This window comes from Mytilus edulis, chromosome 7, assembly GCF_963676685.1.
Source record: "Mytilus edulis chromosome 7, xbMytEdul2.2, whole genome shotgun sequence".
NCBI classification, from domain to species: Eukaryota; Metazoa; Mollusca; class Bivalvia; order Mytilida; family Mytilidae; genus Mytilus; species Mytilus edulis.
In genome coordinates, this window is record NC_092350.1 from 48,283,438 (window position 1) to 48,355,526 (window position 72,089).

Below are 72,089 nucleotides of genomic sequence, written 5' to 3' on the forward strand. Positions count from 1 at the left end.
GTAAGGAGGTGTGCAGTTTCAAAAGAGAGACCGAAGATACCAAAGGAACAATCAAACTCAAAGGTCGAAAACAAACCGACACAGCCATATCCGACGAGAAGACAAACATAAGTCTACATAACACAACATAGACAACTAAATCTTAGCAACACGAAACCCAATAAAACCTGGGATTATCTCAGTGTTTCGTAAGGGAAGTACATGTAGATTCTGCATTTTTGTCCAAGGGCATTTTTCAAATATGAAAGTAATTGTGCATTTTAAAATGTATTATCAGACAGCTGATGACTAATTAAGCAATCAAAGATAGTTTTTAAGAACATCAATATTATATTTTACCTGTTTAATGGAATATTTGTGTTTGACTGTCCGTATTTTCCGTATGTCCAGAATTTTTTGTAGTATAAAAATAAGAAGATGTGGTATAATTGCCAATGAGACTTGTAACTCGACACAGGACACCAAATGACACAGATATTAACAACTATATATCACCGTACGATCGAATGTTAACAAACACTTTTTTTTCATACCCTTTTTGACACAATTTTATAAAAAAAATATAAAATGAGAAGAAAGACAATTAATTTTTATTTGAATTCGTGATAGATATATGTAAACAACTTCAGAAAAGGTATCCTCTAGGGATCGAAATTTTGTTTTGGCTAAATTTTGGGAAAATATGTGACATCTTTACCCCCTTTTGCAATTTTATTAGTAAAACAAGCAGGTTGTTGCCATCGATACACCAAAAAGAAATATCTTGAACCATTCAACAACTGGGTATCAGACCCATGGAAAATACTGATATCATACACATGTACATATATGACACAAACAGTACGCTTAATTTGTAAGAAAGCAAGGAAAAGGGTATGGTAAAATTAATGAATATTGCTATCTAACATCAGTACTTATCCAGTGACAAATCTCATTTTGAAGAAAAAAGCAGTAAAACTCCCATAACAATCAGCGTCCTACTCCACTTTCACGAAGTTTTTGTAACCATTGGGGTCCTCTTTGTTCAGCTCCTGTAAGTCTCTCATACTTTTGATTTTGCCATTTGATTAGGGACTTTCCCGTTTTGAATTTTCCTCGGAGTTTAGTAACAAAAAATATTACAATTACACAGTGGTCGCTGTGTCAGCCTTTGCTGTCTACCCCTTTTTGTTATTCTACGCTCTCTCCAAGCTCTGTCACAGTTTTCAACCTGTCTATTAGAGCTCTAACTACCTTGTCATACAATCCAAATGCTTTATTTCCATTAAGATATTTTAAATGTATAATTTTACTCAGACAATCCGAGAACTACTGAATTTAACCAAATAAATGGGGAATGTGTTCATTAGACACAGATAATGCCCCAGCTTGCATATAACGTTATAAAGAGTCAATAACGGTAAAAATGACACTACCCAAATTCGCACCTGATCTGTGTTTTATGGTATTTAAAATTTTGTTCAAAAATAAAATTAAAGAACGGAAAGTAATCGTTGGGACGTACATTGTACGTATATGTACTTGCGGACGGACAAGGGTAACACTTTTTAGCCTCCTCCGCTGCAGCGGGTGATATAAAAAGGAAGACGTTTTTATACTAAAGCTGTACATACATGTACCAATGCCCGGAGCCTTGGCTCACACCGAGCAGTAAGCTATAAAGGGCCCCAAAATTACTAGATAAGTGTAAAACCATTCAAACGGGAAAACCGACGGTCTTATCTATATAAAAAAACGAGAAACAAGAAACGCGTATAATTTTATGTTAGAAATCCCCTTTTGTAATTGGCTGCAACCCCCACTGAAATACATCTGCTACTCAACTTTTAATGATAATGTTTCCTTTTTTTGTATAGCACTGATGGTATCTGTAGCAGGTACGATAGTTGGTAATGATCCAATGTGGAAATCTGGCGAGATTGTGGATGCGAATAAATTTTGTCCATGGCACCCGAAATTTATTAACAAGGCAAATTACTGTCTTTACGTTATACCAGTCGAGTCATGGTGTGACCACCCTGTTAACAGACTTATCGATGGCCAATGCAGCCAGGGAGCGGTTCCGGGAATTTGTATTAAAATGTTATAGTGTGGTGCCAAAATATGTTAATATTTAGTTTTTATGTTTATAACAATAATTTTTTGGTGAGGATAAATGGGACATTTTTTCCCCCAAAATACATGTAGAAATTCTAAACAAAGTCACGTATCAAACTTATACTTAAAATGTATTACCAATGTTATAATAATTTAACTGATCGGCCGGAGCTTATGTTTTAATTTGCATAAGGACAGTCTTTTTCAAGATGTGTGTGATAAGGATGATTGCCGTTATAATTTATTTTGAATTCTAATCACCTATCAGTGTCACCAAACACATATACAAGAGAACTGAGTGTATGATATGGGACGAATAACTGGACACTTCATTGCATGATGAGTATATCCCAAAACTCCTGTCTATAGATGGACTGGTCTTAAATAAGCGATCTTATCAATACCCGCTCAGTCGAGTGAAATAATTCTAGTTATAGCTGATATTAAATGTAAATAGTTTTAATTTATTTTATTTCAATATATAGTACATGTTTACAATACAAAACAATTGCTAACCGTATGGCCCATCTAATATCCTAGGATATAACAGTTAAATTATTACTTTACTGTATAGTCGTCGTAGAAGCATAAGTTATATGCAAGTCATGTTTAATAAAGAGTAAGCATTGTACATACGACAACAATATTCCTAGTTTTGAAATGCAACTATAAGTTGTAAATAAATAATGGGTTCATGAGTGACATATAGATGATACAGAAAAATATATAATTATGCAATTCAAAGTTACACACGTAATAAAACTTTATAAATCAGTTGTGTCTAGAACGCTTTCTGTTTTACCATAAATAAGAAACCAAACAAACAAAAAATGAACCAGCCAGGGATATATAGTACATAAAAACACTAGGTGCAGTACGGAAAAAAAAAAATAATAACCTGAATTGCCTGGTATAGTTGGAACCATAATCTCTCATAATTTCTCAATCTTTAAGAAACGGTATGTTATAAACCTTGAAATACCAATTTCATTGCACATGCCCGGATGTCTGGATCATTTATATTTAATTGGGACCCTAGAAACCTATACCCTATATCAAGTAGGAACATTTATTTTAGTTCTCTGCAACTTAATATTGCATATTATATAACTGTTTTTAAATATTCATTCTCTAGAATACCTAGAATATATTAAAGATAACGCCTTTAAATTCATTTAAAAATGATGCAACAATTGTTATTGGTCTAATATCATTGACCCTTTTTCTGATTCCTTTATTAATCATTGGTAGAGTAAAAGTCCACAAATTTTATTTTGATAATGTGTTGTACCATGTTCTCAAGTAGATGTAAATAATACGTGTCACAGGAAAAACAATATGTCGATACGAATTATCACTGAACTAGTATACATATTCTTTAAGGGGCCAGCTGAAGGACGCCTTCCGGTGCGGGATTTTTCGCTACATTGAATCTCATTGGTGTCCTTGGAATGTTGTCTGCTCTATGGTCGAGTTGTTGTCGCTTTGACACATTCCCCATTTCCTTTCCCTATTTTAAATAGTACACATGTCACTGTGTATTTCGATAATTAATGTCACTTCAGTGATGTTCATGGGCAAAATGTTAGAAAAACCAGAACTAAATAGAAACGTTAATGAACTGATCAACCAAAAGAACCTAATAAAGGGACGGAAGATACCAAAGGAACAGTTAAACTCAGTGTTGTTCTAAAATAAACTGACAATGCCATAACTAAACTTTGAAAAGGCAAACAGACAAATAATAGTACACACGACACAACAAAGAAACTAAAGAATAAACAACACGAGAATCCCATCAAAAACTGGGGGTGATCTCAGGTGCTCCAGAAAGGTAAGCAAATCCTACTCCACATTTGGCACCCGTCGTGTTGCTCATGTAATTACAAACCAGGAAAATAGTATAATTCGGTAGGTCACATTCGTGGTGAAAAGGAAAGTGGATTGTAGTTTCCGCATAAGGAACATATCCGATATCATCTGTGAAACAGTTATTTCATAATGGTTAACTAAATTCGTGATGGCGTCCGTAAATTTACGAATGGATGATTTCAACTTCACCATTTGGAACTCTTGGTTTAATAGTTTCCTTGTTAGCAGTTACCCTTTATCAAAGAAATCATGATAGGAAATACAAGCTTGGGAATATCGTGTCAATTTGGAGATATAGTTTCCGTTTGCAGGCGCTACTAGAATGTTGCTACATAAAAATGGAAAGTTCACAATTAAGAAACTGAAATCATCTCTTTCGTCGTAAAGTTTTGTTTTCAACCAAATCTCATTGTCAATTTTTGGATGTAAGTCAAGATATGAGGCAGATATTGCCAAATGCATAATTTGAAATGATTTCCAAACTATCCTAACAGTAAATTCTGATCAAAACAATATCCGTGCCAGAATACCATAAGACAGTCATAATAAATTTGGGTAAACCTCAACACTACATACTGAAAAAATGACTGCAAAATGCATGAAGTGACAGAAAAGTGAAAACATGTGCTATATTTTATGTAGAGATAACCTACAATTAATACAATCATTAAATTCATGGTAAACCAATATGCAGTACATGAAAGTTCATTTTCCTTAGGGCTGTAATAACTTGTGCATATTGGCTCCTTGTAGACGTGATCAATCATTATCACTTTGTATATCATGTGTACTGTAAGGTTAAAACTTATAAGCCCAAATAAAAAACAACAACAGTTTAATCAAAAGTAAAAGAGTAGACAACATTAAAATAAAAGAGTAGACAACAATAAAATAAAAGAGTAGGCAACAATGAACTAAACAAGTGACATTTTCTCATTAAGCTTTGTATACCTATGGCATAATAACTTAAAAGGTCTGCATATGCTAAATGCAAAAATATTTATAAAGTTTCTTCTCTGATCACGAGTTGTAATTATTTATTAATAGAAAAACGCATAAAAGAAAATGAAAACCAAACGTACGACCAAACACTCTACTTGCATGTATGAATATAATAGCCTTATTATTGAATTACGTTTTGCATAACATTGTGTTACAGATGTATACATGTAACTCATGGCAAGTAAGGCTAACAATAACCTCTTTTAGTCTTTTTGAAAACATTTACTTTATTTGATATAGCATTGTTATTTGCTTAAAAGATCTCGAGGCACATGTTTACACATCGTTTCAAAACCTCCATCTTAAGAACTTTAGTAAATTAATTGTATTGATTGAACCCAGAAATGAAAACAAACGTCAAGCCATTGGACGATATTTCATTGTTTGGAACGTTGTTAAAAGGCCAGAACGTTTTGGTGTACTCTTTTAAAAATGTTTTCGAGATTGTATTTCATTCTTTAACGGTATATTAAAAAGATAAAACAAGAACTTACATATTATGGTTATGATGGAAAAAAACATAGTTGTAAAATTTATCTTAGAATGTCTCCTGTTTCACTTAAAATTATTGTCTGTCAAAATGTTCAAAATATACTCAAAATTACTGTTAAGGTAGATTGGATGTCTGGTTACCCTTTCAATAACCTTTTTTTAGTTTAAACATATTTTACCAAGTATCATACGTGTACAAGTGAGAGGTTTAGCTTGCTTTTAAAACAAGGCTTTATCCGCCATCTTCTACATAAGTAAAAATGCATGTACTAAGACAGGAATATGACAGTTGTTATCCATTCGTTTGATGTGTTTGAGCTTTTGATTTTGCCATTTGATTAGGGACTTTTCTTTTTTAATTTTCCAAGGTGTTAACTATTTTGGGGGATTTTAATTTTCAATATACAACAGGAACATCTAAAAACCCTTGAAATTCAAAGCTTAACTTTACAAAAAATCATTTTTTCTTAAGTGTATTTATATTTTTAGAAAAAATCCTAAAAAATCAAAGGCAGATTATTATACTAAATTTAACATGTTTGATAGTAAAATTGGTGTTTTTAATTGAATCTTAACCAATGCTACCATTTCAATGTATTTTAAAGATAGAAACGAGACATGTGACCAACAAATGTTATATTAAAATTAGAAAGAACATTGACCTATAGTTTTTTTGGAAGATTAAAATAAAATATGAAAAGTTTTGTCTCTCCAGACAAGGTACCTATATATTGTAATATATGATATGTTCATGTTTTTGTACTTGGAAAAGGTAGACATTTCATGCTATACGTAGATTAAGAAAAAGAAAATCAGTAAGGCAACATTGCCAAATACATGTATGTCCAATTATTGTTTGTGGGTTTAGATCTAAGTGCCGCTCCATGGTGTATATCCCATATTTTCATTTATCCATAATATAGGAAGAAGGGTTTATATATCAATGTCTCTTCCGTGGTGCTAGCGGTCTAAAAATTCAAAAGCTTAATAAAAGATAAAGCTATAATACATTATGTCTGATGAGTAACAGCATTATGTTTCATTATGAAATATTTTAAACAATTCGTGATCATTTGATATAAATATAAGACTTTAAAAAGTAGCCATATCGCTTATTTTAAATTGAATTTGTCTTTAGCGAATTGACCAGTGTTGTAAATGTAAAATCCATAGTTAACACAGCTTTAACGGTGTTTGAATTTAACGTGTGATAAAATTGTATTTTAAAGAAAAATTAACATATACAACTGCTGTTAACCAGTTGAGTACATTGGTATTGGAAATGTAAAGTGAAAATGTTTCAGTAGATGTATTTTGAAGCTATGAATACCTGCTGGATATACGCTGTTTTACTTTATGCATTGCATTATCTCGGTGAGTAAAACTTATACAAAAAAAACCAAAATAATAGATAAATTTAACAATCAAAACTTAATAAGCGCACAATTGTTAAAATAGATAATCAAAGAAAGTAAAGATAAATAAAATAATAAATATACACATAAATTCTGTAAAGCATGTGAGACAGTTTTTAATATTCTTAGAGTGATTATTGTATCTTAAACTTTTGGGAGGAGTTTTAGCTTTAATTTGAGCTTGTTTTTTAAATATTAGTTATTACGTGTTTGTTTAATATATCCTAGTGTATGGTAAATACTACTGAGAGAACGGTATTATCGGAAACCATAGACTGCGCTGCCAGGGTGGGAGTATATAAAAGAGTACTATGATAATATGAGACAAAGGTTTTTTGGTGTCATTTTTAAAAAGTTTCAAATAAATATAGTTGACAAGAAACGGGTTATTTGCTCGTTTATGATTTATCAAAGAATTTGAAATTTACACATAATTAACTTTCGAATTTATGGAAACGGTCAGTCATGCATAAGCATGGACAGAATCTTATGGCGACAGTTTGATAGTTTGTTTCTAGTATGAACAAGGTCATGAAAATATCAAATTAGGATCACGTGATATATGTGACCTTCAAAATTATACCTATAAGCAGGTTTATACTAAACATGAGCAAGACAACAGTTGCTACAAATAAAGCATGATTCACTAACGATTCTGGATCCCGAGCACCTGAGATTCATCCTGTGTTTTCATGGACTAAAATTGATTCCGGTTTAGTAGCAAATTGAAAGATGAGTTCCCTTGCTTGATTGAAATAATACGTGTACAGTTAGAATATATTGAAAAATAAAAGAAGTTTATTCAGTATTGAGTCAATAGTTCGAATGTCAATGACTACGCTACTAAAAAACAAATATTTATAAGATAGGTATCAAGGTGGTAATTCTAGATAGCTTTGCTTGATTGGAATAATTAATACTCAACGGAAACGTTTATGCGATTATAACATTAAAACAAATTGTTATTTGAATATCCGTAACCATAAACTACCAATGATATGCCCTCAATTCAAAATGAATCACAAAAGTATAAACAAAAGTGTATAATCATGATATGTAAGTCCGATTCCGAGAAACTTTTCTTCAAATCTATTGAGACTTTGTATTTTGGTAGGTAGTGTAGAATTTAATAATGCTTTTAAGCGATGTTCTTTTAATGTTTATCAGTACATTTTGTTCTGTTAGTCAATAATTTAACATGCCAAGCAATCCAAACATACATTAGGTACTTTAAACAAAAACGCCACGTTACCTGATTTAGAACAATAAATGATAGAAATACGAATAAAGTCAACATCGAATTTAGGTTATCATAAGTAGTTCACATTTCCTCCTGGGTGAAGTTTTGGAATTTGTGTCAAATGTTCGGACTCCTTGGTGTTTCTCCATACAATACAATGTAAAATATTTTGCCCCATAACACCCATTTATTTTTTCATATAAGACTTAATAGCTCATGAAAGGTCATTTACCAAAATTTTAGAAGATTCTTAATTTTCTTTCTTTTGTTTTGAGACCTAATAATGCCAATGCAAATATAAGGTAAAAATCCGAGTCAGCCTTTTTCCGCCATATTTTAAATCTCAAATATCTCGAAAAGAAAGTCCATTACCTATCAATATTTTTAGCTCATTTTTATCCTTAATTGATGCTCTACCAGCTTATAGTATCAATTTCAACTTCTTAATTCATTAATTTTCACCTAACCTCACCTAAGTACATTATTAATTCTTTTTTTTTATTTGACAAGCTTCTTCTCATTTCAATACATACTATTTATATTGGAAAATAGCTTACGTGGAAGAAAACAATTAGTACGACATATAATGAACATATTTTATGGTATTCTTAAAATATTAACATGTTAAAACCAATTTTAATGTACAAGATCTGCTTTCTAGAGAACATGATTTAAATTTACCCGATATACAAGCTACACACAAGTACAAAAGTAAAATGTTTGCCATTGAGCTTCTCAAATTGACATCATTCGCACACAGGTTCACACCACGGCCTGTAAATAATGGTTTCTATCCTATGTTGGACTATCTACCGGATTTGTTATAACATGAGCAACACGACGGGTGACACATGTGACGCAGGATCTGCTTACCCTTCAGGAGCACCTGAGATCACCTCGGTTCTTTAGTTTTCTATGTTGTGTAATGTGTACTATTGTTTTACTGTTTGTCTTTTTCATTTTAAGCCATGACGTTGTCAATTTATTTTCGATTTATGAGTTTGACTGTCCCTCTGGTATCTTGCGTCCCTTTTTTAGTATATATGTCTTGACAGAGGCATGACACGTGAATAATAATGAAGCAAGTGATTAAATATATATTTTCTGTACATAAACTTTCGTTTTAATGACATTACATAGAAACAGCCCTGATTTCCTACATTAGGTGCACGATTATGCTTAAAGTTTTTAAAGACTGGTAAAATTAAATAATATATCAATGACTATACACAGCAGCCTCATTTATTTCCCTTTCTGACGATTTTAACATCTGTTAAGTTTATCTAATTTAAAGTCTTTAAAATGAAGACACAAAATTTGTTCAACGAGCACGGAATATATTGACTATATATGTTGCACTTTGTAAAAACAGCTGTTTCAAAAACTACGCCCCTTGTGTGGTGAAATCAAACATTTTTTTTGTTTAACTTCTAATATGATCTCTATACTTCATCTGTAAGAAACACATATTTAAAATCCTACCAGTTTACATACACATGGATAGCGACCAAATTGGATTCTGAAGATGATTCAAAGTAATCAAGAGAGGTGGTTGAACAGAATTTAAAATCTTAGAAATTCACGTTATAATAACCTTGCAAATATGCCTCACAGCCCTATGTTTTAACAAAACCAAAATACTGGTGCATATAAACTTTACAGTTTAGTATATGATCATTATATATCTTTCACTCCCAGTTGTTAGTGGAGTTCGTGTTGTTTCTTATTTCTTATTTATAATTGTTGATGGAAATGTCCTGATGGATTTTTTTAGTCTTTGTTTGCTCCTTGGTTTTGCTTGTTTTTGTCTTTAACGACACGTTATAGTTTAAGCCGTGAAAAGAGTTCCTTGTAATATGCTTTGTCTATATTCACAAAAGGGCATGTTTCTTCAAATTCTCTTTCCATCGATCTCGACATTTTTGACTCTTTTGGCTCCTGTAGCTCTGTCTTTAGTTTATTTTTATACTGGTTTTTGTTTGTTATTTGTGTTATTGTCGTCTTTTCTTTATTGAAATTGCCCGGCGGTAGAGTCTTTTTGTGCTAGTGCGGCGTAAAGCAATCTCTAACCAACCAATCAATCTTTTTTGGCTTGTCTTTTTACTTCGCTTTGACGTGTGAGTTTACCCTTAGACATATTAATTCTTTCAGTTTTTTTTTTAAATTAACAAATACATTCTCATCCTTATTTCTGGCATAGTGATTTATCATTTTTGTTTTGAATTACACTTATTTATCTATCTAAAATACTCAAAAATATCTAGTTATGCATGAACTATCTTTTGGAATCATATGCATGTTTTGGAGTTTACTATTTATATTTTTTTTATTAGATTATTTGAATGAAGCATAGATGTTTCACATCTTTTTTTTGCACACAGTATATTTTAGGTTTAACCTGATCATAAAATATAGACTTCTTGCATTCATTTACATTTTCCAATGTGTTTGTTTGCGTGATGTTTAAAAGTTGTCGTATTAGGCAAGACAGTATTGACGATGGTCTGTATCAGTACCGATAAAAATATTATCTTTTTACAAATTATGAGTGCAGTCTCTGCTTTTCATGATCATACTTTTGTATCTGGAATTTACATACTATAAATAGTTAGTTTTAATAAATAACGATGGTCTGATTCATAATCGCCGATATTCACAGGCTATAATTGAACTTTCAGCTTTTACGTATGTTATGGTCGATGCCTCTGCTGGTGGACTATTAGTCCCCGAGGGTATCACCACCCCTGTAGCCAGTACTTCGGTACTGGCATGAAAATACGGATTTTTTGTGTTATTAAATTTTACTGTTACAAAATGATAGAAATTATTATAAATTAAGGAATGTATCTCCCTCATGCAAAGCTCTGATTCCTTTCATGGATTTGGCTATACTTTTTGGACCTTTTGGATTATAGCTCTTCATCTTTTATATAAGCTTTGGATTTCAAATATTTTGGCCACGAGCATCACTGAAGAGACATGTATTGTTGAAATGCGCGTCTGGTGCAAGAAAATTGGTACCGTTAATTTTATTACTACCACTGGGTCGATGCCTCTGCTGGTGGACTATTAGTCCCCGAGGGTATCACCACCCCAGTAGCCAGTACTTCGGTACTGGCATGAAAATACGGATTTTTTGTGTTATTAAATTTTACTGTTACAAAATGATAGAAATTATTATAAATTAAGGAATGTATCTCCCTCATGCAAAGCTCTGATTACTTTCATGGATTTGGCTATACTTTTTGGACCTTTTGGATTATAGCTCTTCATCTTTTATATAAGCTTTGGATTTCAAATATTTTGGCCACGAGCATCACTGAAGAGACATGTATTGTCGAAATGCGCATCTGGTGCAAGAAAATTGGTACCGTTAATTTTATTACTACCACTGGGTCGATGCCTCTGCTGGTGGACGATTAGTCCCCCAAGGGTATCACCACCCCAGTAGCCTGTACTTCGGTACTAGCATGAAAATACGGATTTTTTGTGTTATTAAATTTTACTGTTACAAAATGATAGAAATTATTATAAATTAAGGAATGTATCTCCCTCATGCAAAGCTCTGATTCCTTTCATGGATTTGGCTATACTTTTTGGACCTTTTGGATTATAGCTCTTCATCTTTTATATAAGCTTTGGATTTCAAATATTTTGGCTACGAGCATCACTGAAGAGACATGTATTGTCGAAATGCGCATCTGGTGCAAGAAAATTGGTACCGTTAATTTTATTATAAAGTTTTGTTTGGATATATTTCCTGATAATTTATTACATAGATTTTTTTGAAGTGTTCTAATAGATTTCGGATGAATTTGTTATAGATCGCCTGAATGTGCAGATTATAAAACAAAATATTGCATTTGAAAAGACAAATGAAATCACAACACGCACTTACAAATAAATCACATCAACAAAAAAAACCCTACCATAATGAATTGCATGTGAAGATCGTTATCCGTAAAAATGACGAAAGGACACGATATTATGCATATCATTCACCATTATATAGTTGAATATTAAGTGTTGCATTACTTTTTTTTTTATTTTAGAGGAGTACAGGAAGTTTGCAATATTAATTAATTAGGAAACTATCTGCTTAAAATCTAATTAACGACGATACCAAATTCAAAGAAAAATCCGAAACGGAAAGTCCTTTATGAAATGAAAAATCAAAAAAACAAACTAATGGACAATAACTGTCATATTATTGCCTGGGTACAACCATACAAGCATTTCCTTATGTATTTAAATGAAAATTCGTCACTGACAATCAAAGTACACTGTTTAATTACCGCAACTTGACTGTTCGTGTTGCTCTCCACCTATTGCAGTTTATTAAAAATTCTGACCAAATTGTGATCTGCTTTAATAAAAAATTGTTCAACTGGTCAGCAATTTGACCAAACTGCTGTAGAAAACAACAGCCAAGTCTTAAAAGTGCGGGGTGATATGATAATAACACATTCTTACAATCTTATAAGACTTTAACTCCACTTTAATGTTGCAGTGAAAACTAAATCTAACAGTTTGTATTTCGCACAACTTTTTGGAATTTTTGATACGCAATGCTCTTCAACTTTCTACTTGTTTGGCTTTATCACAATTTTGATCTGAGCGTCACTGATGAGTCTTATGTAGACGAAACGCGTGTCTGGCGTATTAAATTTAATCCTGGTACCTTTGATAACCAATTGTGTAGATATTTCATAGTCATTACCATGATAAAGGTGAACTGTTGTAATTTTGAATTGCTATGAAAATGTCATAACTAAGATACTAAGTATTGAAGATGGTCTGAATCAGTGTCATCGATATTAAAATATTATCCTTTAAAAAATTATCAGTGCAGTTTCTGCATTTGGTACTTTTGAATCTTGAATTTGCATAGTTTAAAGTTTGTTTTGATAGATAACGATGGTCGGATTTAGAGTCACCGATATAACTTGTAATGATCGCCGAGTTTGTTTTAACTTTGTTTGTTTATGTTTGTTTTCAAAGATTTCCTGGTATTTTTTTAATAGATTGCCTGGGAGTTTTTTAAAAGATTTCTTTAAAGTTTTGAAAAGATTATGCATGTGTAATTCTATAACACGATATTGCATTTTGTAATGACTAATTTAAATTGCGGGCTTTTAATTGATATGGAAAAGAATGAATATCGTGCTTCATTTAATCGCACAAATCACAACACGCAATTGCAAAAATAACCATTAGCAAATGATTTGTATATAATGTACATGTTATCCGTAAAAGAGATCGAGATCATGACATGCAGCAGCTATTAAGTAGGACATTTCTATTTTTATACTTTTTTGGAGTACGGAGAGTTCACAATGTTTATTAATTAACTTATTGCTAATCTATGTATACTCCTTTAAAATTATAAATTTACCGTGTAAATAATTCGCATTGAAATTCTAGCGTATTCATTTGCTATATACTTTCAAAACAATACTGCTGTTTTCTAAACAGTTTTCAACGGTATCTTAAATATGCAAACGATTTTAAACAAGATACCATAACCATGGGAACACTTAGACATTTCGACAATAATTTTTCTTGAAACATTTAAAAAACAAAAGACAAATGAATATTTTATCCAATGAAGTAACCGTATTGAAAAAAATACATCAGATTAAGATATACTTTTTATAGATATAGAAGTATGAGTGCCAATGCAACAACTCTTCATTCAAGTGACACTTCATAAAAGATAATTATTATAAGTAAAGGTACGGCCTTCAACATGGAGCTTTGACTCAAACCGAACAGCAAGCTATAAAGGCCCCCAAAAATTACTAGTGTAAAACCATTCAAACGTGAAAACCTACGGTATAATCTATATAAAAACGAAAAACAAAAACATTTATGAACCACATAAATGACGACAACCGCTGAACATCAGATTCCTGACTTAGAACAGGTGCATGCAATTGCAGCGGGAATAAACGTTTTAATGAAACCTTACCTTCTCCCTTTTCTGAAACAATATTATAACATCACAACATAGAAAGACACACTATTAAAAATCATTTGGAATGACTTAGTGTTATCAAAACACGTAGTAACGCAAATTTACACACAATGGTGAACAATTTGATCTGTGATACAATGTAAACACATAGTTTATAAAAAAAGGGTTGATTAAAGTAAAAGTATAAAACCGCTGTGAAATGTTAAACAATTTTAGAAAAACAAGTATGACAAAATACGTCATATTATAAACAGGTAAAGGAAAATTCTTCTTCTATCTATATAATCTTCCGTTTAGTAATACCAACAAATTTCTTGTATGTCAATAAAACTAATCCAAAACTTGGTACATGTTGGATGAATATCAACAATAAAATTATGCAATTAGTGCCCGACAAAACTGTTTGTTCTTCATGTAAAGGTGCCGAAACAGTATTAAAAGAGAAAGAAAGTAAGTTTGATGTTCATAGTGCGAAGAAGTGAAAATTTGTAAAAATTCAAAACAATCAAAAATGGAATATTGACCAGGTACATGTTAACATAAATAACAAAACATGCATTTCAAATAGTCTCAACAGGTCAATTTAACAAGAACGTACGATTTGAGAGTACTCGCTGTTAAGTGAGAGGTTTAGAGCTATAAAACCAGGTTTAATCCACCATTTTCTACATTTGAAAATGCCTGTACCGTCAGGAATATGACAGTTCTTTTGATTTTGCCATGTGATTATGGACTTTCGAATTTGACTTAAATCAACTAAAACACATCCCAGGGATTTAGTATTTTCGTCATGAACAGTCAAAGAAGACATGACTTGTGCAATACCAAAAATATATTTATCGACAATGAGTAGTATATTGGAGTTTACCCTCTATAATTAAAATTAACGTGTGTGTGTCTCTATACATCCCCTTTGAAAAGAATACAGATTTTGGTATGTTTTAATTTGCTAATGACAAAATCGATATTAGTGCCAATGTAAACTATATATAAAGATCTAATTACAACATTGGTAAGATAATACACTTTTAACTCACCACGCAATACTGAAAGTTTCTTAACCCTAACAGTTTACTAAAGTATATGGATATCCAAGCGGTCTGCAACAATATACCGTAGCACTTGAAATAGTGCAACTTATTGTTGTTTAATGGTTTAATGCATGTAACCATATGAAACCGATAATACATTTTGTAAGTTATGCATATCCACTGAGATAAGCAATACAATGAATTTAACTAACCATTTGTTATTTCTTTACAGTTTAAAATTCCATAAAACTCATTTCAAATGTTATACCAAGGAAAAATGTCAATAAATAATGTAAAGATAACATAACTTTAAATAAACAAAACCTCAGATACAAAAAAACGCACATCATAAATGTCATGCGTCCGAAGCCCTTTTCTAGAGTTACGTTACCTTAATCATCAGAAAAGCTCAAATCCTTATATTTAAAAGCTAAGGATGCATACGAACCGAAACCGTGGAGGAGATATAAACCAAAAAGGACATGAATATATATATAACACAAATGTAAACACATTTCTTGCATGCTTCCCCAAAAACCAACAGGATTGAAATTTTGGAAAACAAACTAGTAAATGATTGGAACTACAAATATGCATTCATGACATTTTCAAATGCACAGATATCCCAAACGTATTCCACCAGAAAAGAAAAAAAAAAAAAACGATTTGAAGATCATAATTATAACATTTTGCTTGCATCGATTATAATTAAGGGATATTTTGGTAGTAAGCACACATCTAATGTTACACTCACTGGTACAACTATGAATGGTGATTTTGATATGAGGCTATAGTTTTGAGGAAAATGTAAGTGCATAACAAGTCAGTTTTTTTTATGTATAAAAAAATAAAATAAAAATAAGAAATTACAATTTGGTAGACTTAGAATGATTAGTTTTCGATTTAAAACTACCAAATGTTAAATACATGTTACATAAACTATGTTTGTTTTAATCTGTTTCAATTTAGATTGAACAACAAATTTCTGATATATTTTTATGTATAATTAATATATTCATTAATCAATCTCTCTAATATTTGTAATGGAATATAACAATAATTGTATTGACACGAATGGTTGATTAAGATTAATAATTGAAAGAGATTATCAATGAAAAGAGAAACATATCGATTGTAAGAAAACTTTCTTTCAAAATAAACATTTGTGTTCTAAGTTCAATATAATTAGTACATTTACTTGAAATTATTTGGGGTAGACAAATACCATAAACACAATAGTCATACTATTAAGCAAGTAATTTGGTCTAAAAAAATTGTAAGATATATACATGTAAGTGCGCAATTACAGTACTTGTGACTTCATGTTCTTAATGAATTTCATACATCTAGTACGAATGGTATAAAACAAACACAGAATTTGTATGTCAATAGGCTTTCAATTCCAATCAAGAGCATAGGCACGAACGCAGATACGAACCCGATTCAGGCGCTACAACAGAGACACGCAAACACAAAATTGAATAGAAAATCATGTTTATTCTTGATATGACATAAACAAATCTGGTCTCATTAAATACGAGTAATTAAAATGCTAAGATGACATGTGTTTAAATTTTTCTGAATGTATTTACTCAATGTCTCAAGAATATATCACGAAGTAAAATTACTACGTTAAAGACGTTATAAAACTTAAATTGATGCATCGTATATTGATGATGAACACAGTCTAGGTAGTATTGTACCGATATCCCAATTTCAGACGAAGTATGAATACATTATGATGTACGTCTGGTATGTTCACGGGTTTTTCGATGGCGAACATCTGTTGTAAAGTTGTCAAATGTTTAGATGTTTAGATAAATATTTACTTTTATGTATGCTTTTCTCCTTCAATCCAAACAAACAACCAGGGGTAACATTTACTTGAATGAACCAGCGAGTATAGCATTAATTTTTAAAATATGTAGTGGTTCATTTAGTCACGGCATAAATGAAATTAGAAGGAGAAGTGCAATACTGTTATTTAATCAGAGCGAAAATGTTTCTCATACAAAAATAAACAATATATATAAATATACATATACATATTATGCATAAACATGACTTTTGTACATTTTCACAACAAGATGATAATAAATGCAAAACATAAAACTATAATAAAATTACACATAATACAAAAGCTTGGTCTAGGAAGGGGTCAAATAAGCCATATACAGATATTGAAGTTCTAAGTCTAAAACATGTAACATACGCATTGAAAAAAATAGACGTCTATGCAACATGTCAACATGTCAAGTTTTAAATCGCCCTTCTTAAAGAAAATTATGATATGAACAAATTTAACAGTTATTTCAAGTACGTGTAATCAGCAGTAAAGTTCTCTTAATGACTTATCTAGTTAAAAGATGAGATTCAAAGTAAACAATGATATGGAAAACATTAAAAGAACGTACAAATAAAATTTAAAAAAAAGTATTCCTGATTACATGTAAGGTTGATAGCGCCGTAGACACGACATTTTGTTTTCAAAAGTATATAAAAAGTCAATGAATATACATAAATGTTCTTTATAATTGACTAGATACAAAGACTAGCAGTCATGTTTATATTGAACAGAAGAAAATAGGTGCATCATATTCATTGAAATGACTCTTATATCGTGTATTGACGGAGATAACTATATCATCATGTGCACACTCTATTGTTTTAATCGAAAAAGCTACATTTCGAAATCACTACTAGAGGCGACTATTAGACAAACGATTCTTTTCCAATCATTTTTAAAAAGTTGTTATAATTTTTTGTAACATATAGGCATTGCCAGCTTTTTGGAATGTGACAATTGCATATGCATCTGAAAGCATCGACATTAATTTGCTTGATTAGATAATTAATTTATTCTGCCACCACCCGAGTGCGTTGATTAATTAAAGAACCTTATCAATATTAAATCCATGTAAGGTTTGTATATCATGTAACAATCATGGTTTATGATTGCACCGCAATGCACATGACTTTAATGTAAACTCATACAATATCGATAAAACGTCAATTACAATACATAATTGTATATTGGTAGACACCCGTGTGATCACAGACAATTTAATTAGATTATCATGTTAATTTTTATAATTAAATTTACAGACATTGCCAAGTATTGTCAAGTATGGTTAGTACATGTGGTAATTGCTAATGTAGGAATAAGTCGTAAGGTATTCTATATTGCACCAAATCAATATTGCTTTTCTTTTCAGATCGTTTATTTTTCATTTTGTTGCGTTTTGGTCGTGTATGTCCGGATTTTTCAGCAAGTGCTATAAGGGAAACGGAAGAATTGACAAAAATTCGAAGCAAATCGAACTAAATGATAACGAACGTCACTTTGAGTGAAAGCTACTTTTACAATACACAATGTCACATGTTTTAATAATACCCTGTAGCTTGCGAAACCACACACACAAAGGGTTTTGGTAATTCAGTTAATTATATTTAACATTTACGCGATATCGCATTGTAGTTATTTGTTTTTCACTGTCAGTATTTTTTTCGGGAGGTTTGACTAATCGGCACTCGTATCTCTTCTAATTATTAATATTAGGTCACATGTTAGACGTAAACATACTTTGTACAAATCATACATCAATGTTCTCTTCATATGTGGGTTTGAAAGTCTGTTAGACCTATTCAATGTTATTTTCCGTCTTACATTGTACCTCTTGGCTAACCACGTGCATGATTTACGTGATTTTTGTTTCATAATTGACGTTAAAAGTTTGAACAAACTTAGAATATATAATCTATTTAAGAACAGTTTTGAAACTTAGACATCTTGTACAATTGTCATGTCATTTCACACAAAGAAGGACTTTTGTCAAATTTCGATGTGAAGAGATACCATTAAGAATTGAAACGGGGATGTTTGACTGTGATGATTGTAAATACATTATAGAAGCCCATATTATTTGATCGTGTCCAGTATATGACGAATTTATGAAAAAGAACTATTTAATGAAGTGTTTTCGTTTACAGATATTAATAAATTTCGTTGCTGTGTCAAAGCATGTTATCTTATTTCAATTAGACGCAGAAATGTTTTATATTGTAAAAAAAAGTATTTTATAAACTTTTTTTTTAATAGACACAAATTTTCTATGTTGATTCAATGTAATAATCTCTTGTAATAATCTTACAGAATGACTCTTTTTTTTTAAGCCTGTATATCTTAATATTTTAACACTAATTTTAATGTTGTATTGAATATGTTATTGAGCATGTTGAAAGATAAAAGATTTCACAAAAAAATGTGGAATAATTGAATGAATTTATTTCAATTTACGTGTCATTGACTTAAAAACTATACCATCTTTAAATATCCTAGAACTTTACGATGATATTTCACAACAATACAAATTAATTGCTAAATACTTATCCTCAGTAAAACAACGCTCTATCACATTTTCTCTCTTTTTGAAACTTAAGAATTTCAATACCCATATTTCGATGTTTGCGTTTGCCTGTTGGTAAAACCTGATCTAAGTGGCACATTGAAATTATTTGTGTTTGTATATTGAAAATGTAAAGTGAGTGGGTAGATCATTAGCAATAATTTAATTCTAGAAATCTCTTCGATATTTTTCCCCTTTAAAAAGTAATTCTTAAGATTTGCTGATCTCAATTTTTAAACGGATCAGTTGTGTTTTCTCTTATTTTGTTAGAAACTATAAAACGTTTGCTCAATAGACATATTGTCTTCGGGATGTATATCAGTGGTCATTTAGAGTTAGTTTGTGAGAAAACAGCAATGATTGCTTTTTGGGCGCACCTACTCAGTATTGTTCAACTTTTCAAATACTTTGGTAAGTAAAGCAAACTGTTACATAAATATAAGAAGATGTGGTATGATTGCAAAAGAGAAAACTATCCACTAAAGACCACAATTCTGTTAGTTTTATCTTTGCACATTTGATCAGCGTATTATGCTGACCCATCATGATTCTGAACTTTGATATTTATTGATTTTGTCAAATCAAGAAGACAACCATATGACTTCTTGTTATGGGGAAAACGTGTGTTGTGTTAGCTTTATGATTTTATTTTGGAGATGGAATATTTCTTTTCAACTGTAGGGCGTATTTTAGAATTTTAAACACGTTTGTATTTTGAAACGAATATTTATTTCCGTCCGTTATTGGTTCGTCCTACGTCTCTTTCATTCCCCCAATATAAGAAAAATATAAATGGAAGCAAAGATCAAACAAATACAAAGATAAGAGTTGTCCACCAATTTATAATTAATTCATTTTGTCTATTGTTTTAATTTATAAAAGATAATTTTTCCAAGTGTATGCGATACGATTGTCGCTATATTTGATATTAAAATGTTATATTCATTAAGTCTGGACATGTTCAATAAGTTTTTATAGGAAAAACGACAGTATTAAACAGAAAACTTAAGCATATCATTGAGGTAAAATAATGGTTATGTGTTTGTCCAAACGATTTTAATATTACGTATCATATAGGAAGAGTAAAGTGATATATATATATATATATCAAATTGTAATATGGTATTTACTCTGTTATCGGGAGATACAATCTTGATTTTGCTTTCCCTGTTAAACGAAAGTGACTATCTATTTAGGCAGTCATATTAAAATATATTGTTCGTCAAACCAAGTAAAGGTTAAAATGCATGTCTTGTTGTATTCGTTATCTGTTGATGTGGTGTTTAAGAATATTTCGTTTCGCTGAAAGATTTATAGACTCTTCGTAAAGATCCATAAATTAGAAGTCACGTTCGGTTAACATGTGGACTCATTACCACTGGACTAGTATATATTTGTTTAGGGGCCAGCTGAAGGACGCCTCCGGGTGCGGGAATTTCTCGCTACATTGAAGACCTGTTGGTGACCCTCTAGATCTGCTGTTGTTTTTTATTTGGTCGGGTTGTTGTCTCTTTGACACATTCCCCATTTCCATTCTCAATTTTAATAGAATATAGAGTCTATTTTGCGTGAGTCTCATGCTCCTTTGATTTATACGAACCAATACATTTGCCTTTTGAAATGTTTGGTTGTCGGCTGTTTCAATGATGAAAGTCCTAACTATTCAACATACCCTCTTGTTTTCCTACCTGCATGTCCAGTATTTAAAGCAGGTATAGCATTCTGCTTATGTTCTAGAAATCGATAGATTAAAAGAAAACCCATTTAAGTGTCGAGGGAATAACTGAACGAGTAAGACTGGGAGTTGTGAGTGTTTAATTGAACGAATATTGTTTGAGATCTATCTTAAAGTTTGTATTCTAGAAATAAGTTCATCAGCATTTCAAAATGAAAAACATTATTGTAAATCTGTTTTATTACCTTATTCAAGTGAAAGCCGTTTCAGTATAACTACGAATAAGTGCAGTGGATGAATTACATTACGATAATAAGACAACAAAACAAGATAATGCCCTTGTCGGCTTTCAAACTGTAATGCAGTTGATATCTATCCAGGGTCAATGATTGAACAATCATCGCATTAAACAAATTAAAACGACAGATGAAACTTTAAATGTATTGTTCATAGTACAAGTTCGTTCTATTGATCAATATTCTAAATGAACTTCGGCATTTTCCCGATATCGACATGGAAATTAGTTAAATGAAGTACACAGTTTCATAATTATGAACTTCAAATATAATTACAAAAAAGAGTAATAGATTATTAATTTATATATATTCATTTGTTTAGTTTGGAACCGGAATTAGTATGACAGAGAATAAGGGACAAATACAAAGATCGATTATCAATATCAAATGGATATTTCTTGCAAAACAAATATTTATCTAACGAATTTCTTCTATTCTAACACAGTATGTCAACATTTTATGGGATTTTGCAGAAGAAGAACAAAATAGTTAAGAACAAACAAATACAATGTACCTGTGTTTTTTTTTCTTTGACAAATTAAATCACAGAATATTGGAATAAATTGCAATGAGCATTACAATAAGAATGTACATAGCTTCCGATGTTTTGATCCCGAAACGAAGTAAACCTTGACCTACTAATCTTAATGTATGCACTTATTGATTAAACTCAAACATAAGCATATATCTTGATAACTTACTGATTTTTGGATAAGTATGCATTCCAACTGTGTCGATATGGTGTGATGAAAAAGAAATCACTTGAAGGAGAATTTATTTGACAATTCTCACGTTTTTAAAAATGAATGCATTATTTTAAACATATATTAAAAGTGGTAATCTATAATTGCCAATAAAACAACTATCCAACAGAATACAGAAGGTTTATAGTTATGTAAGCAACTAGTGTCAAAGTCCAATCAAAACCGATACCAGATATTTGGCTGTAAATGGCATAAAAAAACACAAAAAAAAACAACATTTCAGATGTAACCAGTAAAAGTGTCTTAGACGTACATATAAAAACTATGATAATTATAATTTAACTGAACAGTTTATGAATATGGTGCGTCTGAAGTTACACTCCTGATATAATATGTCAAAGATAAATTAGCTGACTGCTATTATCGTATTATCATCATTCATGTGTTATGTCCTTTCCCTTTCTACGTTAGAATGACCAATTGAAAAAATATGTTGTTTTAAATAATTATAAAAATCTTATTCGCCAAGGGTTACCATTCTTTAACTGCAATGTTTTAGTTTAAAATTCATACCAGAATTACTGAAAGTAAAAAAAAAACCAATAAGGTTTCGATATTTGCCACTTTTAAATATGTTTTAAATATTTTATTTTGACGTCAACTACAATAGAGTGGAAGTATAATCGATCATTTATTTTTATAATGCAACTGTTACATCACTCATCACTCCTGCATGAATACACCTTATCTGGTGCAGGGAAATTGGTACCGTTAATGTTATTATCACTATACGGAAATCTGTCTGGTTGACCCGAGAATCTTTCTCGCTTTAACTATTGACGTCATACAACAATCACTTTTCAAATGTGGCGTCAGATATTTTGTATTTCGACGACAAAATTTTACGGGAACCTTTGTGATGTCCAGTAATGGCGGACTGATAACGATACGGTGTATACGTTTAACTAATATGTGCAGATTGAAAAAAATAATGCAAATTGTACCTATTATACTGGAAACACTTACAAATGAACTCCTACATAAATAAGCCACATTTTAAAAATGATTTGATTTATTTACGTAGGATACTACATATATCTATTCTAATTTGACAAATCTAATTGCTCATGTGTCCTGTTTCTTTAGTAGAGTTAGATTTAGACTTTTCAAACTATCGTTTAGATTAGTTGGAAAATCAACGTAGATTGTTTAGTATAACTTAGCATTATTCTGTACACTTCGGAAAAAAAGCAAAACGTACCCTTGATCATAAGGATTCACAAAAGTAGTAAATAAAATTGCTAAATGACTTTTCCAGAAATGAACACCTTGTAATTTGTATTTGGTCAACTCAGGTTTTCCCATACAACTTGAACCACACTTTTCAATTCAAAGTTCTTATGTATGTACTTTTTTTGCAGGTTTTGCTTCATCGGAACTTGTCATTTGGTATAAAGCTCCTCTGATTGGTTCATATACCGCAAATGACGTCCTGGTCAAAACGAAAGCAAGATCAAAAGTAGAATGTTCTGCGCAGTGTTCTAAGTACCCAGGTTGTTCCTCTTTTGAATATGTCATATTGACTAAGACATGCAGTATATTGGTAGTTTCCGAACAAAGTTTCCCGCTAGTAAACAACAGTGATATTTGTTATTACCTTCCAACCAATCCTGCAAGTGAGTATGTTTAACATTTGTGAGGATAACTACAGATGAATTTCATTTTATCATGCATAGTTTAGAGAAATTTATATTCAATTAATCACCACAAAAGGACAAAACCGGAATATTTCAAATACCCTTAGGCTAGTGTTTGATTTCTAGTCTCACACGAAATGTGACCTAGTTAGATTTAATTGAAAACGTATCCGAGATTGTCTTAAATGTCAAGGTTATGCATATATACCGATGATCGATTTTTCCCATCTTTGTTCCATGATTAATTTAATTCATGCTTTAAGATGGATGTAACACTGAAAGCAGGATCTGCTTCACTTCTGAAGCAATTGACATTTCCACGGTTTGTAATGGGATTCATGTTGCTCAGTTTTTAGTTTTTTATTTTGTAAAATAGTATAATAAAATAAATTTTATCTTAGGGATAAACCATATATGAACTGTATGCTTACTTCTTGTAGTCTTTGGATTATGTGGTCATAATATTACTGTTTCATTCACGTATACTACATGTTACTATTTTTTATTTAAATGAAAACTATGCTCATTTATAGTAAAAATTATTGGGGTACAAAAGATCTAGAAAAGCAATCAGATGCAGTACTAGTTGTTGTTTTTGTTTGTTTCATACGAAAAATTTTATTACACAGTTTATTACTTTTCACTCTCTGACAACATGTACACATATTGTGTCAATCTCGTACATAAGGCCTGATTTAAAAAATGAAATGACAGCTTCCTTTTTTCTCATACAAAAATTTTCTAAAATAACTGTGAAGATGTTTACATAGTATAACTATTGTTCTGATAATGTTATACATAAATTGAAGATTGTTATTTTGATGAATAACTAATTCATCTGGAATTATAGTTGTTTGTTTATCTTTTCGATTGCATATTAAAAAAAAAATTCGTATATTAAATTCTTTAGAGCGAAATAAAGGAAGTGTGCCATATATGATTGGTTTGTACTTTTAAAACAAATTTTCTTAAGAAGTCCGTCCGACAACACAAAGACGATGTTTCTAAAAATATTTGTTCATTAAAACAGTACAATGTCTTCTTAAATTGCTTCTTTACATTGTTTAACATATGTTTTCTTAATCTGAACAATGCTTTCAGAATGTAAGCGTATTAGTTGAAAAATGAATTGATATAGTGATAGTACGATTGATTTTATAATCAATTCAGTTCAAGTTCAAGTTAAAACTCTTTCCAACACACACAGAGATTAAAAAAGAATTCAAGAGTATTATATAGAGATTAATACATTGCCTTTTCAATATGGGATCAGGAATTATTAACCTTCATTTTAGCCTAAGACTAAGGTTATGGGCTGATATAAATGAAGGATCATATCAGGGCCGATATAAAAAAGGACATGTATTAATCTTTTTATTATACACTTCGACAAGTTGTTTTTACGATAATACCTTACAACTCTTTGGCTGTTCTCGTTTCTTTACCATGAAGTATGCTCACTACATTTTCGTACGTTTTAAGTTAAAAAAACAAATTACATGGCAAATATGTATCTTAAATAACAAAATATAAAGCTAAAAGGTACATATTGTATAAGAAGAAAGATGAAAATAACAGCAATGTGATTAGTAAGTTTTTGAGCGTGTGTCAAATATATTTTGAGCTAAATTTAATACGGCTGTGTTCACAAAGCAACATAAAGACGTCAAATATAGACATAATATATTTTATTACACAGCATTCACAGGTCATCTCCCTTACAACACATTAAGAAAATAAACATTACTTAAATTTTAGGTCGAAACAAAATAGAAAAGTAGTTAGTAATATACGTCTTGTTTTAAAGACACATTTACTTCATACACCTTAATAACATCTACAATATATATTTTACGTATATCTGATTCACTTTGTTTTACTCTATAAATTTTGAACTTCTTAATCTCAGAAAAATGAGAAAAAGAAGGTATTATATAAATAATGCTTCAAAATTACTTTTCCCTTGGCTTTTTATAGTTTGTCCATTTTATTTGATGCTTATTTATGCGAATCTTATTTGTTAGCTATGTGTACGAATATTTGTATGCTAATGTGAACTTGTCTTAGAATAGCCCTTTTATGTATATATGTTATAGTGGGTTGTTAAAGCTTTTTAAGCTGACACTGGTTGTCAAAGGGAGGCACACAATACCCAAGTGACATTCAAATAAGTCATACCTCTGATGATACCATAGACTGAATGAAAGTATTGTTTGATTGAAGTTCACTACTAATATTTTATATTACTACCTGTTACAATAATTATCATAATAAGCTATACATTTGCGTACACGTATATAGAACAGGATACATTACAGCGTTCATGAAGACATCAGTAATCACACACAAAAAAATCCAACTTACGACTTAAGTTGATCGTAAGTTATGACAAATTCAGTTTTCTATGACATATTAAGTATATTCATGACTGGATGGTATATACTAATTGATAAAATAAAGTATTGGTTGTTTTTTTACACACAATTTTAGTTCTATAGTACATTAAAATACATAATAAAAAAGTAATGGTACAGGTTAGATAATTTAGAACTTATATATATATATATATAATTACAATAATTTTTTCCCCAAAATATTTATTCTGTCATAAGAACCTTGAAACAATGACCTATATACTAGAGCTTGTAACGTACTGTTTTGGTCTCTTATTGTCTTTTGGTGATTTTTTTCATGTTTTGAAATGTTGTTCCAAAAATTTCGTGACTAAACAACATACATGTCAGTATCAAGAGAATTACTCCTACAAGTTTAAACATTTTAAAGGAGCAAAATTTTCTTTATATTCAGCTAATCCTTGTTATGCAGTTTTTTGTGGTGTTGGTACTTGCTCGAATGGAATGTGCTCTTGTCCTAGTGATTATTATGGAGTCAGCTGTGAAAACTGTAAGTATGTTATTTTATTGTACATAGTTATGATATAGGTTATATGACATGCTATAATATACATTCACGCTAATCGTATAAATAAATAAGGTGCAACACTTCTTTAGCTACAGAGTTAAACGGGCGTTCCAATTTTATTAGTTTTATAATGTAGCTATAATCGAAAAGAATAAAAAAGACACGCCTGTCCTAAGTCAGGAGCCTCTGGCCTTTGTTAGTCTTGTATGATTTTTAATTTTATATTCTTGTGTAAAACTCGGAGTTAATTATGACGTTCATTAGCACTGAACTAGTATACACATTATTTAGGATTGGCTGAGGACGCCTCTGGGTGCAAGAGTTTCTCACTGCATTGAAGACCCATTGTTGGCTTTCGGCAGAAGTTTGCTCTGTGGTCGGGTTGTTGTCTCTTTGACACATTCCCCATTTCCATTCACAGTTTTATATGCTCAGATTAAGACATTTTGCATACTAAACATATATACGTAAAGATCTGATACTAATCCTGAAAGCTTATTCAAGTATTTTGTGACTTTTTTTTTAAGATAATGAATTAATATAACAAGGAATACAATGAAGAGTGAATTGAAGTTTAACGGATAAAATTCTTATACATGAGCATTCACCCAACATTAAAAACATAATGTCAAAAATTTAGTGTCGGTGTCATTTTTTAGTTTTTCAAATTAGGAGAACATAAAATACTTAAAAAAATTGCAGGCCAACTTTTCATACCTTTCTATGGGAATATTACCTTCCAAAATGCATACAATAATAATATCTATACACATTGAGTCGCAAAATTTTAATTTATTGCACAGATGATCCATGTTACAGTGTAAACTGTGGTGTTGGTACCTGCTCCGGCGGAACATGTTCCTGTCCCAGTGGTTACTCGGGTGATAGTTGTCAAACTTGTAAGTACCAATCCTTGTTTACATTAGAGAAAAATATTTCTGATTCTCCAAATTTAAAATATTATCTTTTATTTTTTGAAAATTGACTTGCAAAAGAAGAAATACGGACTCGTCGACCTGTTTTAGAATTCCCTAAATGTGCAAACATCATGACTAATCGAATTTGATATTACCAATTGAACTCGGCTTCATATCTTGACTTACATCTAGAAATTGACAATGAGGGTCGGTTGAAAACAAAACTTTACGACAAAAGAGATGATTTCAGCTTTCCAATTGTGAACTTTGCATTTCTGGGTGGCAACATTCCAGCGGCACCTGCAAACAGGGTATATATCTCCCAATTGATACGATATTCCCGTGCTTGCATTTCCTATCATGATTTTCTTGATAGAGGGTTACTGCTCACAAGGAAGCTATTAAACCAAGAGTTCCAAATGGGGAAGTTGAAATCATCCCTTCGTAAATTTTACAGACGCCATCACGAGTTAGTTGACCGTTATTGAATAACCGTTTCACAAATGATATCGGATATGTTCCTTACGTCGTAACTACAATCCCCTTCCCTTTCATGAATGTGACCTACCGAATTAGACTATTTACCGGATTTGTAATCACATAGGCAACACGATGGGTGCCGCATGTGGAGCAGGATCTGCTTACCCTTCCGGAGCACCTGAGATCACCCCTAGTTTTTGGTGGGGTTCGTGTTGTTTATTCTTTAGTTTTCTATGTTGTGTCATGTGTACTATTGTTTTCCGCCTGTAAACTTAAAACGACGCCTGTTGATGGCCAGGAATTGGAATATTTATAAAATGACGCCTGGAAGAAATATAATTCCAGGCGTAAAAAAATTTCATTTTTAGCCATGGCGTTGTCAGTTTGTTTTGGCTTTATGAGTTTGACTGTCCCTTTGGTATCTTTCGTCCCTCTTTTCCTGATCGATGAGTGTTTACTGGATAATTGGAGAAATTCAAATGACTAAATATTAAATAGCCCGGTCACACTTTTAGATACAATAGGTCAATCTTATTCCATAAACGTTTATGTTCATTTGTGAAATCAAAATTTCCCTCGGCCAACAAATTAATATAAATTCCACTCAGTAATTGTTATGAAACATATACGTGTACAAGTTTATAATTAAACATGACGTTTAGGCACCAAATTCAACTTAAAAAAAAGAACATTCCTGACTCATTAAGTTTTCGAATGGGTGATAGCATATTTAAGATTTTTTGTTTTTACCATGGTTAACACATTAAAAACGATTACAATAGCATTGATGATAATGATGTATTTCATATAGATGATCCATGTCACAATATAAACTGTGGTGTTGGTACCTGTTCTGGTGGAACATGCTCCTGTCCAGGAGGATATTCTGGAAGTATTTGCCAAACTTGTAAGTATGTCGCAAATGTTCAATCATGAAAAAGAAGTGCTTTTAGAAAAGTTTAGTGGAGCCAACAAAACAAAGAAAGGACAAGACTAGTATGATTATTGTGTTTCTCCTTTTCCTTTCTGCAAACTGAATGTGAAACAATTAAGATAAAAGATATGGAATGCAAACCTTGAATTGTAATGCTTTCAAATATTCTAAACAAAAACTATGTATGCTCTAGTAGACGAATTTGTAATATGAAACACACAAGGATACAGATCTAAAACCTAACCAAGAAATCATAAAGGCTTGTAAATGCTTTTTACAAAAATCTTGAATTAATATTAGGAGAGGATTATCTTAGAGTGAGTTAAAATATTAAAAGCCCAATGCCTTGAATATAAATTAGAAAGTCAAACAATTAAGCATCGATAGTCTGGTTAATATCAAAGTGAATGTCTCAAATAAAATTATACGTTTTAAATTAAAATCAGGAATCTGTATTTTATTATTTTTCAACAATGTATAAAATAAAATAAACCATGCAGTGTTCTGAACCTTGTACCAAATTTTCTTTTTATACATAGTTGAGATGGGCCTGACTATTAACGAATATTGATCCGAGCAGATTGTTTTATTACACATTTTCTACGATAGATAACATTAAAAAATATGCCAGCATTGAGAAAAATCTTCCATTGTGTGGCAATATCTAACTTTGTTTAATATATATTAGTGTCATTAATAGTGTGGTCGTAAATTAGCAGCACATTAGTACGTCCTAACCAGTGACGACTCCAAAACAGATATTAACAATCGGATCACCAGCAGTGATGGTGATAAAAGGCTGAAAATACATTTTGTTAAATATGATTTGTCTAAAAATCAGCCCAACGATGTTAGATTTGTAAATTTGCGTATATATGCGTATATCTGTATATATGTATAGATGCTTTAATTTCATTTCGTTTTGTGGGAATATTACATTGCTACTTGCTGTACACTAATATTATGAATACACACTATGTTGCAAAATTTAATTTATTGCACAGATGATCAATGTTACAGTGTAAGCTGTGGTGTTGGTACCTGCTCCGATGGAACATGTTCCTGCCCAGGTGGTTACTCTGGAGGTAGTTGTCAAACTTGTAAGTATCGATCCTTTTATACATTTTAAGTTATGGTTTTTAACGTGCCTTATTAGAATTTAAAAGTAATCAAAACAATTGTTCTGTTTACAAAGTTTATTTTTTACATTTTGCCTTGACTCGTCATATAGTAGCTGCAAAGATTCCTTGACGTGCAAACAGCATGGCACGACGGATTTTTACATTTTCTTTTTGATCGCGTATGGCTGCGTATATATTTATATCTGACATAGTCAGAAGGAAAGATTGTTTACGGTAGAATGGGTAAAGTCAAAATAAAAACATTTCAAAACCCTCAGTCATTCTTTTTGTCGTTTAGGTCATGCTTATTCAATAAATAAAAATATTTATATGATTAATCTAATATTTTATATTGACGTCCTTCGGCCACCAAGTGCTAATATACTCAGTCAAAATTATGACATGTATGATACAAATAATAATATAAACGGTACCAATCTTACTGCAACATATGTGCATATCGGCAGTTAATGTATCTACAGTGATGTTTGAGGCCAAACGTTTTAAAAATCCATCACCTTATACAAACGTCTAAGAGCTAATCCACTCAAATTACTAAAACATTTTTTTGTAAAAGTAAAGCTGAAACCGGAAATGAACAAGAGCGTTGCATGCTGGAAATACATGTACATCATTTGAAAATGATTTCTTAGATTAAATAGCAATGGAAACATTATCCGTATTTTCATGCCAGTACAGAAGTTCTGACTACTGGGCTGCCGACACTATTGGGACTTACATTCTTCATTTGAAAGTGGAATTTTGCTAATAAATTCAAACTCTAGTCTGACTATCTGCTGACTGATTATTTGTCTAATCTGAAAGCAGACTTATGTTGTGAAGTACATTAGTTGTGAAGTACATTAGACTATGATAACTGCGAAAGTATTTTATTTCATACAGATGATCCATGTTACAATATAAACTGTGGTGTTGGTACCTGTTCTGGTGGAACCTGCAACTGTCCAGGTGGATACTCCGGAAGTATTTGTCAAACATGTAAGTTTTATCGCAAATGTTCAATCATGAAAAATAAGTGTTTTCCTATACATCAATATAAATGTAAAGTTTTGTGAATATGAGACCAAACTTATACCCTCCTTGAAAACACACTTAAAAACACAACCCCCCCCCAAAAAAAAAACACCGCATATTTTCCGAGATTTAAGCCTATCGCATATCTACAATCTATAACCTGTACCTGCCCAGGAGGATACTTAGAAAGTGTTTGCCAAATATGTTAGTCTATCGTACATTTTCAGTCACGTAATAGAAGTGTTTTTCTACACATCTATACATGAATATTAATAAAAGGTTTTGTGAATATGAGTCATCAACACAATTAGCACTTTCAACAGTTTTACCCCTTAAAATGCTAACAATTGTACATTGTAATTATTCTGTAGTTCAAGTGCAGTGGTGAATGATTCAATGTTCTTGTAGTAATGTAATAGTTCATGAACAATTGACCTAGACTCTGTAATTTGAAGGTTATTTTCAAATGGCAAAAATATGATATATTGGCTCTCAAGAATGACAATTTTATTATGTAGAATAAAGAGATTTACCCAGTCATTTTGCGTAGTCTCTTATGTTTCCTTATATTACATCGGTATCGGCCTCCGTTTAACTGAGTTGTACTGTGCGTATTGCTATGTGTTTCTTTATTCTACAATGACTGGAGGTACAGGGGAGTGGGGATATCTCACAAAACATGTTTAACCCAGCCTCATATTAGCGCATGTCCAAAGTCAGGAGCCTCTGTCCTTTGTCAGTCTTGTATGTTTTTTAATTTTAGATCATTTATGTGTTTTGAAGTTTCTTGTGATGTCTTTTTTATTGAACTAGTACATAATTTTATTTAGGGGTCAGCTGTAGACCACCTCCTACATCTATTACGAAATGTTCTCGTTGAGTTGAAAACCCATTAGTGGCCTTCGGCTGTTATCTGCTCCTTGGTCGGGTTGTTGTCCTATTGACATGTTCCATTCTCTATTTTATATGCTAAACAGAAAACAAACATACTATACAACAACAACCCTCCCTTGCTTTCCCCATTCTTAATTTCCCAAGGCTTCTTTTAAAATATGATTTCTTGTTTATGTTGTCGTCTGCAGTGTGCTGAAAATGGGATCAACTACGTCATATACGTCGTAAAACATTTTATTTTTTTCTGAGTTATTCAGATACATTTTCTCATCAGTTTCATTTCTATACTAGTCAACAAAAGAAACGATACAAGACTTTTTTGCAAATTAAAGATAAAGTTTTCCGTTTATTGGACCAATATTGAAGGTAGTAATACTCAATCATTATGGAAAAATTATTGAAAAATAAATCCGTTTAAAAATAAATATTTTTTCGCTTTCGTGACGTTTTTTTGCGAATTTTTTGTTTTTTACAAAATTTAAAAAACAGAAGTTCCAACTAATGATACCAACCTCTCATTTAAAGGTAAAGACAATTTTTGCCATCAATCTGTTTTTAAAAATCATACAGTTTCTTCGTCTGTTTGTTAAGCAAAGTTCGGCCCCATGAGAAATCGTTAAAATGTATACATTATCAACTGATTTACCATAGACAGTATGTGTAAAGTGATATTAAAAAAGCGGTAACAATCTTAAAACTAAAGCGAAAGGTTCCAAATTTATTGTGTGTTGTTTTTATATCTAAAGCATTGATTTGAGACGAAAAAAAAAAAATTGCCTTTTTTGAGATTTCAAAAACACTTTTTACCCCAAAAATGTGAGAAGAAAAATATTTCAATCCTTTAGTTACAACATGAACATACCTTGATTAGCATATTGAATATTTTTAAACAAATTTGAAATTTTATTTAGTACTTAAAAAATTATGTGTCGATTTTTATTCAACATACCGCAAAACTAATTTGCACCCTATGCTCGTTTACACGGAATTTAGATACTTTCCGACAAGTTTTTATTTTCATTATCACATGTGCATACATTGCAAATGAAAGCTTTTCAAAATAGTGTATCTCATTTTCTTTTATATTTAATACTTTTTGATAAATTTTATTTCAAAGTTGTGTATCGTTTCTTTTGTTGACTAATATATTTATAACAAATAAGGAATAAAATGTCGATACTATCTTTAAATGATACTGAACGTTTACGTCTTTTAAAAAAATTCAGAAAGAGTTATCTCCCGTACAACGTGCCAATTTCTGGTAAAAAAAGCTAACCTAAGTACATCCTTAAATGAATCATGATGTTTTTTATGAATGTAGTTGTTTAATAATTTGCTGTAAATCTTCATGTCATCGCGTCTTAGATCAACCGTCTGATATTGGCAACCATGTCTTCTTACACAGGACAAAGCATGCTTATATATCAAAATGGTATTACGTGTACACTCTAAAATAAAGACGTCGATTATATCATTTACTCAATGAACATTATTTCACATAAAGACAGATACTGTATGAAGTTAAAAAAATTTCTTCTCTGACTATTATTTGTAAAAATTGAGTTTTTCTCTTTTTTTTTTTATTGCAGATGATCCATGTTACAATGTGAATTGTGGAGTCGGTACCTGCTCTGGTGGAACCTGTTCTTGTCCTGATGGATATTCTGGCAGTAACTGCCAAAACTGTGAGCATTATCATTATTTGTTTCTTTCTCCATTTGTACGTTTATATATATCGAAATGTATTTTTTTTTATTGCAAACACATAGACACAGAAGCGAATATGATGTTCTACTCTTCTGTGTGATAAGGCGTCTCTTTGAAATCAGATTGAGTCTTATTCACTGATGCAAAATGAAATTATTTATAAATTAGACTGTAGGAAAATGTAACGTTAAAAACTCGTTAAATTATGATTACAATCATGACGTATAAAGAGCGAGTCAATGTTAAACGTTGTGTAGTTTTATATGTAATACTGAATTTTTTAATAAGTATAATTTATATTTGGAATACATATAAAATAGATGAACTAATAAATATACAAATAAATAAAGAATTCAAGAACCAAAATTGTTGAACGATAAATAATATCAAATGTATTCCCGCCGCACAACATGGATATTCGTTATTTGTAAACATATTTGTTATCTATGATATACAATATATGACAAACATCATTTATCTATGGTTTGATGTTGTTTTGTCAAAATACATGTTCAACTGTAGATACAAATGTAAAAAAAAATCAACAAACAAATTATTTTTACTTTCAAGAAATAGCGTTTTACATTTTAGCAAATACCTGAAACGCAGTACCGGGACCATTGATATTTATCCATTTTCCTCGTCCCTAACAAATGAATGTAGCAACAGTTAATAAAACTACGTTAGAACTTACTAGTATTTTGTAGAGTATGTCAAAGCTCTTGTTTATTGGCTTTTGTCTATCCATTTTAGCTTGTCCAACTGGTTATGACTGGCTTTCAAGTAGCAATACGTGTGTTAAATTTTATGACGGTGATTACAGAAGCTGGGCTAACCTCAAAACGGCATGTCAAGCTGATGGTGCAGATTTGCCTCTTTTAAATACAGATACGCTATTCAATGACTTCAGGATCTACATGGATCAAAAATCAAGTAAATCCAAAAACAAATATTCACCATATTTTCACACCTAAACAAAAAGACACAAAATTAGCCTCTAGGAAAAAAGACAGACAGAAGCTTAAATACGTTTTTTTCTCTCTCCGTCAAATAACAAACCCGTCTGAGAATCCCTCCCCTTCAAAAACAAAACGAAATAGAAACATAAATTAAAAAAAGTTAATGTTTATTGGTTGCATGTATATTCTAGTACTTTCCCCTTACACTTAAAACTAACCAATACAAAATAAGAAAAAAAAACTTTGATATCATACATTCGTCAAGTCTTTCGAACAGTCAGAAATGTAATGTGCAATTTGTTATTAATCGTTGATATTTCTAAACTGGAGCATCTCACGAATCTTTGTGTAATTGGTCTTCCAGGTAGGTAAAGTTTAATTGCGATTGTTAAAAGCAAGACGTAATTATGGTCGACTACAATCAAGAAGTCATGTTCGCGAACTCTGATCTTCTAATCCATGAAGAACTATAGAACAAAAATCAACGTTAATGGTGTCTATAATTTGCTTAATTCACATGATGAATTCAACAAAAATATGATGGTGTGTAATTACCAATGAGACAAGTACAAAAATTGTATAAAAAAGAGACCAACATAACATAATTATCGATCACCATGAACAAAACCCCTTTAGGCATAGCAGATATGAAATCCCCGGAAAAGCCAAATGCATGCAATACAATTCAAAAATAAAAAAAACTAACGACAAGTTTATGTACAAAAACAATGTAAGCATAAATTAATTGAAATATGGATCATATTAAATTCAATCGCGGAATTTATTTTAGGTTAATAAGAAAAAGATTCAAATTTCGATAGTGATTTAGGTTGATTGTTATTAATATAATATTTCTTATCTGATATGAAAATCTTCATCAAAACTTCGTTATTAAAGTCACATTGACTATAACCAGTTGTTCCGTGTATACGGTGTCTTGCGTGCAACGTGACCCGTAGAATGATAACACATACAGCTTTTAATGTAAAATGAGTGTAAGACAATAGCTCATTAGTTTACCTTAAAGTTTATATAACAAAAATAAAATATAGTGTGATTGCCAATGCGATAGTTTTCATTTAAGACCAAATGACACCGTAATTAGCAGCTATATGTAGCCGTACGGCCTTAAGCAATGAGTTAAACCAATACTGCATATCATTATAATAATTTGTGTGTTCTTATTCAGGCGATCGAGTTGCAGTTGATGGAACTTTGAGCGGAAATCAAGGTATTTGGTCAAACGGGGATGTATTAAGCAGCAATAGATTTTGTTCCGGGAATCCCGACCTGAATTATCAGTCAAATGTGTGTTTGTATTTTGAGGATACAGCTGCAGGATATTGTGGAGCAACTAACAATAGAATTGACGATTCTTATTGTGATACATCTGCATTAAGAATTTGTATGAAAAAATTATAAAGGCTTTTGTAAAAATGGCTTGGCAGGGAAATGTTTTACCCGATATATACTGTTTACTGGAATACAGTATGTTGCAGAGCATTAATGGGTTTCAATTGTAAATTTGATCGTTATATTATGTTTACAACTTCCATTGATCTCTGATATGTCTATATAAATTCAGAACTTAAATACAATCTTCAATACTGTAGAAACTTTAACAAATCTGTTTAACAGATGTTATGTATGTTTAAGAATACTGACGGGCAGTCATCCTTCTTTTCTGTACTCTTTTCAATTTTTGGAGAATTTTAATTCATTAAGCAAATATATCATGTTAAGGAGGGGTATTTGCGAAAAAAACCAGTCGAGAGAATGTTAAATTTCGCGAGACGTAAGGCGAGGGAAATTCATTCTCAAGACTGGTATTTTATGCAAATACCCCTCAAGAACATGCTATATCTGTTTATTTACACCGAATGTTAATGCTCAAAAACGCATTGATGATCGTGACGTTACAAGCGTCTAGTCGGATAGAGTATGTTTTGGCAAAAACCACGGCAGAGAGGGTAAAAAAGGCATATCCTTTTACAAATACCCCGGCTGTGTTAAAAATGAACGATAAAATGAACAGTAAATTGGTGAAATATACACTGGCTATAAACCAATCAAAACCCAGGATTCTTACATAAGGTGTAATTACAAATAAAAGAACACTTCTGTTGTCGAATTTTTATGAACATACTTAACTGAATATCACTTATATGGTCATTTTTATAAATTTCCTGTTACAAAACTTTAAATTTTTTGAAAAACTAAGGATATTCTTATCCCAGGAATAGATTACCTTAGCTGTATTTGGCATAACTTTTGGGAATTTTAGGTTCTCAATGCTCTTTAACTTTGAATTTGTTTGGCGTCACTGATGAGTCTTATGTAGACGAAACGGGCGTCTGGCGCCTTAAATTATAATCCTGGTACCTTTGATAGCTATTAACTATTATATATTCTCTAGTATGCAATGAGAAGAACACAATTTTTGGATGGCTAAAAAACTTACAGTTATTTTTTTTCAGAAAAGAAAGATTCTAAAACAAACCTTATATTGCAATCATTATGTATGATGATATTTCACGGTTCTATTTTTTACTGCGACAGTTTTACAATTTAACGACACCAGCTTAACACATCAGATGAAGCTCAACATTACTTTTTTTTAATTATCAATCACACGCACACAAGAAACAAGACAGCATTTCAAATCTTCAAATAGATCAATTTTGAAAGTAATTATTTATTAACTACTGTTTGAAGTAGACTCGTTTCAATCACCACAATCGCTTTCAATTGAAATATTTTATTATGAAAACGAATGGTAAGGTGAATTTATAATTTCGTTTGTGCTTACACATTATAAGTCGGTTTAGTAATGTCCTTGACAAGGTTAATGCAGTAGGAATAGTACTGTGACCAGACGCAGTTTAAAATTGCATCGTCAAATATATACTATATGGCTAATTTATTCATTATTTAAATTTCCAATATAAGTACTTTCGAAATTTCAAACAGAAATATAATTACTGTTACAGTTTTGCATATCATAAGGTCAAATATCGATTACTATGTTCATTTCATATTCTAACGATAAAAAAATGTTTGTAGCAAGTAATGTTAAATTTTAATCAAAGACATCTTTAAAAATCTATTAACATTGAATTTTCTCAAAAACACATGAAAACTTTCAAAATGTCGTTTTTTTAATGACAAATGACATTTTCAGATACTTGTTCTACTGCCCAAGATAAACTCACATTCCTTTAAAGTTGCAGTAGCCCCCTTGCCTGGTGACAATCTATCTCTGCAATAAAGGATACATATTCTTTTAACTTGAAGCCTACTTAACCCAAACGCCTATTTCGGGAACCATTATACATGATATTCATACAATATAAACTAACAAATCCCTCGCAAAAAGTTACAATTAAGCTAATACCATCGAATTGGTAAATAAATCAGAATTAGAATTAGAATAATGGATTCAGCAATGTGAGATGCGATCCAGTTTCTAGTTTGAAATCAAACACGAATAAATACTATATTAGTGTCAATTAACTAGGAAACAAAGGACTACACTAACATCTTATAACTGATAGCAAGCTTGGTTTGCATTTTTTTCATACCATGATTTGATAATTATTATCTTTTTTTTACTAATCATAAAGCTATGCATCTCAGTTCTTCCACATGCAAAGACTTATCAAACCACTGAAATCATCGCGCGTGTCTTTTAAAGTCATCTAGACAGCGTTATTACCTACCGCAAACCAAGTTGTAGTTTTGTCGCATCTGGCAGGCAGCAGTATATAAATATTTGATGCACTTTAATTGAAATAGTAGTCTTTATTCGCAGACATTTTTAGAGTTTTGTTTGTATATCATACCGTTCAAAAAGGTTTAACATCAATACATTAAACAAATGTCATACTAACTTTGGTAAAATTTTGAGGAAAAAGGGAAAGGAAGGCAAAGAAACAGAATAAAAAACTTCTACCAAGTAAGGACTGTGACAGTTGATTTTATTTTTGTTTGAACTTTTGATTTTACCATGTGTTAATGGACTTTTCGCTTTAAATTATCTGTAGAGTTCAGTAGTTTTGTTATTTTACTTGTTGCATTATTATTCTCGTGGTGCCAATACGGTGAAGATAAGAAAACTGGAATTGGGACCGACAGGATGAAACAGTACATTTTCTATTGTGACATCCTCTATACAATTTTTCAAAACCAATTCACTAAATGACTGATTACAAGTTCTAGATTTATGTAACCTGAGATTATTTCCCCGATTTACACTCAAGTAGAACATATATATATATATATAAGAATATGAGGTATGAGTGCCAATGAGACAACGCTCCTTCCAAGTCACAATTTGTAAAAGTAAACCATAATAGGTCAAAAAAGAGGGACGAAAGATACCAGAGGGAGAGTCACACTCATTGATAGAAAATTACCTGACAGCGCCATGGCTAAAAAGAAAAAAAAAAACAAACAGACAAATAATAGTACAGAATACATAGAATAGTAAACTAAAGGCTAATCAACACGTACCCCACCAAAAACTTGAGGTAATCTCAGGTGCTCCGGAAGGGTAAGCAGATCCTGCTCCACATATGGCACCCGTCGTGTTGCTTACGTTATTACAAATCCGGTAAATAGTCTAATTCGGTAGGTCACATTCATGAAAAGGGAAAGGGTATTGTTGTTACGACATAAGGAACATATCCGATAGCATCTGTGGAAAAGTAATTTCATAACAGTCAACAGACTCGTGATGGCGTCCGTAAAATTTACGGAGGGATGATTTCAACTTCACTATTTGGAACTCTTGGTTTAATAGCTTCCTTGTGAGTAGCAATCCTCAATCAAGAAAATCATGATAGGAAAAGACAAGCCTGGGAATATCGTTTCAATTGGCAGATTTATACACCCTATGCAGGCGCTGCTGGAATGTGGCTTCATAGAAATAGAAAGTTCACAATTGGGAAGCTGAAATCATTTCTTTTGTCGTAAAGTTTTGTTTTCAATCAACCCTCATTGTCAATTTCTAGATGTAAGTCAAGATATGAGGCAGACTTAGCTGTATCTGTAGTATCCTTCATCTCCAGTTTGATCAAAGTGCGGTCCCAAAAATGACTAGTGTAAAACCATTTAAAAAGAAAACTAAAGGTCATATCTACATTAAAACAGAGAAACAATTATGAACAACATCAACAAACGACACTTGCAGAAGATCAGATTTTTGACTCAGGACATATGCAAACAAATGCAGCGAGTTTTAATAGACACCAACCTGCATCCATATCTGAAACAATAGTGTAACATCACAACATAGAAAGACACACTATAAATAAAGGCAACAGTACTATACCACTGTTCAAATAAAATATAATATATCAAACAAAATGGCTGAACTCAATCAAAAAACATACTAACACAAGTGAAAACAAATTTGGTTTTAACAAATCTTACAGATTTTATAAACTCACTTTTCAAACAAAAATCGCAATTTGTATGTACAAATGTTCGTTTAAGAGAATAAAAAAAAATACGGTGTTAAAAATAACGTATCATACAACGAGTGTGAAATGAAGACGTTTTAGTGTGTCAATGATTTCAATATTTGTTCTTGTTTTGTGATAAGTTATTACATGTATTATAAAAGGAAATAGTTATGGAACAACACGTCTCTGATTAAAAAGAATTAAATTACTATCAATAATAAAACTTTACGGTTCTAATTTTACCTTGTTACACCATTAGTTATATAATTTAACTGGCTTAGGTTTTCATAACATATGCAATTTTTACATCATCACTATTATTTTCATTATCATTGGTATGCATCTGTGACACGAATCAAGATTTGAAACTTTGAAACGAACCCAACTAAAACGGTGTCATTAAACCGTTTTAAAGAGCCATTGAATTTCAATCACCACAAACGTCAGAAATAAATTGATTTTGAGATTTATGCTGTGAATTTTAATTGTTGTGAAAATTAAAATTATTCATTTGAAAAACATTATTTTATGTCAATAGTTTGTGTAGGTTTAATTAGTACATGCATAATAAAGTTTGTGAAAAGCATCTGTTAAATTTTTGTTGACGTGTAACATGAGCGTCTAGCAAATTTGTGTCGCAACAACTACATATTAGGTCATAATATCAATAGAATATGACGTAATATACATATTTTGTTTAACTTAATAACGACTGCCTTTCGTAAAAACGGATTCTTTTATCGTAATAAAGACACAATTTGTCGTGTTGAAAATATATTTTGTCGTGATAACGACATATCTATATTCATCTTACATCCAATAGATTGATAGGTAAACGATTGGTTAAATGACTATACGTGGTGACTATATATAGGATATTGGATGTCCTAAATATATGGACTTAATTGTCATAAAGTGTTAGTTACATTGTACCATATGTATTTATTCAAGCGTTACATCGTACTTCCCTTTATAAAAACAACACGGTGTGGAGGAAAAATCTGAAAGGTTTCAACAGACGAAGGAATTGATGATGAAAGGTTAAAATAGATTCATAAAATATTTTAAGGTAACGAGTTGTTTTTGTTCACATTTAGGAGTTACTCTCCTATCGAAATAAAACAGAAATTTTAAAGGTTTCAACAGAGCAAAGACATTGATACATGTAATGAACGATTGAAATGAATAAATATAACAAATTTAACGTGAGGGTACCCACGTTTGTGTTATGTTCCACACAACAGTTGCCATGCTGTGCTTATTTTGTAGACGTATCCTTCTTAACTATATAGTTACACCAGTTTGCTATATTAATAGAACATGACGCAATAACGACATCTGGAGTGAAAAGTAATTTGATCATCAATTGTCTCAGCATTGATGTCAAGATTATAAGTTCCCTTTTGTAATATTTGACCTTATTTTGATTTTTGCATATTTTTAATCCATACTGAGTCATAGAAAAAGTTGTTTGAAAAGACCTCCAAACTATTCATGATTTTGTAATGTACTCAAATTGTATCAATGCTTACATTTACATCGTATTTATTATTTTTTTTGGATGTTTTGTTTTATTTCTTCCAATATCTAGAACACGATGATATGAGTACATATGAGTAAATGCTTACTTTTTTTTAAGAAATAGATGCTTGTAACATATTTTATTTGTTCATTTTTAAAAGAGGACTTTTTGTGAACGTTGCGTGGTTTTTTACATCGAATCGACTTATTTTTACTCGTACACAAATAAAACGTTATATATGTTTTAATCTACAGTTAACAGGCTTCATTATTCTTTACATTTATTGCTTAAAATGTTGTTAAAGTATTGCCGCGTTAAAAATATGAAGGTCCATGGAAAATCACAAATTATTACTCAAAGGTACGATAACGTATGGCTAGTTAGCTATTTAAATGCTAAGTGGAGATCAAAGACGGAGGTGTCTCATCAAATGGCAAAATCAAAAGCTCAAAATTATAAACGATTTGGAAACAACTGACATAATCCTTTGTTGGTGTGTTTATTTTCTTCTGTTACAAGTAAAGAACCTCTTCCCTATGTTAGTCAAGTATGTTTTTTTCAAAATTTTTAATGAGTTCATTTATATTATTTGGAGATTAGTGTGACGTAAATTTTTACCTACCTAGTACACAATTTTATTTAGGAGGAAGCTGATGTTTTCCCTGTGTTGAAGACTCGTTGGTGACCTTCGGCAGTTATCGGGTCTCTGTTTGGATTTTTGTCTCTTTGACATATTCCCCATTTTCATTTTAATTTTCATTCTTAATTTTATTTTTATTTGCCGAGCATCTCTGTCCTGCTTTTAGCCGAGTGCAAATAACATTCACAGCTCCAGACAATGCATGGTAATTCTTTATATACTGAAACTCATATAACTATTATGAATAAAATATTTATTGCAAAAACCTTCGTTTATAATTTTGAAGCGGACTCCGTAAAATTTCCGCGGTTCTGTATGTTTTATTTACGTCATAAATAAAACTATAGAGAGGCATTGATAACGTCATACATAAGGCGATAATTGGTCAGTGACGGTATAAAACAAATGCATATGAATATATAGTCAATGTCATTTCAATGCGCAAATAACACAGCTGCAGTATATAAAAGAATAATACTATCAGTTAAAGAATCTAAATTATCGTTTTATTTGAATATTTCACTTTAAACTTTTACATTATATAACTTCTTTTATCATTACAAAGACTCTTAGACCTCATCATTTGATGATGAGCTTATAAATTCAAATTTTCTGTCAAATCGCCTTAATCTGTTCAGCATGTTGTAATCCTACTGGATAAAGTTAAAACGGTTATTTTTCTAATTTAAAGTATTTTCAAAGAATATATCGGTATCACGGAATAAATACATATTCATTTCATGTTCTCTTATGGTATTTAATTCTCATGCTTTAATACACATGATATCTTTTTGTAAAAGTGAACGGAACTGTATCATACAGATAGCACTAATAAGATTTGCTGTTTTAAAGCAGACTTAAAAAAACCTTTTATCATGTTATATCTTCCCGCATAAATGTATGCTTTAGCTGAAAACAAGATGAAAAAATAAACTTATAGAGGATTTAAATAACGTAATATTTCTTTGGTATAATGGAATTGAAGATTTTTTATATGTACTTTGAGACAGAACAATTTTTTTTTTTGACTCCCCGTTTATTCTATAATCCGTTATTTTTTCGTTTTCTATATACATTTGTATTTCAATTGTTTTCGATTTTTTTCTGTATTACAAAATCTCAAATATGCTTCAAAAAATTTGCATTTGGTATTATCCCTGAATTCAAGTTTACTATCCACTGCGGTCACTGATATAGTACATACATGTTAGAAGAATGCATATCACTTTGTACCTTATCGCCTTCTTTCATATGTACATGTGGATTCTGAGAGAAATTCTAAAATAAACTAAATTATGGATTTCTTTTGGGTTAGTGGGCATGATTCGTTTTTTTCAAAAATTCCTAAAGTGTATGCACTTTTAATTTAATTCGACGTGAATCGACAGATCGGATAAATTTTTTCGTCGTGTCAACATTGACGAATGTATTGTATGGGTGATAACTCTTTAAACAGCTGCCTGAAACAAATGTACCGATACGATACCCTGGATAAGGTATGAGTTCCTCATTCCAGTATAAAGTATAAATAAACTGTAAACCTGCTCGAGTTTATTCATACTTTGTACGCTTATGAGGAACTCTCGTTTTTTTTTTAAATTGTGTGCGCCCGCTTTATTTTGACATTTTGCCTTACGAATGTATCTAATGACTTTATGCACGAATTTATCTCGTAACAGAAATAAGAAGATGCGGTAAAACTCTGTACAAAGATATAACCTGTTGTATGTTAAACAATGGGTGGGTCTCGTCAACATTTAACATTACACGCAGTATAAGGCAAGGTTGCACATTAAGTTCCCTGATTTTGGTCATTGCCGTAGATTTTTTTTCCTGCAGAATAATACGAGACAACAACATCAATTAAGCTAGATATTAAAACACATAGTTTAAAGATTTCTCAATTAGCTGACGACACAACACTTTTTCAAAAAAAAAAATTAAGTACGCCACACTCTTGATATTATTGAAATCTTTAGATCATTATCAGGTTTAAAATTAATTATTTTGGAACAGATCGAGCTAAATGTGATAAGCTGAGCTGAAAAAATAATGCAGAAATGCGACAAATTAATAAGTAATTGGAAAAAAAGATACTACTGATGGAGGTCTTAAGATGGCAGGTATAGACAATTATATAACTGCACTACAAATAGCAAGGATCAAAAGACTTACTGCAGATGATTTTGCTAAAAGGAAAGTAATTTCGACATTTTACTTTAATAAATTTGGTGCTAATTTCATGCTACTTTACATGAATCCAGACAACATTTACTCCATACAAAACCTACATAAAACTTTACCAAAATTCTACTTATAAATTGTAAAGTCTTGGTTCAAAGTACAAAATTTAAATAATACCAAACTTAAAAACAGTAGACAACAAATCGTCTTGGGAAACACGCTGATAAAATTTCAAGGAAAGTCTAATGTTTGAAATTTCAAAACTTAAATAATCTATACCAAATGAATGGCTCAATGTACTTAAATCAGAAAAATCAATAAAATCAAAAGTAAAGGAAAAAAAAAGAAGAAAAGAAAAAATAGAAAGAAAGAGGAAAAGAGAAATTTTATTAAAAAAAGATGCGGTACGAGTGCCAATGAGACTGTCCATTCTAATCTCAATGATAAAAAAACATTCTAGGTCAAAGTACGATTAAAAGTACGTTTAAAACCATTATAGGTCAAGAAACGTTGTTTTCTTCTAAACTAATTGAAAACATGATTACATTATAATATTTGGTATTATGGGTAATGAGACATTATCTATTAGAGTTAAAATGAAGTGCTAAATTGTTAATAGTCATGGGAACATGTTGCATTTGTTTGTCGAAATTTGGCTTTTGCACTTCTTTTTAGTTATTCCAAGTACTAATGTTTTGTAATGTTTTTGTCAGTTTCTGTAAAGAGTCATTAATCTCGTGAGTAAAGACACTCCTGGAAGTACGTAAATCACTATGAACAACAAACCATTTCAATGCTTTCAAATAAGCAATCGAACATATTATATTGTGTCGACCAACCCACTGAAGTCAGAGCGGCAATTATTACAAGTTGCCGGTTAAAAAAAGACGATTGAAAACCGTTTGCTAGGTGTTGCTTTTATTCATAGGAAGACGACAGTCCAAACATTACCAACAGTTGTTTGATGCACTCAACAATCAAAAACAAAGTTTCAAAAGCAACGGCTGTGCAAAACATAAGTGTTTTTCGTTTCCGCTTTTTAAAATAGATTAGACCGTTGGTTTTCCCGTTTAAATGGTTTTACACCAGTATTTGTTTGGGCCCTTTATAGCTTGCCGTTCGGTGTCAGCCAATGCTCTATGTTGAAGTCCGTACGTTGACCTGTAGTGGTTTACTTCTTTAAAGTGTGACTGATATGGAGAGTTGTCTCATTGGCACTCATGCCACATATTTCTATATATTTTTATTGAGAAAATGCTTAGTGGTTAAAAATGTGAAGTTGAAAATGCGGCGCTAAATTTAACGTAACATAAGCGCAATTGACTTTTGGTTCAAAAGAGCGCATTGCACCATGACGAATGACACATGTGGAGCAGGATTTGTCTACCCTTCAGGAACACCTATAATCATATCAAGATTTTGGTGGAATTTCTATTGCTCAGTCTTTTGTTTTCTATGATGTGTTATGTGTACTATTGTTTTAACGTTGGCCTTTAATAGCTTAATATAATTTGATATAAAGTGAAATTTAAATTTTGCAAACATTAATCCTGTCATTCAGTGGTTGTCGTTTGTTTCTGTGTTACATATTTATGTTTCCTCCATGTTTATTTGGACCGTACGTTTTATCTTTTGAATTGTTTTACATTTGTGATCACGGAGCCTTTTATAACTGACTATATGATATGGACATTGCTAATTCCGTACTGTGACATATAGCTATTAACTTCATTTTGGTCTCTTGTGAATAGTTTTATCATTGGCAATCAAACCACATCTTCTTTTTTAACTTATATGCAAATGTGTGCTAAGGAAAAGTTTCTATCACAATGTAAACAAAAACTCCATCTTAAATCTTTCGTCTATAATTGATAAATGCGTTTTCTGGTAAAACATGAAACGGCAATTTATATCAGATCGTGTCCGTTTTAAAATACATATCATCTTAACTATACGTCGTTAATGCTTGTAGAATATGGTGATTTCCAAAATGTCAATAAGAAATCATATCAATACCATTTTGTAAATATATAACAAATTAACACATCATAGATTCCAGGATTGAAAATTTGTATTTGCGTTTGACGCGTTTATCGTCTTCAAAAGACTTGTAAATGACGTTCGAATACGAAAAATTAAAAAGCATTTAGGACAAAAAGTTCTAAAATGATTTGCCAAATACAGCTAACATGTCAATGTAATCTATTCCTAAGGTAGAAAAGCCTTAGAATTTGAAAAAAAATAATTGTATAGACAGTTAATTTATAGTTATGATCATATCAATGATAATTCATGTCAACACAGAAGTGACTAATACTGGGCTGTTGAAACTCTCGGGGAATAAGTCTCCATCAGCAGTGGACTCGACACAATGGTTGTAAATAAGCTCATTATAAATTCCTTAATTGAAATTTTATGTTTACGCCAGACATGCGGGTTGTCTTCAAAAGACTCATAAGTGATTTATCACTAACTAGCATTGAGTAGCAAACGGGAAAATCTAAAGACAGCAGTCTCATTATACATGCTATAGTAAATAACTTTTAATCTTTATAACCAAACATTTCGATGCGACATTTTACAGGAAATTACGAATACATGTTTATCATGTAAATAAATTTCTTATAGCAAACCTAAATATGTACCTGAATGTCATTTATTCTTTGTAGAAATATATAGTAAATTAATAAAATCTGCCGGTCTGCTTATAAACCGTCAAATTATTTTCAAGCAGTTACACATGAGACAAGTTATTACAATTTAACAAAAATGTTTAAAGCTTTTAACTCGTTGTTAGACTAATCAATGGGCAAATTTGTTCTATACTTTAAATACTACGATACCTGTTTACACAATCATTACAGAAATGAATGCATCTTTGATTGTAGGAGTTATTTTGATGCTTACAAAATTTGGTAAGTGCAAATTCTTTCACTGCATTAACATTGTTAAAGTTATGAAAATACGGCTTTGTGACCAGACAACTACACGATAAAATATTATGTAAGGAAGATTACTAATTTTGTTTATTTTGAATGCTTTTATATCATTTTGAGAAAATCGAAAGTTTGTAAATGTATTACGGTCCATCTATATATAATTTGTAGCTTTGTTTTGACGTTGATGCTGGGTGTTTCGGAGTGACATTGAAAAATATGTTAAACACATCGGTTCAAGGTGTAAATTGTTCAAAAAAATTTCCATGTTTCCGAAAAAGTACAACATGAAAGCGTTTAGAAAATATAAAGCAGACATATTATCAAGAAAATTAAGAAACGAATTTTAATCTTTTTTTCAAAACTACTACATTTTCTAAGAATAAAAGGTTTAGCAAATTGGAAACGGAACAAATTGCCATCACGGGAAATTATCTTTGCTGACAGAAACCATTCGATAGGATTCAATAGAAGTATGTTTAATTAACGATATAAAAGCCGAAATAATTTACCAATTTGATTCATTTCTAAATGATGTTTAAAATTTGTCTCCGTCTTCGCATTTCCCTATTACTGAATATTACAGGTCATGCGGTAAGCGTTACTTGGTACAAATCACAGTTAACAGGAACCAATAATGCAAATGACATCAAATGGTCGGTTAAAGTTCGTTCAGTGACGGAATGCTGTTACCAATGTACCTTTAATTCCAACTGCAGGTCTTTCCAATATGAAACTGGAACAGGATACTGTACATTGCTTTTTGCATCCCGCCAGACAGGTCCGTTTGTAAACAGCACTGGGATAGTACATTACCGTGACTATCTAGGTAATATGAATATAAAAAAGATGATATGATATGGTACGATTGCCAATGAGACAACTGTCTACAAAAACCAAAATGACACAGACACTAACAACTATAGGTCACCGTACGGCCTTCAACAATGAGCAAAGTCATCTATAAAAGGCCATGATATGACAATGTAATACAATTAAAACGAGAAAACATTACAGAAAGTATGTTGAAGATAACAAATTGGAAAAAACATAAATCAGAATACGAAGGGAAACAATGAAAAGTAACGATTCAGATGTACGGAAGCGCATGTTAATCGAAAACGAAAAATTTGTATTTTCGCAAACAAAAAAAAATGTAACTAGTTTTACTTCCTTTGATGATAAATTTCTTTTTAAAAACTGAGTCGATGAAGATAATTTTATATGTCACAACAACGCTATATATACTTTTTTTCTTATTTCAAGTAAAGCAAAAAAACTGGAATTAGAAACTTTGTTGTACAATTTAGTCGGAGAAAATTACGTTGATATACTTAATGGATTTCTTATCTTTATTTGAACGATATCAGAATCAAAGATTACTTTTATACCGCCTTAGAATTTATGATAGAAAACGGAGTCAACACAAGTAAGTTATGACCTTGTTGTTTAACAAATGGGAGTGAAAATATATCAAAATATGATTAAATAATTGTTCAATGAGTAAAATGTATCAATAGAAGAGTATGTTACACTTTACAAAACAGACAAAGCCATACAACAGAAACATAACCCACATATTAGAAATTCAAAACAGCCAAAAATTTTTTCAATTGCAGTTTGTCCTAATGGATATGATCCTTTACCTACAAGTAACGCATGCGTAGCTCTACATACTGGTGACAGAACATGGAATGATAGTTTGATTGCTTGCAAGAATGAAGGTGCTGACCTACCAATACTGGATACAGATACTCTGTTTTACGAGTTTGTAGATTATATGGACAACAAGGCTGTTGCTTGTAAGTGCAATTGTTATTTTGTCATAAGGCGACAACAGTTTGATATTTGAATATTTTAGAGTAGCAGTGGTAATCAAAACATACATTCCATGGCAACTGCCACTGCCAACAATTAAATAATTTCTTCCAAAGGCAGCTTGAAAATAAATTGGATGGGAAAAGTCCTGCATGAAAATTTTAGATGAATACTTGTACAGAATTGTTAAAAAAAAATAATATATAAACCTGTTATTCATAACAAATAAGCATTTCTGTGGATCCTCACTTGAAAATCTTCTTAAAGAAACTTGCTACGGCGAGTGCGAAATAAAAAGTCCATAATAATTAACATTAACAAAATATAACATGTCATAGTACAAAGACACTGTAAAACGTTGCAAAGATTTCAACGCTGGCATATAGATTAACGTTCGTTGCAAGCTTTTGTAAAGATTTTATAGAGATAAGTTTATTCTATAATTAATATAATGTAAATTCAATTTTGAAAAATACATGAATCAAATTAAATTATTCTTCTCTATAACCCTATTGGAACTCTTTATAGAGTTAACTTTAAACCTAACACAAACGTTACTTTCTATATAAATGTTTACAAAATAAAGTTTAAATCATACATTGTTTATTTTGTATTCGAGATATAAAAGTATCCTATTTGGATAAGTAGTGGAAATAGATTTGTTTCAACGAATAATTGTAGTTCATTCTTTGTATTTGAAGTCTGAGAGCATGTCACATTGCATACAATAGTATATGTTTATATAGACTGCCTTAATTGCTATAGTCCTATAGCCATTTTCCATGTCATAAGTCGTACTTAATTATTGTTTATTTACAACGTTTACTCTCTTCATTTACAGCACACAGAGTTGCAGTTTATGGAAGAGTTGTAAACAACATAGGATATTGGGGCAATGGCGGTATAATAGACATTTCGAAATTTTGTGGTTCCCAACCAGACCAGTTACACACCCTTGATGTATGTCTATTTATGGCTCATGTTGGTGAAAGTTGGTGTGGTTCACCTGTTAACAGACTTGATGACGCTACATGTGACAAATTATCGTTACGAATTTGTATGCTTAAATTATAAGATAATAAGTCACTTCTGTTCTCATACTATGAAAAACAATATTTAATTTTTTGTTAAAATATTGTCTTTGAAGTTATAGTTGTCGGTCTGATATTGTTTAAAATCTCATCCTCTTTTTTATAAATTTTCTATTTACATTGTATTATAGATCAAATTTATTCGTTCTGTGTATGTAAACCTGTTTTTGTTATTATTTGTTTAATAAAATTAAGCCATTTTACAGTGTGTCTTTCCATATTGTGATGATATACTATGGTATCAGGTTAGGGTGAAGGTTGCTTTAAACAAATGAATTCATCATTATTAAAAATAAATCACATACAAAAATATATTAAAGTAATATAATTCGAAAGTAAGTTGTACATAGCTTTTATTAAATTGAATATGTTTCCTTGAAGTTCCGACTCAAATAAACGATTTCATTAACATTGTTACAACGATAAAGAATAGTTATATATATACGAGTCTAAATTGAAAACTACGTTCAAACCTATGATTGCGTTGGATAAAAACCGCAATTTTTTTACGTGTGCATGTAAAACAAATTTCGTTGTAGGAGAGTCTAAAAACAGCACAAACAACATTTTCCAAAAGACCAAAAAAGTGAAAAAGTATATTTAAACAAAACGCATTTGACTAACAGGTAGAACAACTGATGTTCTTTAACCCTGCTGACTGCCATTGGCGATTGCCAAATAAAATTGATCACAAGATGTAACAAAATGGATCTTATTATCAATTTAATACTAAACAGAAAACATTTTTGTACTTGTGGCCACGATGTTATGCCACAAACATACGGTGTCAATATGTTTTTAGTACACCAGATCCGGATTTCGACAATAAATGTCTCTTCAGTGATGTTAGGGATCGAAACGGTATTTGGAAGGCCATATAAAAAGTACCCTCATTTTTAGATAAACTCTTGAATTTTAAGAGTCAATATAGGATGAACGGATCATATAAACCGGAGGGAAAATATGATACAAGCCCATACAAAAAAAAATATAAACGAGTCTATATATATATATATATATATATATTACATAATACGAAGAAAATAATGCTTTTGCCTCCTCCTTCTCCCCCACCCATTTTTCAAATAATATAAATCAATATATGACCTTTTGTACTTAGAAGTGGATTTAACAACAAAACAATTGTTTTATCACTTGAAATTATTCATTGACATTGAAGTGTAACCCTCATTTGAGCGGTTGTTCCCAACTTGATGAATATATTTATTGATAATGACAGTTATCTTTTCCGAACCATCGATCGCAAATGAAAAAAGTTGAGACGTAAACTATGTTTGAAACACGTGCGTCGCTAAAAAGACTTTGAGGTACCCTCAAAGCCAAAGGAAAAAGTCGGAGATTTCTCTTGCTTTTGAAGATTTTTCGTCATAACAATAGTTTTCCTTTCTGGATCATCGTTAATAAAAGAATGACAGGAGACGGTCAAAAGTTTGCTTTTTACACGTGCGTCGCAAAGTAGATGCCATTTAACCATAAACGTTAGTCAAATAAGACAATCAAAACCTTTATCGATTAGTCCTTCGTTGCCTACAACTATAAAATGCAAACAGCTGATTAGTGATTTTCTATCAAAATCTTACCGAGTTCAAGGTGAATTCAGAGTATTGCCAGGTACAGTCCAAGAAACCCGAAACAAAATAAATAAACAAGAGTAATGAAATTAAATCGTTACATATATTTCTTTCGCTAAATTCTTTCGCAAATGATGAATCAAAATCGCAACAATCCCCCCCCCCCCCCCCTAATGCGAAAATGGCGACCGACAGCTGAAACCCTGCTTACAGCAAAAAATAATTTAAAAAATGACAAAAAATAAAACTTATTAATAAATGCCGATGTTCGGATGAATAATTGTTCATTTAAAGAATTGTTGTTAACACTTTACCGATCATGTCATATTTGACCCATTATTGTACCAGTGCTGTTTTAAATGACTTAAAAAAACCCAAAGACGAACAATTCCTACTTCGTTCTGGTAGCTTCTTCAACAATCTAATGGATGCAAAAATGAAATAATCAGAGTAGATGCAAACTGTTGTACGTATTTCTTCAGTATTATGAGTTTGATGAGTTGAATGGTTATGTATATAAAATATTTTATTTGTACAGATTTATGAAAACACACTGGAACATTTTTGTTTGGAATAATTGATTAGTGCATTTCCAGAATGATTGTTTGATTAAATTTGAATAAGATACCTGCATGTCAAACCAAATTAAAGTCTTTGATTAGTCACAAAAACAAACGATATTATTTTAAGCCCCACCGAAGTCGTCAGTAAAAACAGTTAGTTTATTTTGGTAGAATCGAATTTGGGCCGTATGTTATATTTCATTTTACGTTTAATTATAAAAAAAATGTTTCTGTTTGATATTGAATTTCTTTTTTTTTCTTTTTCTTATTTTACATTAAGTCGAAAACTTTCTTTGTTAACAAGACAAATCTCTTTGTTAAGTCTTTTTGGTTTTTAAAAACATGGAGTGATTTGTCTATAAACATGTTAAGAAAATTTATGCGCATAATCTTTTCTACTGTTCTGTGGCAGTTTTTATGTTAAACTTCATTGTTCAGTCTGAATTGTAAATCAAGTGAATAAAAAATAATAAGAAAAGAGCTAGTTCTGAATGGCAGTCTATCATTAACATCATTCTGTTTTGTTTGTTTGTTATTACTTTAAAAACATTTTGATTGTGATCTCGATTGATGTTTTGTGAAAATCAGCATGTCAATTTTCTTTATATTTTGTCGACACTATTTTTCAACTTCATGTATATCTTGTTAATATGTTAATATTGCCTGATATTCATACGATGAAATCATAATCTTTCAATCAGTTTAATTGAAGTCTGGAGCTGGCATGTCAGTTAACTGCTAGTAGTCTGTTGTTATTTATGTATTATTGTCATTTTGTTTATTTTCTTTGGTTACATCTTCTGACATCAGACTCGGACTTCTCTTGAATTGAATTTTAAATGTGCGTATTGTTATGCATTTACTTTTCTACATTGGCTAGAGGTATAGGGGGAGGGTTGAGATCTCATAAAGATGTGTAACCCCTCCGCATTTTTGAGTCTGTCCCAAGTCAGGAGCCTCTGGCCTTTGTTAGTCTTGTATTTTTTTGATTTTAGTTTCTTGTGTACAATTCGGAAATTAGTATGGCGTTCATTATCACTGAACTAGTATATATTTGTTTAGGGGCCAGCTGAAGGAAGCCTCCGGGTGCGGGAATGTCTCGCTACATTGAAGACCTGTTAGTGACCTTCTGCTGTTGTTTTTTCTATGGTCGGGTTGTTGTCTCTTTGACACATTCCCCATTTCCATTCTCAATTTTAAATTTGTATTTTCAAAGTATACCTTTTTCTATGAATTGTTAAGTTCATTGCAATATCTGTTTTTTAGATTTAACCGATGAAAAAAAATGGCTGAAATTTTAGATGGAAAAGTCAAAATACCCGGGATGAACTACGGCAGTAACAATATCTTAACTCACCATTTCTAAAATATTTGAATAAATACTATTGACATCTGTAATAAGCTTATCGATAACAATTTTTTTTTCTGTAAACTGTACTCGACATGCTTAATTTCTATTTACTCTATTGAAAAAAGTAAATTAGTTTTTGTATTTGATATGCATTTTATTTGCATTTGTTATAACATAAGCAACACGACGGGTGCCACATGTGGAGTAGGATCTGCTAACCCTTCCGGAGCACCTGAGATCACCCCTTGTTTTTGGTGGTGTTCGTGTTGCTTTTTTTTTAATTTCTATGTTGTGTTATGTGACCTATTGTTTGTCTGTTTGTCTTCTTTCATTTTTAGCCAGACTTTGTCGGTTTATTTTCAATTCATGAGTTTGACTGTCCCTCTGGTTTCTTTCGTCCCCCATTTGCAATTAGTGTAAACAGAGACAAATGATTTACTTATATTCGTTAATATGTGAGCAGAATGAGTATCTTGAATTACCGCTGAATTACAAAAAACAAATTATATTAATAGTACAGTTGTAGTATACAAGACAGTCAAAAGTGAAATTCCACGCCCTGAATCAGTATGCAATACAAGTATCAATAAGAACGACTGAATAACTATCTGGTTAGTCAATAATGTTTGGACATGCAGACGGGTGGACTGCGGAATATAATCTTATGTTTGGAATGCGTACACTGTCCTAAAATTTACATTTAAAGGCCAATACATTTGGAGTTGCATATAAAGGATATAGAAAGATGTGGTATGAGTGCCAATGGGACAACTCTCCGTCCAAGTCACAATTTATAAAAGTAAACCATTATAGGTCAAGTAGTGAACACATATTTTGAAATTAAAAGGTAGCTTACTTAAACCAATCCCAATACACGTTTAATTAAAATATAAAAGATCCAAATATCTTTAATTGAATTTTAAATTTGCAATTTCTGAAATATATCAGTAAATCTGAACGTTATAACGTCTCATAACTTTGAAACCACAAAATGACAGATTAAAAAAAATCATAGATAGCTCACTCAATTCGTTCAACAATATAAATGTTTAGGTTAAAAATTCAAACATGCTCTGGAAAATGTGCATTACGTAAAACATTGCCTTAAATCAGTCTGTTACATTAGGAGGGCCTCGGCGGCCGAGTGATCTAAGTAGTTTCTTCTGTAATCACTAGTAAGTCAACACTGAGGGTGCCCTCGACTCCAATCTTAATTGACTAGGATTGTCAGTTTTACTATAGAAGATCGATTGTTTTCTCAAGGCACTTCGATTCCTCCGTCATTAAAAACTGGCTGTCACGAAATAGCCCCAAAAACGGTGCTATTAAAATACCAAAAACAAACTCAAATCAAATATCATTACTTCAGCATGATATATTGGAAAATTCAAATCAAAATGAATATACCCTACGTTCTTCAACCACAACAGTAGTATAAATAATATTGTGTAAATTGACCGCAAAACATACTTTATTTGTGTTCAACTCCTTACAGCTTGACTTCAATCTATTGGCGAAACACCTACAGCTATGAAAAAACAAACAATACATGTTGATAGTGTAACCAAAACAAATCTATCCGACAAATGTCCAAACAATTGAATTGCAGTATTTTCAAGTTGGAAACAGTTCATTTAATCTAACGATTGAATTTTCATTATTATAAAGCGACCAATCGAAAATAATTCAAAATCGAGGTAGCCCCTCTTCCACGACTCAAATCTCCATCAATTCGGTATAAACCTTCTCTAATTATCATACGACGTTAGACGCCATGCACTGAAATGACACCGTTGTTTGATAGTACTGCAGTCGATTAAGGACGTATAATATAAAAAAAAAGTAGATGTGATATGATTGCCAATGAAAAACTCTCCACAAGAGACCAAATGAAAATAACAACTATAGGTCACCGCAAGGTCTTCAACAATGAGCAAATGCCATACCGCATAGTCAGCTATAACAAGCCTCGACTTAAAACAATTCAAACGCAAACACTAACGACCCAATTTTAACAACAAATTAACAAACAACAAACAGATATGTAGCACATAAACAAACGACAACAACTGAATTTAAGGCTCCTTACTTAGAACAGGCACAAACATATAGAATGTAGCGGGGTCAAACATGTTAGCGGGATCTTAACCCTCCCCTTACCCGGAAGAGTGGTACATCAGTAGGACATAAAACATGTTCTCCAATTGGCTTAAATATTGCAAATCATCAACAGTTAAACAACTAAGTGGATGCTAGTGGTGACGCAGGAATTATTTACCATCTGGATAAGATTGTATAACATCTTTATATTTCAGACTTGAATGCAAGTACACTTGTACTTGAATTTTATAAGAACAAAAACCTTTGAATTTTTTATATGTAGATTAATACAAAAGCAACATTCGATCAAAATATCAAAAACGATATATCAAAGTTGTTTTTCATCATTAATTGAAAAATCGGTTAACTGGTAAAAATGATAGAGACAAATTCCTAGAACGTCAAAACAATATTCATACCATGGTCTATTTTCTAATAAATCTCAGTCATAGAACACGTTGATTCCACTAATATAATTAAGAGGTTTTACAACTTCCTAAGAAAACATATTAATGAATATCAAAATACGAAAACAAAAATTAAGCGTTAATAACATTCAAACAATAGCGAAGAAAAATGTGGCCAGGCTGCTTAATAACTAGTTTAAATTACAGTCAGTTCTAAATACCCCACATGTCAATGCGACGTTTGACCGAAGATCATGAAAGCAATTAGATCACATTGAAAACATATCATACAACACATATAACAATGCAACTTAATTATATTTACTTTTTCAAAGAAAAAATATTTGTGATTAGAAAAAGAAATTTTCCGCTTTCCTGCTTATTAACTTGGAAACGCTTTTAAATGTTATGACATTCGAATAAATTATTCTGTTATCAAGCTATTTGCTCGTCATTTGACAGATCGATGAATTTATTAAGATTCAAAATAATCCGATTTTAATATATACGAGCAGTACCACGGCCGACACTCGGCTAACCGAGAGTTTGGTCGGTTAATCTAAAACTCACAATTTAAAATTAAACTCTGTTAAATATACAGATGTTTGCCATATTATGAGAACCACATCAAAAAAAGAAAAGTGTCTGACAAAATGATATCTATCATAGAACATTTTCCACCAATAAAAAAAAATATGCATAGCCTGTGCAGTTTTAAGTAAAACGAAAAGGCGTCTCGCAAGTATGTGGTTTTTATGCTTGTACGCATAGCAATATTTTGGATAAAAGGCTAAAAAACATTTTTATATATGATTTAAAGGACACAAAATAGTACTTTGGTTCTAAAAAAATAATTGCCATTGATAAATATTTCATAATTGTTATATAAGTTGAGTAATACCACATTTTAATGAATATTAGGGGAATACAGTATGTTAATGGGTTGGACAATTTAAATCGTGTCAGTTAAGAGTTATTTAGCCAAGACAATAGTCTTACTACCTTTAGTTTATATTTTCACATTGAAAAAAATGAGATGTACTTGTTACAAAAAAATTACAATACGGTGCAACAGTATCCTTATAGAAAGAGAACTTTTATTTTAATTTGATTTCTTTGCATTTCATTGAAGGGTGTGTCACTTCAATATAGCGTTATATGGACTGATTGGCCGCTCGAATTCGCACGAATTTATTATTTACACCAAGTTATCAATCAGCCTTTTTTTTTGTCTGTTCAAAGTCTGTAATATCTATGAATTTGTCATGTGTTGCAATGCAGCTGGTTAAATTCCATGCGTTTTCTTTGAAATACTAAGGCTTTTCTACCTCAGTAATAGATTACCTTATGCCGGCGTCACACATTGGCGTATAGACCGGCGTGCACCAAACATACAGAGAAAATTGACAAAGTCGGTATACTTTAGTTGCATGCCATAGGAACGCTTAGCAATCGTTCAAAGCGCGTTGTATAAGTTTGTAGTACGTCGAAATAAAAAGGTAAAATTGATAAAGGAAATGGGGAATGTTTCAAAACAACAACAACCTGACCATAGAGCAGGCCAAGGCCACCAATGTGTCTTCAATGTAGAGAGAAACTCCCGCACAAGAAGGCGTCCTTCAGCTGGCCCCTTAAAAAAAAGTATACTAGATCACACAAGACTAACAAAGGCCAGAGGCTCCTGACTTGGGACAGGCGCAAAATTGCGGCGGGGATAAACATGTTTATGAAATATCAACCCTCCCCCTATTCCTCTAGCCAATGAAGGAAAGTAAATACGCTTGATGAACGCTACAATCCCAGGAAATTTGTATGCAGCATAAAAAAACATACAACATACGCCAACATACGTTTCTAGTACGCCCAATACACGCTTAAAGCTCGTTTTGCACACGTTACAAATATGATTGACAGATTAAATGCATCCAAAATTACTAGCGTATTGGCAGCGTAAATGATTTTGAACACGCCAGTGCTATACGCTGATGTGTGACGCCGGTATTAGTTGTGTTTCCTCAATGCTTTTCAACTTCGTATTTTATTTGGCCTTTTAAACATTTTTTTCGTCACTGATTTCTGAGTCACTGAGTTTTTCGTAGACGAAACGCGTGTCTGGCGTAAATATAAGGCGTAAATATAAAATTTCAATCCTGGTATCTATGAGGAGTTTATTTCCGGTATGTATTGTCTTTTGAAATTAATATTACTTTGATATTACACTTTTTGAAACCATTTCTATCAATTTTCAGATTCCATTGTCTAAACTTATGTTTCATTGTTCATGTGTTGTTTCCATATATTCTAGCCACTAATCTTGAGTCTATCCCTTTATTCAGATAACACCCCATATAGCAATTAAATTATGCTTGTAATGTCATTCATAACTCTTAACAGACCAATTAACAAACCGAGTTTTATACATCCGACCCCATTAACAGACCATATTTTTGTCAAAAATTGATTTATGTCACCAAAATACAGTTTTTTGTGTAGATTTTTTACAAATTGATGTTAATATGGTAAACAAACATAATGCCTGTCTTTTTTCGATGTTCAAAATATTCCATGCAAGTAAACTCAACCAACTTGTCATTTTTGTGTACATTTTGTGTGTGTAAAATGTGTATAAATTTACTGATGAGTAACTCTCCTTTTCATTTTATAGATCGTTTATTGAAGCTAGAAAAGAAATAATTACACCACTGGATTCAGTACTCCAAATAGTTTTTATGATATAAATATAATTAAAATGTTATATAATGCAACATACTGACATTGCAATGATTTTCTCGACAACACCTGATTAACAGACTTTAGCCAACCCGATTAACAGACCAACCGCCGATAAAGCCGCATACTCAATATAGATTAACCGACCAAACTCTCGGTTAGCCGAGTGTCGGCCGTGAGTACAGAAATGAACGCATCTTTGATTCAGGTCGGAGTTATTCTGCTGATAACAACATTTAGTAAGTATAAAATATTTGATAGCGTTATTATTAAAGATATATCCAAAACAAATATATGACCATTTGCCTGAACAATATGATAACAATATGATGGGGAAGAATATAAGACCCGGTCAAGTTGAGATGTTTTTGCATCAATTTTAGAAATGATTTTTTTTAGGTTTTATTTTTATTTGTGATTGGTTTTGTATTTTCATTATCTTGTCATCATCTAGATGTATGGATTTTTTTTGTTTTTGGACGGAATTTGGGAATACTGTTTAATGAATTGCTTCGTCCTGTGTCTTTAATGTGCACGTGATCACGTAAATAAGTTCGTACGCTCGATTGTCTAAAAGCTACATGTACAACATATTTCGATAAAAAAAGGTAAACATGAATCCGATTTTAAATTTCGAAAGTTCACAGCGCTTTTTAAAGTATATGAATCTTGAACCTAAATTTCCAAGAACACTATAATTACTAAAGGTCAACTGAAAAACGTTTTTAAAAGGGTCATGCTCACTCAAAATCAGATTTGCATGTAAAACATTGTTTAATTTGGTAATATTCTAAGTGTTTAAGATTTTAACATGTTTAACATCCTTTATTTTATTTAAAACAATCGTATGTAGAACATTGTTCTAATAAAAATGCGCAATTCTATTAGTAATGAACATTACAGGAGATGTGGCTGGTGCTGTTTGGTACAAATCACAATTTACAGGAACCATTACTATAAACGACATCAAATGGTCAGTAAAAGTCCGTTCAGTTACAGAGTGTTGCTACCAATGTACCTTTAGTTCCAAATGCAGATCATTCCAATATGAAACTAAATCAGGAAAATGTACATTACTGTTAATATTAGGTCAGACAGGTCCATTTGTAAACAGCAGTGAGATAGTGCATTACCGAAACTATTTAGGTAATATGATTAATATCTTAAAACCATGAAACATTTCAGTAAGAAAATTATTACAAGTTATTTCAATCCCAATATTTAAAGAAATATGTTTGAATATAATAAGTCAAAAAATCAGATAGATGGCGTGATATTTTATCCCTATTTGAGACAACTCTCCATTAGAGACCAAATGCCACAGAAAGTAACACCATTTAGGTGATCAAAAAAGGCAACAGTAGTATACCGCTGTTCAAACTCATAAATCCATGGAAAAAAAAACAAAATCGAAGTAACAAACTAAAACTGAGGGAAACGCATTAAATATAAGAGGAGAACAACGACACAACACTACAATGTAACACACACAGAAACGGACCAAGCATTAGACAAAATCCCAGGAGAAAAACAAATATAACATCAAAACCAAATACATGAATTTGGGATAGACAAGTACCGTGACACGTCTTATCACAATGTGAATTTACACTCAAAATTAAGAGAAAACATACGACGCAGCGTTAAAATGTAACACACACAGAAACGAACTATAATATAACAATGGCCATATTCCTGACTTGGTACAGGACATTTTTAAAGAAAAAAAATGGCGGGTTGAACCTGGTTTTGTGGCATGCCAAACCTCCCCTTGCATAGCCATGTGAAATATAACATCAAAATGACAACTCAAAACCATATGACTACAATATAAATAACTTGGAGAATACAATTGACAAAGAAACACACGAACAACAGCCAACAAAAGGCAACAAGTTGAAAATTTTAATACGTCAGAAGTGCATTTTATCCACACAAGATCCACCAGTGACGCCCATACAAAAGTTTGAAAGCCGAAACAAGCACAAAGTCGAACAGCATCGGGGACCAAAAGATCAAAAAAGCTGTGCCAAAAACGGCCAGGGTTTTCTGTTTGTTACCAGAACATCCTTATTATTTAGAATAATATATACTTTTGCAAACAGTAAATTTATAAAATTATTAAACAGAAGCTGTACATGATAGAACTGAAATATTAACTAATTTCAGGAAATACATTACATAACCAGACATTTGCAACACAAAATGTAGACACATCCGAACAAGCAATCAAACTTTTATTTAACCCACATTTGATACTAGTTCCCAAAGTAGTGTACACTGGTTTTTGTCTTGTGGTGAAAGGGGGGGGGGGGGGTTTATAAATAACTAAAGGATGATCGGTTTTGATAGTGGTCTCATGCCTAATATTATTATATTAATGGTACCTAACATAACCGTGTGTTTTGTATAACTGATCAATTTTCAAATAGAACTCTGCTTGTACATATTATTTTTAGAAAAATAAAAATTTCCCCAAAAAACGAAGTCAGAATATATAACTATACGACAATTAAATTTTAAGGAAAGCATAATAAGAGCTTTGTTGACTCAATATATTTGAATATGTATTTGACTAATCCCAGGAACGTTTAATCCTTGCCCATTCAAAACCCTTTTTAAAAATGGTAGAAACAGACATCTACTTTTTGTTGAAATTTTCAAGGTCGACAAATGTGATTTGTAATCTGTTTGTTCGATAGAATGAAGCCTTAAAAAAATTGCCTTTAATCCTTTCCCATTCAGAGCCCTTTTTAAAAATAGTAGAAACAGACATATACTTTTAGTTGAAATTTTCAAGGTCGACAAATGTGATTTGTAATCTGTTTGTTTGACAGAATGAAGCCTTAACAAAATTGCATTGATCTATAGTATTTATTTCCTCTTTTTGTTTAGTTTTACAGAAATATTTTTTAAAATAAATGTCATTGAGCGATCGTTAAGGATTAAGTAAATGTTCAACGCGTAAACACCCATGATAATTCCACACGTTGCCACTGTTTTACACATCTTCTTATATCTAAATAGTTTTTTTCTAGATTTTATAAAGGTTTTTGTTTTAGTAGAAAAGCTAAATATAAAAAAAAATAGATTTTCTACTGATGTCAGCATTTTTAATTTATCGTGCCGTATCTGTTATCATAAGCCAATGTATATAAAATACTATAAAAATGTGTTAGCGTGGATGGCTGTTAAACAAAATACAAACTTCTTTTTTATATGAGCTAATTTTTCACTCCCGCCACTTCACAAGGTTATAGTTCACAGGAAAACATATGACCAAATTCGGATATATATGTGAATGGGCTTTGCTTATTGTTGAAGGACGTGTGGTAAACTATGGTTGTTATTTCAGTGCCATTTGATCTCTTACAGAAAGTTTTCTCATTGACAATCATACCACATCTTTTTATATACATATATTGTTCTGGTTTTAAGTCACCCATGTGTCTAACTCTTATAACTCTTAAATGTTACATGCAGAACTTCAAAGAAGCAAATACCAATTTTCAATTCTTTAAATGGTCCGCAATCAAGATATAACACTCTCTTTTACATACATGAAAGAAAAAAGAAGTATCAAAATTATAACAAAGATTTATTTTTAGATTCATAGCTCGAGAGTTATTTGAACTAAACTAATAAAATGTGATCATGCATGTGTTTTTAATTGTAGTTTGTCCCAAAGGATATTATCCTTTATCAATAAGTAACGCATGCGTAGTTCTATATCCGGATTACATGCCATGGAATAATAGTTTGATTGCTTGCAAGAGTGAAGGCGCTGACTTATCAATACTAGATACAGATACTCTGTTTAACGAGTTCCTAGATTATATTGACAACCAAGTTATTTCTCGTAAGTGTATTTGTAAATGTGTAATAAATAGAAGGCTAATTGATTTTATATTCAAAATTATTTTTTTAATAAATGACCTTACATTGAAAATGTTAAAAACATTTTTTTCAAAGATTAATTAAAAAATTATCAAAGATTAATACCATTTTTTTCAAAGGGTAATTTTTTTCTCAATAACTATATTGCTACTCATGACAGACTAGAAGTAACTATACATACACATGGCAAGGGTTCAAAACAAAAGATCATGCAAAACTTCCGTCGTGAAATAATAAGGTTTATATCCATATAAGTTGAACATTGTTGAAGCCTAGCATCATGTGATACTCATTTCTGAACTAGTTTCAGGAATATGAACTTCATAAGGTACAGTCATAGTTAGCCTATTACTAATCAAAATTAAAAGCGTTTGATTTGATTGAAATTAGAAAATCTTCAGAACATAAATAAAAAAATTATAACAATAAACATATTTTTTCAAGTTGAGAAAAGACTTTATTTTCGATAATACTTTTTTATAAAAAGATTTATACTTCATTATATTGTATTTGAAATTAGGTATAATTTTATTTATATGTATAATAATCCTTATTTCATTGACTTTAACGGATAGTCTTCTTTGATATACTTTAAATGTCATAAGTCATGTTACAACTAGCCTTTATTAACAAATATTACATCATTCTATTACAGCCGACATAGTTGCAGTTAATGGTAGACTAATTAACAATATAGGTTACTGGGGCAATGGCGATGTTATTGACGTTTCGAAATTTTGTGCATTCCAACCAGACGAAATAGGCATCCCAGACATATGTCTGTTTATGGCTCATTCGAGCGAAAGCTGGTATGGTTCACCTGTTAACAGACTTGATGACGCTAAATGTGTGTTGAATACATTACGAATTTGTATGATCAAATTATAAGATGATTAACAATTAATTGACAAAACGATGTATGTATCAAAGTGAAATGTATATTTAGTTAAGATGTTTGCTGTTAATCTCATTTGAATCGCACACATTATCAATTAGTTCAAAAAGTGGAAAAGTCTAAATTGTAATAAAATTCATTTATTTCAGTATGCTGTTCCTTTTATAAAATGAAAAGGAAATCAAAACATCTGACTTTTTTTGCAACTATTGCATCTAAGTTTAATTGAATCACTTGAGCTTCAAGAGAAGACATACATTATGTAAAAATATATATACAACTGTTACAATATTAGGTTTAAAGAATCGTTTCATTATGCCCCTTTAAGTGCTGCTGATGTGTATAACACATATTTATCAATCAATCATTTAACAAGGCAATGCAGTTATAATTGATTTCTAATATACATGTATTACTAGGTTATATGATAACAAGAACTGTGAAAATAAGTGACTCGAAACACTGTACTATGTTTTAGATCTGTGGATATCTTAGCTCTGTTGATATCAATACGTTTTTTTCCTAAATCACTAGTGAATTGTTTTTATATAGAACAAAATGAATAGCAATGAAAGTTATAGTTAAAAAATGTTTGAAGATTGGATAATTCGTCGGCAGACTTTATTACATGGGGGGAGTCTACGTCGGTATTTTTTTTCATCAGCTGAATTCTGGTTTACCAAGATGTTGTTAATGTCAAGTCAAGACTATACTGTGGATTCATTAATATTCGTTGTATATAAATATTCGTGGATTTCGTAAGTACAAGGGAACGAATTTAAATAGTAAACGAAGTGCATTTTTTCTACAGGAATGTATACAGACTTTGTCAAAACCCTGAAATTGAATATCCACGAATAGGCAGATTTTCCTTAAACCACAAAAATGTTACCCACTTAAAGTGGTACCCAACACTTTCACCAAAATTAATTTGGCTCGTTTAATTTTAATAAAATTTTCTTAAAGTATTTTCTTTGACACTTTAACAAAAATATAAAAAATTTAAAAAATTTGAACCAACCGTTTTGTCAGAAAAATTACACTGGTTATATAGCAATTTGACAAACACCAATTTTGATCATTGAGAAGCCTAATATTTCTTCTACAACACGACGTAATTAAACGTTTAGCTGACTTTACAGAGTTATCCACAGTATTACTATCTAAGTAGTCTTCATATGGTCTTGAGAACTGTTTCCACGATAGCGATAATAGTGTGCTTTACATTGTATTGTAAACATGTATATAGTTAGATAAGAATAAAAAGGATAGCCAGTCTTATGTATGAGTATCAAGGAAATGTGTATTTGCTCAGCCGATATAACATGTACCATTATGAATCGTCCTTCGTTTTTAAGTGGACGAGCTGCTATGTACCTTATGATTTTGTTTTCAGTCATTGTATATGTATTATTGTGTAGTTCATAAAACTAGTTAATATACAGAAAAAGTACGTTATCACAGACATATTTAAGAAACAAAACATTAAAATGTAACACACAGAAACAAACAATAACATAACAATGGCCATTTTCCTGACTTGGTACAGGGTATTTTAAGTAAAAGAAGCTGGTGGGTTGAAACTGGTTTTGTGGCATGCCAAACATCCCGCTTTAATGGCAATGTTGAATATAAACTATAAGTTCATTCGTTTTACAGTCTGTAACGGGTTGTTTTTTGTTTTCAATCAAGCAACAAAGAAATGTTAAAATGCTACATTGTGGTAGTGTCAACGTATATTTGTTCCTAATAATATTTGTTCCTGAAGGAAGCAATATTATAATAATGTTTGTTCTGCGGAAATTATGTCATGGAATATTTTTTCCTTCTGTATTATATTTGTTCCACTGATATTAGGAACTTATCTTATATGTTGATGAGTATAAACATGTTCCTATTATGCTGAAGTTTAGTTTACACCTGATTGATTATTATATAATCAAAAAAGTCAAATTGTAATACCAGTCATAAGACAAAATTTCCACCATAATATTTATTCCAAAGATAATTTATTATGTAATAAAACTGCCTTTTGGAATTTATGTTATGTGATAAAACTCTGAGTCATCGGTCCTTTTATTATGCTGATGGAATAAATATCACATAACAATAATTCCTATTGGAACTTTTGTTACATAATAAACTATCTTTGGAATAAATACTATGACGGAACTTATATTCTGTGACAGTAGTTCTCTTATATTTGATACGTTTCCCTAAGTTTTAGTTTGTAACCCAGATTTGCTTTTTCTCTATCGATTTATGAATTTCGAACAGCGGTATACTACTGTTGCCTTTATTTATATCAAACAAGATTTATAATTATAGACCAATCTTTTGTTTTAAGTAGATAATACAAATTAATTAACAAAGCTATCTGCCTGTAAAAATCAAAATTCAAACCAACCTTTATTATCTGTTGAAAAATCGATTATTAGAATTTGATACCAAACAATTGAAAGACAATGTAACTAAAGAAATCTCGTGTCCTTACATGTCAAAAACGCTTTGTTCGTTCGAATAAAAGTTCTCATTCACGCTACGTTAAGAAAACTTAGCTTATAATAGACTAGAGGTATAGACTACAAAATATTGAAGAATGTTGTATTCCTGAAACTTACGGCTTTTATAGGGATAACAAGGCTGTAAGATTAGTAACATTATCTTTCGTAATGACAATATAATTCTAAGGGTGTATAGACAACGATATAGACGCTTCATAATAATACTCACTTATTTCACACAATTGTGATACCTCTATATCGTTTTATTTTACTATTTTTCTCTCTATCTAAAATAAAATGCCATATGGTAGCCCGCAGAAATATATGTTATATTGAAAAGCATTTTGGTTTATTTCTATTTGACGACTTTTCAACGTTATTCACAAATGTTATCGATTAACTATTGTAGTAAGATTATGTACATCAAACTCATGAAAAGCAACAAAGTCATAAGCAATTTTAGTATTGTATATATATCTTTATTCTCAATAAACCATAGTACATAGGTATAGAGAAGACAAATGAATTATGTACAATATTTACAAGAAGACAGAACAAACAAAATAGTTGCTAATACAATATATGAAGTCCATTTCAGCCAGGAGCACATACACCTGTGTTAATAATCTTTATGAATTTACATAGTGTTATCAATTCTGATTTGTTTTTTTAAGACATAATCTGACTGTATTTGACAATATTTGCATTTTTTAAATAATAATTTGACAGACAATGTTTCCTGTTTTCTTCAAAGTATTTACATTCTAATATATAATGCATTTCATCACCAATATCATTTTTATTACATAGAAGACAAATTCTATTGTTTCTAGCTATATTGTTCCATCTACCCTGTTCAATTGTGGAGCACTTAAAATAACATGCTGAAAAATGTTCTGCCTAATATTGCTGCGACCATCCCTTTCGAGAGTAGAATAAAAAATATTGTGTATGGTCACGTCGCATTATAATTGTTATTTTGGTAAAGAGACAAAAGATAATAAAATGTAAAATCATAAAAATACTGAACTCAGAAAATGGTCGATTGAACCATTCAAACACACCAGTCGGAAATATCTTGACAATTACCATCATGTTAAAAAGAGAAAAGACCAAACAGTAAGCAACTGTAAAGCACGAGTAATACAAACGCATTAAAATTTAGTAACTGCGCCAGACGAGCTTTTCTTCTACAAAACACTCATCAGTGACATTAAAAAAAACAAAGGTAATAAGGCAAATTTTAAGTACGAAGTTGAAGAATTTTGAAGACTACAGATTCCTAAAAGTTTTGCCAAATACAGCTAAATAAACTCATCATAGATACCAGGACTAAATTTGTATATACGCCAGACGCGCGATTCGTCTACAAAAGACTCATCAGTGACGCTCGAATCCAAGAAAAGTTAAAAATGCCAATATAACAAGAGGCACCCATGCATCTGATTATGTAAGGTGTTTATTCTTTAGTGCACAAAACATTATTTATATCCATTTTGAAATTGGACATTGGACTTGTTTACAGTAATTGCAAATCCTATGTAATTGGTATTTTGTGTCGTTTGTTCTTGTGTCAGTTACGTTGGTTGTTTATACCGATCTTATGAGTTAAGATCTTTACAACTGTTTTTACGGTTTTTCTGTTCCTTTGCTGTAACACCACAGTCCAGAATATGGTAGGTTAAGCGATAATTAATAACTTGAACCCCTTCCCTAGAATATGTCATGCATGTGACAAACAAAAGGAGTAATTATATCCTTCAATTTTAATACTTATTGTATAAAAGATATTACTTCCATTCTTTGTGTATTTAAACAATTACGATTTCAATTCTTTGACTTGAATTGCCGTTCTGGTTTATGTACATAGAAGAAGATTGATAACCGATGCGGCGAAATGTTATATAATGCAATAGTACTTGAATGTTTGTCAAATGCATTTAACAGTTTTATTTACTGTGTGCATTCATGCATGTAACACATACATAGTAATTAACTTAATCTCGGATCACTTGTCATTGGTTTTAATATTGAAACACGACAACACATTATGGCAAGCATTCGTGAAATTTACTAGTACTAGACAACCTTTTGAATACCAACACGTGTTTCCGATTATAGATGTCAATTGATACGTAGTAAGTAAAGTTCGCCTTAAGTAGAGTGCAAGGTTTGTTTTACATTGTACGATGCAGTTTGTAGAGTAGAAGGAAGTATGATGATCTAGTAGAATGACACGAATTATTGCTCTGATAGCATGGAAATTCGATGATGATGTCTATTTTGATGTTGTATTTCTTTCAAAATACAATTATACTTTCAGTTTAAAATCAAGTATGTATAATGCAGAAACTAATTACTTCACATGACATAATCAACCGACAGAAACGGCCGTGCAATTCATTTCAAAGCGCATAAAAAATTGCAGTGCAAATACAAAATTGGAACAAAAAGTTCAGAGCAGAAGACACCTTAAAAGTGCATTCTGTATACATATGAATACGATTTTGAAAAGTACAGATATATTTTGTTTGAATAAATAACGTTTGAAAATTCATACAAAGACCTTTTTTTAATTTATCTTGTTTAAACAGTTTTTTTTATCATTTCTATTGAGTCTAATCCGACAGATGCATACACTACTGACCTGTAGATTTCAGATATTGATATGTTTGAAGGGATATGCTCAGATTTTGCATTAATATGTATACAAACTTACCAAGATACTGTCTTATATTCGCAATGAATCTTTTTTTTAATGTATATGAAGCACATATAATTTGTGATAAGTATGATTGAGTATTCCTTGATAGGTTCGTTAAATAAATGAATGAATAAAAGAACGCATAAATGAATGAATGAATAAACGAATGAACGAATAAATGATTGAATAAATGAATGCATGAATGAATGAACGAATAAATAAAAAAATGAATCAATCAATCAATCAATAAATAAATCAATCAATGCATTTACTGATTAATTTGTTATAGAAACAAAACATCTTGACATTGCGACGAAAAGTGAGCATTAGAGAACAATATTCGTAATTCGTATTAACAATCAAATAATTAGTAGGAATATAATCGTTCAAGCTGTAATAAAAAACAAGTTAACAATTATGCAACTAATGATCTATATTGTATAGTACAAATACCCAAACATTAACTTAATAGTGCCATTAGAAAGCTTGTTGAACAAAAATTATAATTATAATGTGCATAATCTTCAAAGTATAAATCTGTATCGAAGCATTTACAGTTTTATCAATCAATTAATGCAGTTATGTTTAACCACTAAAAAATCTCTTCCTACGTTGCCTTTGTTGACTAGTGTAACACAGAGCAGATATACAACCTGTTGCCATTCTGGAGGAGTTTATGAATAGGCTAAGACAAATTATCAACCTCCACGCTTTAAAAAACATATTGAAAATAATAGCAATAGATTTATCGCATTTATTTCATTTCTTTCATTTAATATTTCATTTAGATTCACATAAGGTTAATGAGATACATGGTCGCACAATATCACTTATTTAGATACTAATGTCGTGTATGTATGAACAGTATAGAATACTCCTGTTATGATTAATTTTATGACTAGAAGATGTCAACGATTATAATTATTTGTTTATTATACAAAAACAAGGAACATATTAAATGATGAGACAGATACTAGTAGTAAAAAATCAACGACTCCAGAACTATTTGCATTTTTTTAAAAATCCGGGAAATAAGTACGAATTTTAAAACAATGTATGTCACCTAAAGGAAACGATTTCAATGTTTTACAACATTCAAACTCTGCATTTATCACAACTCGAAAACAATTCACAACATTAACATTAGAAAAAAATAATCGATTTCATATCTGTCCAGTACTAACGTTATTGAACCTCTTTCGATAAGACAAAGCAAACGGCTTTTTTTGTCATTCTTTCAAAGCTGGTTTGACACGTTATTTATCTTGAAAGTTATATGTAAAACAATGCAAATTATAGATAATAATCATAATAAGTGCAACACTACTGCAGTACCAATATCTTGAGCACACACATTTTGATTTATATTTTCAGCTTGTCTTAAGAAAGGTATTAAAAGTACTTTATTACATAACATTTGCAATTGAAATTTTCTCTCGTATGCTCTCAAAAACCTTTAATGAGTTTCCAGGCATTCATTGCGATATTTAAACGATGACAATGTCTGATAATTAATGAGACAAAGAAACATAAACATGAACAATTTGTGATTCAATATCCATATTGTTTTTGCGACCGTAAATTACATGTAACCCTATATTCTCATGACGAAAAGATATGTCATTTCTTTTTACTCAATTACAATCAACACTTAAAACATATGTTTAAAATATTCAAATTGATGTGCATGTCCAAATCAGCTGTGATTTTTTAAAAAAGAGGAAGAGACTTAATTCATGTTGACAACAATTTGGAAAATACCTAATTCATTGTATGATGTGACAGTTGCTTGTTGCTTTTTGTGCTTTTTTAAAATTTATTTCAATATAATATTGACATGACAAAATCAGTGTTTGTTATTTGTTGCAGTGATATAAAAAAAAAGACACCCGTCGTCTTTCCGTATACGCTTTAATATAATTTGGCAATGTACAACAAATATTTTGATTAAATGTTATATTCAATATAAGAATTTGATTTTATTAGATAAATTCGTTTATCAAATTCATTGTACTAAGAAATGTGTGTACTAAGACTTATCAAAAGTAGTCATCCTTTACTGCATTTATTATGTTAATATCAGCATCTGAGAGTTTTGTCATAAAATGCAATGCAATAAGGTAGTTCACTTTTACATTTGAAATCAATCCGAAACATTGAAAATTGTAAACCAACACTCCAAGCCCTTAATAAATTCATCTATGTTTTCATCTGTTCTTGTTCATTTTCAAGATGCTCCAACTCTCATATATATTTATCTGTCTTTGCAACTCAATTGAAAAAAATAGACAACAGGAGCCTACTTTAGCTAAATGTTTGCAAAAGTTGGATTGATTATCTAGTACTTCTGATACAATGCTGACTGGCCCACCCTTTAGTACACCAGTCTTGAATTGTCAAGCTGTGATATAATGCTAAGTTAAATTGTTATTGATTTTAATATATTGGTTGTGTATATGTTTATGTTCCATAATTTTGATTTCATGTTGCCATGTCATTAAACGAACACAAGAAGTGTTTGCTATTTTGTTGTTGTGATACACAAATTAATCATCAGTGACGTATGTTTCAATACATTTTGAAATTTAAATATTGTTCAATAAAGATATTTTTTTTATCTTTTATATATTAAACGATTCATATTTGTTTTAGTTTTGCAAATTAAAATGTGACATTGGTACTTTAACATAACCACAGCAAAAAAAAAATAAACCACATGAAAATGCACTTCAATATTTGAACATATATAAACAATAACATCCAAAGTATATGTCCATGGTTTCAAGTATGTGTACATCCAATATTTACGTAGGATTA

General features: G+C 31.1%; 2 protein-coding genes across 2 annotated transcripts; both read left to right on the forward strand.

Annotated features, from left to right (window-relative positions):
- Positions 1–6,703: 6,703 nt before the first annotated feature.
- On the forward strand, positions 6,704–36,381 carry LOC139481666 (teneurin-3-like). The gene is made up of 10 exons (XM_071265120.1): positions 6,704–6,837; positions 23,629–23,883; positions 26,713–26,808; positions 27,630–27,725; positions 29,035–29,130; positions 30,162–30,257; positions 31,182–31,277; positions 33,797–33,892; positions 34,668–34,847; positions 36,063–36,381. The coding sequence occupies exons 1-10, from the start codon at positions 6,771–6,773 to the stop codon at positions 36,293–36,295; spliced, it is 1,311 nt and encodes a 436-aa protein (XP_071121221.1). The 5' UTR covers positions 6,704–6,770; the 3' UTR covers positions 36,296–36,381.
- Positions 36,382–47,469: 11,088 nt separating this feature from the next.
- Positions 47,470–50,728, forward strand: LOC139481676 (uncharacterized). Its single transcript, XM_071265143.1, has 4 exons — positions 47,470–47,599; positions 48,207–48,449; positions 49,240–49,422; positions 50,280–50,728. Exons 1-4 carry the CDS (start codon positions 47,551–47,553, stop codon positions 50,510–50,512), a joined length of 708 nt encoding a protein of 235 aa, XP_071121244.1. The 5' UTR covers positions 47,470–47,550; the 3' UTR covers positions 50,513–50,728.
- Positions 50,729–72,089: the final 21,361 nt, after the last annotated feature.

What these genes read in the sequence shown, in the direction of transcription:
- LOC139481666 (XM_071265120.1), top strand. Translation starts at nt 6,771, where the DNA reads ATGTATTTTGAAGCTATGAATACCTGCTGGATATACGCTGTTTTACTT. An exon ending in TTATGCATTGCATTATCTCG is followed by an intron (nt 6,838 to 23,628) that starts GTGAGTAAAACT and finishes CTTTTTTTGCAG; the next exon opens with GTTTTGCTTCATCGGAACTT. An exon ending in CGGAAGTATTTGTCAAACAT is followed by an intron (nt 31,278 to 33,796) that starts GTAAGTTTTATC and finishes TTTTTATTGCAG; the next exon opens with ATGATCCATGTTACAATGTG.
- LOC139481676 (XM_071265143.1), top strand. Translation starts at nt 47,551, where the DNA reads ATGAATGCATCTTTGATTGTAGGAGTTATTTTGATGCTTACAAAATTT. An exon ending in TTTGATGCTTACAAAATTTG is followed by an intron (nt 47,600 to 48,206) that starts GTAAGTGCAAAT and finishes TGAATATTACAG; the next exon opens with GTCATGCGGTAAGCGTTACT. An exon ending in GGACAACAAGGCTGTTGCTT is followed by an intron (nt 49,423 to 50,279) that starts GTAAGTGCAATT and finishes CTTCATTTACAG; the next exon opens with CACACAGAGTTGCAGTTTAT.